The sequence below is a fragment of the Symphalangus syndactylus genome, chromosome 23, assembly GCF_028878055.3.
Source record: "Symphalangus syndactylus isolate Jambi chromosome 23, NHGRI_mSymSyn1-v2.1_pri, whole genome shotgun sequence".
Lineage (NCBI taxonomy): Eukaryota > Metazoa > Chordata > Mammalia > Primates > Hylobatidae > Symphalangus > Symphalangus syndactylus.
In genome coordinates, this window is record NC_072445.2 from 42,327,447 (window position 1) to 42,396,310 (window position 68,864).

Genomic DNA, 68,864 nt, shown 5'->3' on the forward strand with positions numbered 1-68,864 from the left:
TGTTGGTTTAAAGTCTGTTTTATCAGAGACTAGGATTGCAACACCTGCTTTTTTTTGCTTTACATTTGCTTGGTAGATCTTCCTCCATCCCTTTATTTTGAGCCATGTGCGTCTCTGCATGTGAGATGGGTCTCCTGAATACAGCATACTTGATGGGTCTTGACTCTATCCAATTTGCCAGTCTGTGTCTTTTAATTGGGGCATTTAGCCCATTTACATTTAAGGTTAACATTGTTATGTGTGAATTTGACCCTGTCATGATGTTAGCTGGTTATTTTGCCCATTAGTTGATGCAGTTTCTTCCTAGCATCGATGGTCTTTACAATTTGGCATGTTTTTGCAGTGGCTCGTACCAGTTGTTCCTTTCCATGTTTAGTGTTTCCTTCAGGAGCTCTTGTAAGGCAGGCCTGGTGGTGACAAAATCTCTCAGCATTTGCTTGCTGTAAAGGATTTTATTTCTCCTTCACTTATGAAGCCTAGTTTGGCTGAATATGAAATTCTAGGTTGAAAATTCTTTTCTTTAAGAATGTTGAATATTGGCCCCCACTCTCTTCTGGTTTGTAGAGTTTCTGCCGAGAGATCAGCCATTAGTCTGATGGGTTTCCCTTTGTGGGTCACGGGACCTTTGTCTCTGGCTGCCCTTAATATTTTTTCCTTCATTTCAACCTTGGTGAATCTGACAATTATGTGTCTTGGGATTGTTCTTCTCGAGGAGTATCTTTGTGGTGTTCTCTGTATTTCCTGAATTTGAATGTTTGCCTGCCTTACTAGGTTGGGGAAGTTCTCCTGGATAATATCCTGAAGAGTGTTTTCCAACTTGGTTCCATTCTCTCCGTCAGTGTCAGGTACACCAATCAGACGTAGATTTGGTCTTTTCACATAGTCCCATATTTGTTGGAGGCTTTGTTTGTTTCTTTTTACCCTTTTTTCTTTTATTTATTTATTTTTTGAGACGGAGTCTTGCTGTGTCACCCAGGCTGGAGTGCGATCTTGGCTCACTGCAAACTCCGCCTCCCAGGTTCATGCCATTCTCCTGCCTCGGCCTCCCGAGTAGCTGGGACTACAGGCGCCCGCCACCATGCCCAGCTAATGTTTTGTATTTTTAGTAGAGACGGGGTTTCACTGTGCTAGCCAGGATGGTCTCGATCTCCTGACCTCGTGATCCCCCCACCTTGGCCTCCCAAAGTGCTGGATAATTACAGGTGTGAGCCACCATGCCTGGCCTATTTTTACCCTTTTTTCTCTAAATTCTCTTCTCGCTTCATTTCATTAATTTGATCTTCAATCACTGATACCCTTTCTTCCACTTCACTGAATCGGCTACTGAAGCTTGTACATGCATCACTTAGTTCTTGTGCCATGGTTTTCAGCTCCATCGGGTCCTTTGAGGTCTTCTCCACACTGTTTATTCTAGTTAGCCATTTGTCTAATCTTTTTTCAAGGTTTTTAGCTTCCTTATGATGGGTTCAAACAGCCTCCTTTAGCTTGGAGAAGGTTGCTATTACTGACCTTCTGAAGCCTACTTCTATCAATTCGTCAAAGTCATTCTCTGTCCAGCTTTTTTCTGTTGCTGAGGAGCTGCAATCCTTTGGAGGATAAGAGGCGCTCTGGTTTTTAGAATTTTCAGCTTTTCTGCTCTAGTTTCTCTCCATCTTTGTGGTTTTATCTACCTTTGGTCTTTGATGATGGTGACCTACAGATGGTGTTTTAGTGTGGATGTCCTTTTTGTTGATGTTGATGCTATTCCTTTCTGTTTGTTAGTTTTCCTTCTAGTAGCCAGGTCCCTCAGCTGCAGGTCTGTTGGAGTTTGCTAGAGGTCCACTCCAGACCCTGTTGGCCTGAGTATCACCAGCGGAGGCTGCAGAACAGCAGATATTGCAGAACAGCAAATATTGCTGCCTGATCCTTCCTCTGGAAGCTTTGTCTCAGAGGGGCACATGGCTGTATGAGATGTCAGTCAGCCCCTACTGGGAGGTGTCTCCCAGTTAGGCTACACAGGGCTCAGGGACCCACTTGAGGAGGCAGCCTGTCTGTTCTCAGAGCTCAAACTCCATGTTGGGAGAACCACTGCTCTCTTCAGAGCTGTCAGACAGGGACGTTTAAGTCTGCAGAAGTTTCTGCTGCCTTTTGTTCAGCTATGCCCTGCCCCCAGAGGTGGAGTCTACAAAGGCAGGCAGGCCTCCTTGAGCTGTGGTGGGCTCCACCCAGTATGAGCTTCCCGGCCACTTTGTTTACCTACTCAAGCCTCAGCAATCGTGGACCCCCTCCCCCAGCCAGGCTGCCACCATGCTGTTTGATATCAGACTGCTGCACTAGCAGTGAGCAAGGCTCCGTGGGCATAGGACCCTCTGAGCCAGGCTCGTGGTATAATCTCCTGGTGTGCCATTTGCTAAGACCGTTGGAAAAGTGCAGTATTAGGGCAGGAGTGTCCCGATTTTCCAGGTACAGTCTTTCACGGCTTTCCTTGGCTAGGAAAGGGAAATCCCCTGACCCTTGCATTTCCCAGGTGAGGCGATGCCCCACCCTGCTTCAGCTCACCCTCCATGGGCTGTACCCACTGTCCAACCAGTCCCAGTGAGATGAACCAGTTACCCCAGTTGGAAATGCAGAAATCACCCATCTTCTGTGGCGATCATGCTGGGAACTGCAGACCAGAGCTGTTCCTATTCGGCCATCTTGTTTTCACTCTATTTTATTCTCTTCTAACAGGGAATTTCTTTTTTTTTTTTTTTTTTTTTTTTTTTTGAGATGGAGTCTCACTCTGTTCCCCAGGCTGGAGTGCAGTGGCACAATCTCAGCTCACTGCAACCTCCGACTCCCGGGTTCAAGTGATTCTTCTGCCTCAGCTTCCCCAGTAGTTGGGACTACAGGTGGGTGCCACCACGCCCAGCTAATTTTTGTATTTCTAGTAGAGATGGGGTTTCACCATGTTGGCCAGGCTGGTCTCAAACTCCTGACCTCATGATCCACATACCTCGGTCTCCAAAAGTGCTGGGATTACAGGTGTGAGCCACCATGCCCCACAGTAATGTTTCCATTTCAGCTCTGATTTTAGTAACTTGAACCATCTCTCCCTTATCTTGGTCAATCTAGTTTAGGGCTGCCAATTTTGTTTACCTTTTTAAGAAATAAATAGTTTATTTTATTTATTTATTGTTTTTCTATTTCATTAGTTTCCACTCTAATCTTTTTTTTTTTTTTTTGAGACGGAGTCTTGCTCTGTCACCCAGGCTGGAGTGCAGTGGCGCAATCTCAGCTCACTGCAAGCTCCGCCTCCTGGGTTCACGCCATTCTCCTGCCTCAGCCTCTCTGAGTAGCTGGGACTACAGGCACCCGCCACCACGCCCGGCTAATTTTTTTGTATTTTTAGTAGAGACGGGGTTTCACCGTGGTCTCGATCTCCTGACCTCGTGATCCACCCGCCTCAGCCTCCCAAAGTGCTGGGATTACAGGTGTGAGCCACCGCGCCCGGCTCCACTCTAATCTTTATTTCTTTCCTTCCTCTTGCTTTAGCTTTAATTTGCTCATCTTTTTCCAGTGTCTTACAATGTAAGGGCTATTGATTTGAGATCTTTTGTCTTTCCTAACTTAAACATTTCCAGCTATAAATTTACTTCTTAGCACTGTTTTAGCTGTACCCAGTACATTTTGATATGTTGTGCTGTTGTGCACTCTTTTTTTTTTTTTTGAGACCTAGTCTCACTTTGTCACCCAGGCTGGAGTGCAGTGGCACATTCTCAGCTCACTGCAACCTCACCTTCCCAGGTTCAAACGATTCTCATGTCTCAGCCTCCCCAGTAGCTGGGATTACAGACATGTGCCACCACACCCAGCTAATTTTTTATATTTTCTTGTACAGACAGGGTTTTGCTATGTTGGCTAGGCTGGTCTCCAACTCCTGGCCTCAAGTGATCCGCCTGCCTTGGCCTCCCAAACTGCTAGGATTACAGGTGTGAGCCACCACGCCTGACTGAACTCATTTTTATTTATCTGAATGTATTTAAATTGTTTTAAATCAAAGTAAAACACATAACATTAATTTATCATCTTAACCATTTTTAAGTGTACAGTCTAGTAGTATTAAGTATATTCACATTGTTATGCAACAGATCTCTGGAACACTTTCATCTTTCAACACTGAAACTCTATGCCCAACGAACACTAATTCTCCTCTCCCTTCCAGCCAGTCCTTGGCAACCACCTTTCTACCTTCTGTTTCTATAATTGTGTCTACTTTAGATACTTCATATTAGTGGAATCATACAGTGTCTGTTCTTTTGTGACTGGCTTACTTCACTTACCATAATGTCCTCAAGATTTATCTATTATTGTAGTATTTCCTCCTTTTTTAAGGCTACATAATATTCCATTGTATGTATATACCACATTTTGTATATCCATTCATCTGTCAATTGACATTTGTTTTGCTTTTACCTCTTGGCTAGTGTGAATAGTGCTACAGATATCTCTTTAGGATCCCACTTTGAATGCTTTTGAATTCTTTTGAAACCCCCCCAGAAGTAGGATTGCTGGATTATATGGGAATCGTAATTTTAATTTTATGAAGAAACCCTGTGTTGGGAAAACTCTCACCAACCATTTTCCTCTAGTCTCACACCACAATAATCATCAACATAGAAGACTACTGTGGCCAAATGTGTGAAGGTTTTTCCCCCACACATCAAGCAGCAGACACCAGCTAGGTGTCCTCCAATTCAGTTCTGACACTGTCTACCTGAAGGTAATGTCAGTTCCTGCAGGTTGGGGGCTCAGTCCCCAAGACTTCCCCCTATAGCCTCAGATACCAGTTGCAAGTCTGGGTCTCTGGGACTTCCTGACTGACTGGTTTCAAGTTGGGGTTCCTACAACCTCCTTTTTGGGTTAAGTTAATTTGCTGGAGTGGCTCACAGAACTCAGGGAAACATTTACATTTACCAGTTTATTATAAAGGACATTATAAAGGACAGATGAATAGACTGGTAGGGCAAGGTATGGTGGAAGGGGTATGGAGTTTCCATGCCCTCCCTGGGCATGCCACCCTCCAGCAACCTCCATGGGTTCAGCTATCTGGAGGCCTTCGAACCCAGTCTTCTTGGGTTTTTATGGAAGCATTCCTTCCTCGAAGGTATGAGGCTGGACCCTCCCAGGGGAGGGTCTTAAGACCCATAATGAAAAAGATGGGGTAATATTAGAGTTCTGCCTTGGGGCGTGAAAGGAAGTCAGGAGGCAGATTCTGCTCCTTGAGGCCTGCCCCTGAGGCCTAACACACACAACATTATAACAAAAGACTGTAACAAGGGAGATGGAAGTTATGAACCAGTAACTGTGGATGAAAACCTATAACCTGTATATATGCATGTATATATGCGTATATAGGCCATGAACTCTACACTGTTTTTCATAATGGCTGCACCATTTTACATCCCCGCCAACAGTGCACACATTTCCAATTTCTGCATATCCTCTCCAGCACTTGTTATTTTTATATTCTTTTCATAGGGCCATCCTAACAGATGTGAGATTGCATTTCATTATGATTTTGATTTGTATTTCTCTAATGATTAGTAATGTTGAGCATTTTTTCATATGCTTATTGGCTATTTGTATATCTTATTTCAAGAAATGTTTATTAAAGTCTGTTGCCCATTTTAAAATCAGGTTATTTGTTTTTTGTTGTTGTTGAGTTGTAGAAGTTCTTTATATACGCTGGATATTAACCTTTTATCAGTTGCAAACATTTTCCTCCTGTTCTATAGGTTGTGTTTTCACTTTTTTGACTGTTTCCTTTGATGTGTGTAAGTTTTTAAGTTTGGTGTAGTCCCATTTGTCTATTTTTGCTTTTGTTGTCTGTGTTCTTGGTGGCCTCTCCAAGAAATCACTGTCAAATCCAATGTCCTGAAGCTTTTCTTCCATGTTTTCTTCGAGGAGTTGTATAGTTTTTGGTCTTATGTTTAGGTCTTTAACCCATTTTGAATTAATTTTTTGTATATGTATAAAGATAAGGTCCAATTCATTCTTTTGCATGTAGATATCCACTTTTTCCAATACTGTTTATTGAAGGATCTGTTCTTTCTCCATTGTGTAGTCTTGGCATCATTGTCAAAATTATTCTTCCATATATGCAAGTATTTTTTTCTGGGCTCTCTGTTCCATAAGTCTATATACCTGTTTTTATGTCAGTAATACAACCATCTTTTTTTTTTTCTGAGACGGAGTCTTGCTCTGTCACCCAGGCTGGAGTGCAGTGGCGTGATCTTGGCTCACTGCAACCTCTGCCTGCCATGTTCAAGCAATTCTCCTGCCTCAGCCTCCCAAGTAGCTGGGACTACAGGCGCATGCTGCCATGCCCGACTAATCTTTTGTATTTTTAGTAGAGACAGGGTTTTACTATGCTGGCCAGGCTGGCCTAGAACTTCTGACCTCGTGATCCACCCGCCTTGGCCTCCCAAAGTGCTGATATTACAGGCATGAGCCACCGAGCCTGGCCCCTACAACCATCTTAATTAACATTGCTTTGTAGTATGGTTCAAAATCAGGAAGAATGAGTTCTACAACTTTGTTCTTCTTTTTCAAGATTGTTTTGGCTATTCGGGTTCCCTGGAGATTCCATATGAGTCTTAGGATGGTTTTTTCCTATTTTTTCCTATTTCTGCAAAACATGCCATTGAGTTTTTGATAAGAAATCCATTGAATCTGTAGATCACATTGGATAATATGTACGTATTCACAGTATTAAAGTCTTCCACTCCAGAAGCACAGGATGCCTTTCCATTTATTTGTATCTTCCCTCATTTCTTTTAGCAATGTTTTGTAGTTTTTCCTGTACAAGTCTTTGACCTCCTTGGTTCAGTTTATGCCTAAATATTTTATTCTTTTTGGTGCTATAGTAAATGGGATTGTTTTCTTAATTTTCTTTTCAGGTTGGTCATTGTAGTTTGTAGAAATGCAACTGATTTTTGTGTGTTCATTTTATACCCTGCTACTTTTCTAAAGTTGTTTATTAGTTGTAACAGTTTTTTTTTGTGTGTGGGAAGGTCTTCAGGGTTTCCACATATAAGATCATGTCATCTGTAAACGGATAATTTTAGTTTTCTTTTCCAATTTGGATGACTTTTGTTTCTTTTTTTCCTTCTTTTCTTCCTTCTCTTTTGTTTCAAGAAGGGATCTGGCTCTGTCACCCATGCTGGAGTGCAATAGTGTGATCTCGGCTCACTGCAACCTCTGCCTCCCGGGTTCAAGTGAACCTGCTTCAGCCTCCGAAGTAACTGGGATTACAGGTGCGTGCCATCATGCCCGGCTAGTTTTTGTAGTTTTTTATGGTGATGGGGTTTCACCATGTTGCCTAGGCTGGTCTTGAACACCTAGGCTCAAGCAATGCACCCTCTCGGCCCCCCAAAGTGCTGGAATTACAGGCGGTAGCCACCGCACTGGGGCTCTTTTTCTTGTCTAATTGCTCTAAGTAGGACTTCTGGTGCTATGTTGAACAGTAGTGGTGAGAGTAAGCATCCTTGCCTTGTTCTAGATCTTAGAGGAAAAGCTTAAGGCCACTGAATATATTACCTGTGGGCTTTTCATGTATGGCTTTTATTAAGTTGAGGTAGTTTCATTCTATTCCTAGTTTGCTGAGTGCTTTTTTCATAAAAGTGTGTTGAATTTTGTTGAATCTTTTCTCTATGTCAATTGAGATGATCATGTGATTATTGTCCTTCATTTTATTAACAGGGAATATTGTATAACCCTGGATATTTCAGTCCCAAGAGTGCTAACACTCTGATATTACTCTTCGTGGTGATGCAGTTTTGGGTATGCCCCCCAGTCACCCTGGGATGACAGTGGTGCTGGCAATGTTCTTTTTCACCCTTTTTCTGACCACACCTTATTGCTGACCAGTTGTTGTATTGTTTTCAATAATGCCCTGAGGTATAAATTCCTCTATGAACAAATCCAATCAAAATATAGCTCCTTAAATGGAATAGTTTCTGATGTAAGTATTTGATATTTGTCCTGACCCCAGAAGGGTTCCTCCTAACTGTCTTATTTCCTGATTCTCTGCTGCATAATAGCCAGAATACAGTTTAAGATCTATCTTTCTTAGATTCACAAATTTCCCCCCAATTACGTTTCATCAAAATCCCCACCATTCTTGAGAATGCCCTTAGCTTTCAACTTCTCTATTCTGTTACAAATTAAATCAGTTATTTTGGGAAAGGATTGGAAGCTATCTACTTTTTGGTTCACTTACTTTTTTTTTTTTTTTTTTTTTTTTGAGATGGAATCTTGCTCTGTCACCCAGGCTGGGGTGTAGTGGCGCAATCTCAGCTCACTGCAAACTCCACCTCCTGGGTTCAAGCGATTCTCCTGCCTCAGCCTTCACAGTAGCTGGGATTAGAGGCGCACACCAGCATGCCCAGCTTTTTTTTTTTTTTTTGTATTTTTAGTAGAGATGGGTTTTCACCATGTTGGCCAGGCTGGTCTCAAACTCCTGATCTCAGGTGATCCGCCCCCCTTGGCCTCCCAAAGTGCTGGGATTACAGGGATGAGCCATCGTGCCTGGCTTACTCACCTGTTTCTATAGGAAAAATTTCTGAGCTACGACTCTGGAGCTAGAGGTGGGAACAATTGCATGTTTCTCTTTGTGGAAGAAATGTTCTAGATGCTGAACACTCAGTGGATGGAGTGCAGTAGTCTGAAATCCTCTTGGCTTGTATTTCTTGTTTTGAAGCCACTGCCTCACATACTGCAGTAAGAGCTATTAGCACCTCAGTATTCTCTGTGTGCCATGCTCAAGATAGAGTATTAACTATGTAGGGATGGAGGAAAAGCTTCTTCTCTGCCCACTGAAATTTGCTGAAAATGAAGTGACAAAGGCAGATTAATAAAAGAAAAAGACACACAACATTTATTTAACATACATAAGCATGGGGTAATTGTAGGAGAGTGATTACCCAGTGTCCCAGTGAAGTTCAGATGCATATATGCCCTTCTTCATAGGGGAAAGGGAGATTGAAGCTGATCATTTCGTATTCCTTTTTACAGTGACATTATATTGATGTGCCATAGTTTTCTCAAATTGACGCTTTTGTCAGACTTTTGAATTGTTTCCTTCTTTTTTTTTTGAGATGGAGTCTCGCTCTGTCTCCCAAGCTAGAGTGCAGAGGAGTGATCTTGGCTCACTGCAACCTCCAGCTCCCAGGTTCAAGCGATTCTCCTGCTTCAGCCTCCCAAATAGCCACCAGGTCCGGCTAATTTTTTCTATTTTTAGTAGAGACGGGGTTTCATCGTGTTAGCCAGGATGGTCTCAATCTCCTGACCTCATGATCCACCCGCCTCGGCCTCCCAAAGTGCTGGGATTACAGGCGTGAGAACCATTTTTATTTTGATAGTATATATTAGGGAAAGCTTTGCAGAAGTGGAATTTGTGGGTTAAAGGGTAAATAATTATACCTTTTTTCTAGATACTGCAAATTTTCTGCCCTTGGAATTATACCATTTTCCATTCCCACCAGTACTCTATGAAAAGACTAATTTCTCGGCAACCTTGACAACAAAGTATGCTATCCAATCTAATTTAGTATGTATTTCATTTATTACGAGTAAAGTCAGGGTATTTGGGGTATCCATCGCTTTGAGTATTTATCATTTCTTTGTGTTGGTTCAGGTTCTGTCTTCTAGCTACTTTGAAATATAGAGTACATTGTTGCTAACTATAGTCACCCTACTCTACTATCAACATTAGAGGCTGGCTGTGGTGGCTAGGCACCTCTAATCCCAGCTACTCCGGAGGCTGAGGCAGGAGAATCACTTGAACCTGGGAGGCAGAGGTTGCAGTGAGCTGGGATGGTACCACTGCACTCCAGCCTGGGCAAGAGAGTCAGACTCCAACTCAAAAAAAAAAGAACCTATACCTTGTATCTAATTGTATGTTTGTACCCATTGACCAACCTCTCTTTGTACACAGCTCCAATGCACACACCCTTCCCTGACCCTGGTATCTATGATTCTACTCTCTACCTCCATGAGATCAACTTTTTAAACTCCCACATATGACTGAAAAGATGCGAAAATTGTCTTTCTGTTTCTCGCTTACTTTATTTAACATAATGACTTCCAGTGCCAATTACAATGGATTATATTAATATCTTTACTAATAATGAGTGATCTTTACATTCCTGGAATAAACCCCACTTGGACATCCTGTATTATTGTTTTAAATGTGCTATTGGATTCTGTTTGCTATTAATTTTATTTAAGATTTAGGCATTACATTTCGTATATTTCATATATGAAATTGACCTGTAGTTTTCATTTTTAGTGTAAACTGAAATGTTTGTGATTGATGTTATACTAACTTTATAAAATGCTAGTTTCTATGCTTTGAATAATTTAAATAGCATCATGATTTTTTGATATTTGACAGTTTGGTAGAATTTCTTTATGAAAGTATTTGAGCTTGGTGCCCTTTTTATTGAGTATGCCTGTTAAACTATTTTTCTTAACTGGTCTCTTTAGACTTTCTGTCTCTACAAGGGTTAGTTTGAGTATGCTACATTTATCTACAAAATCCACTAAGTTTGCCAGTTATTTGCTAGTTGTGTTATGTTATCTCTGATGATTTCAAAAAAGGTCTTCTGTGTTGATGATTATTTCCTCCAGTTCTAATTTTGTGTATTTGCACTTATTTTCTCTTTGTTGGCTAGAGGTTTGTCTATTTTGCTGACTTTCAAATATCCAGCTTTTTTGTATCTTTATTAGTTCTACTTTGTTTCTAACTCATTCTCTGAATTTGTCCCTATAACCCTTCCTTCCTCATTCTTTTGGCTTATTTTGTTGTTCATTTAGTAGCATCTTGAGCTGTGTTTGATTGGTTTGTTATTTTTTGTTGTTATCGATGTATGTGAGGAAATAAATTTCCTTCTGATAAATTCTTTAGCTCTATCTCACAGATTATATGTCACATTTGCACTTTTGTCCTTTTCAAGAAATCATGTAATTAAAATTTGTATTTCCTTCTTGACTCGAGTTGTATTATAGCATGCTTTAAAATTTTCCGGTGGAAGTGACTTTTATTTTTTATTTTATCAATTCCTAGTTTTATTGCATGATGGTCAGAGAATGATATTTGTGTTATTTCTATACTTTGGAACTTACTGAAGTTTTCTTCTGTGGTCCGTTTTCATGAATGTTTCACAGGTACTACAAAAGAAAGTGGTGCGGAGAGAGAGGTATACCGGACCCAAACTCTCACCACACTCTTCCCCGTTCCTTGATTATTTCCGGTAGTGCTCCTGAATCCACATTTTTTATGGAAAAAACCCACTTTATTCTTCTTGTATGCGACTCTCTGCAAACTTTTTTTTAAAAATAAAGTATTCAAGTATGATTGACGTCTCTTTAATCTCAGATGGGCTGATAATACGATTGGATAATTCTATTATTCACCACATCCCCTTATCTTGTCTTTCTGCCCATTTAAGCTACTCTCCCAGTGTTAGCTGAGACCCTCTGGGTTCCTTGGGCTGGGAGGCAGAGGCCCAGAGCTCAGAGGATGAGGTTGGTGAGCCAGACCCGGCGCACGGAGGGCTTGATGAATCGCTCATGCGCGTGTTGATTGTATACCGCCCTCGTATCTTTTTCTGCCGAATCGGGACCGGACCGGGAGCGGATTCTGCCCGAGAGGGGGCGCAATTTGGCGCGTGCTCCTCTTGCTCGCTCCCCAGTCCGCGCCTCGCTGGGCTCAGCACCCCGGCCGCCGGCGCGACGGAGGCTCGGGTCCAAAGCAGTGGCTGCACCGACACTAACCGGTCTGCGTTTGTCTACCTGTCTTCCCTCGCCACCTGCATCTAATATGGTCTCTAAACGCCTCGCTTGGTACTTTGTGGCTTTCTGGCAGCCCTTTAAAGCAGCGGAGAAAGAAAGGAGAGAGTCAAGACACGGGAGAAAATGTTTCATTCCTGGTTCTTCTAGTGGTTCCCGGAAAGTGACTCCGGACTGACGAGGAGAAAAATCCCAGGGCCATCAATAGAGGCCTTCTGTGTAGAATGCGGTTTGCTCAGCTGTCAGCAAAGAGGGACCCAAAACCTTGGCATGTTACAACTAACTGTTCTGAAACCTAGCAAAATGGTCAGGTTCTGTCTTGAATATACTCTCGAGAGAACAGTTTAAGTAAGGGGGTGTAGCTCAGTGGTAGAGCGCGTGCTTAGCATGCACGAGGCCCCGGGTTCAATCCCCGGCACCTCCATTTCCTTTGTTTGTTTTTTTTTCCCATTGCCTTATTTTCCTTGCTTAAACAGAAAGTAACCCTATTTCACAACGGTTTTGCCATTAATATTAGTGCTGTTCCATCTCTACTCCTCAGCCTTGACACGACTCAGGGGGGCTGCCTAAGCAAAAGGTGGAAAAGATGGAGCTGGAAGACAAAGACGGCTCCGGATTCCAAAACTTAAATGGCGTCGCCAAATTGATGAGCTCAATAACCTTTGGAGTATTATTATTTAAAAAGTAGGAAATAAAAGATAAATGTAGAAATATTTAATAAAAGAAAAACGTAAGCTCTCAATTTCCTTTATTATTATTATTATTTTTTGAGATGGAGTCTCGCTCTGTCGCCCCACTGGGCGACACGATCTTGACTCACTGCAAGCTCCACCTCCCGGGTTTACGCCATTCTTCTGGACTACAGGCACCCGCCACCACGCCCGGCTAATTTTTTGTATTTTTTAGTAGAGACGGGGTTTCACCGTGTTAGCCAGGATGGTCGCGATCTCCTGACCTCGTGATCCGCCCGCCTCGGCCTCCCAAAGTGCTGGGATTACAGGCGTGAGCCACCGCGCCTGGCCGATTTCCTTTATTTCTTTTCTGGTCCTTGTTTAGCCATGATCCATTGCAGGCTGAGCCCTGAGAAACACAGAGCCTTCCAAACTGGGAAATTGAGAAAGTTATTTTCATCAATGAATGTAGAGGCGTCACACTTCCGCCGAAATAGCTCCATTGGGAAGCATGCTCTGCTGAAGATCTCAAACTTCACGGATTGATTTCCAGTTTTGTTCTGTCTTCACTCTTGCCGGATAATTTGACTTCCCTTAGATGACGTTACAGAAGTAATTTTACCTAAGACAGGTGCGCCCTCTATCGTAAGGATATTTTTCAGACTCTTGATCAACACAAGAGTTGGTGGTACCGGAGAGCTTGTTAAGAAGAGCGAAATCTCAGCTTCACCTCAGATGTACTGAACCGGAAGCAGCAGTTTAACAGGAACCACAAGAGATTCTTTAGCAACATTTAAGAAGCATTATGACGTGCTTTGACGTGGAGTAAAGGTGTATAGTATAAATACACGGCTGTGTTTTTTTCCCCCAATTTTATATTCTAATATAGAAAACATAATTGCAAAAAATATATATTTCTATTGCTGAATCATTTTTGTGTTCTAATCGTTGACTCTGTTCCTTCCCTCTCTGGTAATATTGTATTTATTAATATTTTTTGAATCACTATTCATGATTGAATATGATGTGAAGTTTTCATTTTCTTTTTTTTTTTTTTTGAGACGGAGTCTCACTCTGTCGTCCAAGTTGGAGTGCAGTGGCGCAATCTCGGATCACTGCAAGCCCGCGTCCCGGGTTCATGCCATTCTCCTGCCTCAGCCTGAGGCGTAGCTGGGACTACAGGAGCCCGCCACCACCCCCGGCTAATTTTTTGTATTTTTTTTTAAGTAGAGACGGGGTTTCACCGTGTTAGCCAGGATGGTCTCGATCTCCTGACCTCGTGATGCGCCCGCCTCGGCCTCCCAGAGTGTTGGGATTACAGGCGTGAGCCACCGCGCCGGGCCAAAACAGCCTAGATAATTTTCCTCACATCTTCCCAGCACTTTCACGCTCACACACACACACACACACACACACCAGAGCTTGTAGAGTTTTGTGGGTGACACTTAAATACCCAATTTCAGTGAAACCTGCCATTATGTTTCCTCTTACCTATTCCACTATCCCTATGAGCCAACAGAGAGAAATTCTGCCAAACCATAAGGTGTTCCCAACTTTGAAAGGGGCTCAGTGATATACTTACCAATATAGGTAAAGTCATAAACACGGAGGATGAGAATGAAGATGAATGAGAAAAGATAACACCTACTGGGAAACTAGCCAGGAAATGAGACTTTCTGGGTCTTTTGTGAAAGTTTCAAGGCCGGCCGGGCGCGGTGGCTCACGCTTGTAATCCCAGCACTTTGGGAGGCCGAGGCGGGTGGATCACGAGGTCAGGAGACCGAGACCACGGTGAAACCCCGTCTCTACTAAAAAATACAAAAAATTAGCCGGGCGTGATGGCGGGCGCCTGTAGTCCCAGCTACTCGGAGAGGCTGAGGCAGGAGAATGGCGTGAACCCGGGTGGCCGAGCTTGCAGTGAGCCGAGATTGCGCCACTGCACTCCAGCCCGGGCGACAGAGCGAGACTCTGTCTCAAAAAACAAACAAACAAACAAACAAAAAAAGACAGTTTCAAGGCCATGGTGATAACCAGTGTGAATTCCAGGGTTGAAAATAATCTAGGAAGAATTTCATTTTTTCACTTTGCACAACTATCAGTAAATAAGTTCCTGATCTCATATCTCAAAGGACACTTTGAGTTCTCATTGTACTCACACTCTATTGGCGCCTTCTACTCACTCCCACCTCCACGTATTCAGATCAGAACACTGGGCTGAGTTCACTGTGTTTCATCAATGGGCAGGATCCTACGGAAGAATATGGTAAGTTCAACACGTTCCCAAACAAACTCACCTCCTCCTCCTAATATCTTGTCCATTCCTTCAAAGAACAATAAGCCTCTCTATTCTGCTTTTTTTCCTCCTGTTTGTTGAGGCTCTCTTTTATGGATTCCCCACTTTCTGGCTTGCTGTATAAATCCAGTAAGTCTTCGAATCCTGTGTCTAGCTACCTATGAACGTGCCTTCAAAATTTCAAAGTTTTTCTCCATCCTTGAATCTGCTATTTATTTCATGTCTTGAACATTATTCTGGACTACTCCATGAACCTCCTCAGTTGCCTTCATGCTGTAATACAATCAAGAACCCCTTGGAAATGATAACAAGTTGCATGTGGATTTTATTCTCACCTGGGGTTTTCTAATCAAAGTTTTGCTCTTACCATTCCTGTGGAGCAAACAGCAATAGCAGAAGTGTTTTATTCAGGAAAAAGCTGGTCAGTTTTCTAATGCAAGTTTCCAGTATTCTGTGTTCCATTTCAAGCTTTATTTGCCAAAATTTTAATATCCCCCACAGCTGGGGGTCTTCTAACTTAAAATGGTCACAAATCCTGCTTCTACACCCAACATTTAGTGCTAAAACAATGAACATAGGAATGGAGACCACAGAATATAATGAGATATTCCTTTATTTTACATTTTATTTAATTTTTTACATCTTTAGATTAGAGAAATACCTTTTTAGTGTTTTTTGGTTTTTGTTTTTTGTTTTTTGAGACAGAGTCTCACTCTGTCCCCCAGGCTGGAGTGCAGTGGCGCCATCTCCGCTCACTGCAGCCTCCACCTGCCAGGTTCAAGAGATTCTCCTGCCTCAACCTCTGAGCAGCTAGGATTACAGGCACGTGCCATCATGCCCGGCTAATTTATGTATTTTTAGTAGAGACAGGGTTTCACCATGTTGACTCGGGTGGCATCGAACTTCTGACCTTAAATGATCTGCCAGCCTCCACCTTCCAAACTGCTGCGATTACAAGCATGAGCTACTGTGCCCGGCCACCTTTTTAATTTTTAAATTATTTTTTATTTCCATATTTTTATTGCTTTCATATACTGCAATAGTAGTTGGAGGACGACACAAATACCTCTTGAGGAGATGTTCAGTGATAGAACGTGTGCCTTACATATAGGAGGCCTCAAGTTCAGCTCCTGAGCACCTCCAACGGTCAGTTTCCAAGTTCTTAATACCACTCCTCAGTACAAAGCACACTCAGGTGTCTTACTCTCTTTCTGTTGCCTGTCACATAAGAAGTAAACACGTGACCCAAGACGTTAATTTCTGATTTTTTTTTGTTTGTTTGTCAGAGACGGGGTCTCACTCAGTCACCCAGGCTGGAGTGCAGTGGCGCGATCTGCTCACTGCAAGCTCCTCCTCCTGGGTTCACGCCATTCTCCTGCCTCAGCCTCCTGAGTAGCTGGGACTACAGGCGCCCGCCACTACGCCCGGCTAATTTTTTTTTTTTTTTTTTTTTTTGGTATTTTTAGTAGAGACGGGGTTTCACCGTGTTAGCCTGGATGGTCTCGATCTCCTGACCTCGTGATCCGCCTGCCTCCGCATCCCAAAGTGCTGGGATTACAGGCCTGAGCCACTGTGACCGGCCTCTTTTTTTTTTAAGATTTTTTTTTAAATTATTATACTTTAAGTTCTAGGGTACATGTGCACAACATGCAGGTTTGTTACATATGTATACATGTGCCATGTTGGTGTGCTGCACCCATTAACTCCTCATTTACATTAGGTATTTCCCCTAATGCTATCCCTCCCCTATACCCCCCACCCCGCGACAGGCCCCGGTGTGTGATGTTCCCCACCCTGTGTCCAAGTGTTCTCATTGTTCAATTCCCACCTATGAGTGAGAACATGTAGTGTTTGGTTTTCTGTCCTTGCGATAGTTTGTTCAGAATGATGGTTTCCAGCTTCATCCATGTCCCTACAAAGGACATGAACTCATCCTCTTTTACAGCTGCATAGTATCCCATGGTGTATATGTGCCACGTTTTCTTAATTCAGTCTATCATTGATGGACATTTGGGTTGGTTCCAAGTCTTTGCTATTGTGAATAGTGCCACAATAAACATATGTGTGCATGTGTCTTTATAGCAGCATGATTTATAATCCTTTGGGTATATACCCAGTAATGGGATGGCTGGGTCAAATGGTATTTCTAGTTCTAGATCCTTGAGGAATCGCCACACCGACTTCCACAATGGTTGAGCTAGTTTACAGTCCCACCAGCAGTGTAAAAGTGTTCCTATTTCTCCACATCCTCTCCAGCACCTGTTGTTTCCTGACTTTTTAATGATCGCCATTCTAACTGGTGTGAAATGGTATCTCATTGAGGTTTTGATTTGCCTTTCTCCGATGGCCAGTGATGATGAGCATTTTTTCATGTGTCTGTTGGCTGCATAAATGTCTTCTTTTGAGAAGTGTTTGTTCATATCCTTCTCCCACTTTTTGATGGGGTTGTTTGATTTTTTCTTGTAAATTTATTTAAGTTCTTTGTAGATTCTAGATATTAGCCCTTTGTCAGATGGGTAGATCGCAAAAATTTCCTCCCATTCTGTAGGTTGCCTGTTCACTCTGATGGTGGTTTCTTTTGCTGTGCAGAAGCTCTTTAGTTTAATTAGATCCCATTTGTCTGTTTTGGCTTTTGTTGCCATTGCTTTTGGTGTTTTAGTCATGAAGTCCTTGCCCATGCCTATGTCCTGAATGGTATTGCCTAGGTTTTCTTCTAGGGTTTTCACTGTTTTAGGCCTAAAATTGAAGTCTTTAATCCATCTTGAATTAATTTCTGTGTGAGGTGTAAGGAAGGGATCCAGTTTCAGCTTTCCACATATGGCTAGCCAGTTTTCCCAGCACCATTTATTAAATAGGGAATCCTTTCCCCATTTCTTGTTTTTGTCAGGTTTGTCAAAGATCAAATGGTTGTAGATGTGTGGTATTATTTCTGAGGGCTGTATTGTGTTCCATTGGTCTATATCTCTGTTTTGGTACCAGTACCATGCTGTTTTGGTTACTGTAGCCTTGTAGTATAGTTTGAAGTCATGTAGCATGATGCCTCCAGCTTTGTTCTTTTGGCTTAGGATTGTCTTGGCAATGCAGGTTCTTTTTTGTTCCATATGAACTTTAAAGTAGTTTTCTCCAATTCTGTGAAGAAAGTCATTGGTAGCTTGATGGGGATGGCATTGAGTCTATAAATTACCTTGGGCAGTATGGCCATTTTCACGATATTGATTCTTCCTATCCATGAGCATGGAATGTTCTTCCATTTGTTTGTGTCCTCTTTTATTTTGTTGAGCAATGGTTTGTAGTTCTCCTTGAAGAGGTCCTTCACATCCGTTGTAAGCTGGATTCCTAGGTATTTGATTCTCTTCGTAGCAGTTGTGAATGGGAGTTCACTCATGATTTGGCTCTCTATCTGTTATTGGTGTATAAGAATGCTTGTGATTTTTGCACATTGATTTTTGTATCCTGAGACTTTGCTGAAGTTGCTTATCAGCTTAAGGAGATTTTGGACTGAGACGATGGGGTTTTCTAAATATACAATCATGTCATCTGCAAACAGGGACAATTTGACTTCCTCTTTTCCTAACTGAATACCCTTTATTTCTTTCTCGTGCCTGATTGCCCTGGCCGGAACTTCCAACACTATGTTGAATAGGAGTGGTGAGAGAGGGCACCCCTGTCTTGTGCCAGTTTTCAAAGGGAATGCTTCCAGTTTTTGCCCATTCAATATGATATTGGCTGTGGGTTTGTCATAAATAGCTCTTATTATTTTGAGATACATCCCATCAATACCTAGTTTATTGAGAGTTTTTAGCATGAAGGGCTGTTGAATTTTGCCAAGATGCTAATTTCAATGTTACATTATTTAGACTTCATTAGCCTCAAAACCATTCAAGGCAGTTGGCAGAGTAGAATAAGCTTGTCGTTGATTAGTTTCCTATGGCTGCTGTAAAAAATTATCTCAAATTAGGTGGCTTATAACAACAGAAATTTATTCTTTCACACTTCTGGAGGCCAAAAGTCTGATATGAGTGCAGTAATGTGCTACATGTTGACATTTTAGTAAACCACAGACCACATATCCTACCGTGGTCTTATAAGATTATAAAGGAGTTGGCTAGGCACAGTGGCTCACGCCTGTAATCCCAACACTTTGGGAGGCTAAGGCGGGCAGATCACCTGAGGTTGAGGGTTTGAGACCAGCCTGACCAACATGGTGAAACCCCCATCTCTGCTAAAAATACAAAATTAGTCGTGCATGGTGGCACACACCTGTAATCTCAGCTACTTGGGAGGCCGAGGCAGGAGAATCGCTTGAACCCGGGAGGCAGAGTTTGCAGTGAGCCGAGATCCTACCATCACACTCCAGCCTGGGCAACAAGAGCAAAATTCTGTCTCAAAACAAAACAAAACAAACCACCTGCTAAATTCTAATATAAATTGGGGAATTTGTATCTTTTTCTCAGCCTAGCAACATTTAAAATGGAATGAGAACCATTTGAGAAACACATACTGTCTGAATCTTGACATTATTTCAGAACACCATCTTGCCTCTTCCTCACCTCAACAACCAAACAATCAGCAACAGTGGAATATATATGTGTGTGTGTGTATGTGCGTGTGTATGTGTGTGTGTATATATACGTATATATACATATGACAAAAATTATTTCTCTAAACTATTTGATAATGATTTTCAGACATTATATCTTTTTATTCCTAAATACTTCAATGTGTATTTCTTAAGAACAAGGTCAATTTCTTACCAGAGCACAATTATCAAATTTAGTGAACTTAACATTGATAAAACAGTATTATCTAATATACCGTCTATAAAAATTTTAATTGTGTCAATAAAATCTTTTATAGAAATGTCTCTCCCAAACTAGGTGCCATTTCAGAATCACATATGAATCTAGTTGTCTTGATGTTTCAGTCTCCTTCACTTTAGAACAGATTCTTAATCTTCTTGTCTTTCATGAATATGTTTTTGAAGAGCATATGCCAGTGGTTTTGTGGAATGTTTCTTAATTTGTGTAGTCATGATTACATTCAGGTTATGGAAATGTCACAGAAATCATGTTACCCTCTATCACACCAAGAGGCATGTGATGTCAGTTTTTCTCACTATTTTTTATTTTTATTTTATTATTATTATTATTTTTGAGACGGAATTTTGCTCTTCTTGCCCAGGCTAGCGTGCAATGGTGCGATCTCGGCTCACCATGATTTTGTATTTTTAGTAGAGACGGGGTTTCTCCATGTTGGTCAGGCTGGTCTCGAACTCCCAACCTCAGGTGATTCCCCCTGCCTCGGCCTCCCAAAGTGCTGGAATTACAGGCGTGAGCCACCATGCCCGGCCCAAATGAGGATTTTCTAATTTTATCCTTACTTCCACATTCATCACTTGGCATACAAGTGTAAGGAAAATCTTCCCATCTTCCATATTTATTTGTTTAAGTTCTCAAGATTGATAATCACTTACTGTCATCATTAATGCTCAAAATGTGTCAGATTTGGCCATTGAGATCCCTTTCAAGCTGGCTTCTGTGTCCTTTTAAATCATACCCATCAATTCGGAGCACCTACATTCTGGCACAGCAAGATATCTTAGGTTCATCTTGTAGTTTCCCTGGCACAGTCCTGGAGTCAATGTAGTTGACACCAGTAGCTACTTTCTATTAGTATTGCTGGTTCCTTTTAGTAGGGAATGGTATTTGAAAATCAATATATAGAATTATCTTTGCTCATTGCATCTGAGGTATCATTTCTTCTAGGCCCAGTTAGCAGAGAGATCTGTGGAGAAATTTTACAATTAAGTGTATAATTTCATACTGATGCCTCTAATTCCCATCATCACCCATAGGACTATTCTTTACCTTCCTCTTTTCCCACAGTGAGAGCCTGGTTCCAGCAACATACAGGCTCACACATGTTCATTTTCCCAATCCTAAAATTCACACAAAATATCAGAATTGCTATTGCCTTAGCATTACAGAAAATATTCCTGATACATAGAGTTTAATATATGCTTGCTGTTCTTTTTCTTTTTACAATGAGAACAATGTGTAAACCATTTTCTTAGGTCAATTCTTTCCTGAATTTTCAATGTGGTTATGTTATACTTTTGAAATGCTCTATTTGGAAATAGATTTGCTGATCCCAAATCAGGAACAGTGCTTTTCTTTTTACTCTTAAGGTACCTTTACATGGTATAACCGTGCCTAAGAGAGGGGGCACTTATAAACAGTGGAATTGGATACACATGGTAATTGTCTTTATGACATAGAGCACATACTCAGATAATGGTGGTCACCAGTTTTCCAAATACACAGGAGGTATGAGGGGATATAACTCAGTGGTAGAGCATGTACTTATCATGCACGAGGCCTTGGGCTGATTCCTCAGTACCTCCAGAGGTCCATTTTCTACCCGGTGGCACTGTAAGAAGAGCTCCATGGCCTTCCCCCCCAGCTGTCCAAAATGTCCTGCCTTATCAAGATATTTGGGTTGATCTCTACATCTCTCTCTCATACAGAGAGGTAATTCGTGTTCATTCACTTAAGGTTATTTGCTGCTTTCGATTATCCACCTATTCTTTCTAAGCAGTCCCAGCAGTCACTAAGATGAATCACGCACTATGGAAGCAAGTACTATTCCTGGCCATCCAGCCTATTTCTAGTTGTAAATGAAATAATCAGAAACCATAGAACCATGTGGCCCAAGTCCTTTTGTGTGTGTGGTGTTTGTTTGTTTTTCTGAGACAGAGTTTCGTTCTTGTTGCCCAGGCTGGAGTGCAATAGCACAATCTTGGCTCACCACAACCTCTGCCTCCTGGATTCAAGTGATTCTCCTGCCTCAGCCTCCCGAGTAGCTGGGATTACAAGCATGCACCACCATGCTCAGCTAATTTTGTATTTTTAGTAGAGATGGGGGTTTCTCCCTGTTGGTCAGGCTAGTCTTGAACTCCCGACCTCAGGTGATCTGCCCACCTCAGCCTCCCAAAGTGCTGTGATTACAGGCGTGTGCTACCACGCCTGACCTTGTGTTTCTTCTTCTCACCCAGGTTGCAGAAGCCCTACAAGCTTTCACTAAAAGATTTCACTGCCAGTAGCTGAGGACCTGATGTGCTGGTGGTCACTTTTTCCATTAGAAACCCACAAACTCTAAAACTTAATGTAAACTATTTAACTACAAGCATACAATAAATGGCAAACATAATGACAAATGAGAAAAAGATCACAGTCACTTCAGCTGACATTTGGTAGGGGGAACATCTCTAGGTCCTCTAAGGAAGTTTCCGCCCTGAGATGCAAGCACTCTGAACTCCAGGGACCAAGATCAGTATAGGGTAAAGCTCATTTCTTTGTTTTCCATAAATAAAAATAATAAATGAACTTTTATTCTCCCAATCCCAAGGGATCCTTTTCTACATGATGTACTTATTCTCCAGGAATAACCTCTTTCTAAGCTACTGAACAACCCACACCTCCAGATTAGAGCTCTTTGCACAGTTTCTGATGCTGGTATCACAGGGCTAAGCAGAATCCACGCGGGGATACTCTGCAAGCATCTCAATACTATCTCGTTAAAAGGAATTCTCCTTCTATTTTCAGCTCTATTTCATTTAAACAAAAGATAAAAAATTAAGTTACTAAACACCCAGAATGCAGAAAAGCGACCTCTCTCTGCATCTGCAGAAGCCAAGCGAGCGAGTGGGGCTTCCGTATGCGTCGTTTCTTTTACTTACTTTCTAAACACTGTAACGGTCCACCACCTATCAGGTGGTCACAAGCCATCGCTAAAGTCAATTTTGAGGTCAACCCACTCGACTTGTGAGGGATTCACCTGTATTACCTCTGCACCTATGATAGGACTAAGAAGACGGTGGCTGCACATGTAGTTAACACCGATTGTACCGCGACTTCGCCTTTCCGCAGCCGCTGTGCCAATCTGCAGAGCCCTTTTGAGCCAAGAGCTGGACGTGAGGAGTAAAGAAGCTCATTGCAAACACCAGGAGGAGTTTCTTCAGGGTGAAGTTGACTTTCAATCGGCTTCATTCTAAAGGAAATATGTGGAGCAAACAAACGGGAACTTTCTTTCTCATCTTTTGCATTTCAAGCACAGCCTAATAAAATTAGACGTTTCCACTGTCGTGCTCAGTCTCGAAGCTGTCGACAGATTCCGCTTCTAACTCAACACAGGCACCCAGGAAATCCCTTCAGCTGCCTCAGAAGCTACATTATCATTGGTTCCCAAACCCGCAAACAAAATAGCAACATCACGTGCTCCCCCCAAAGAGCCCAGCGTATCTATCGAGCGACGGAAAGAGCGGCGAGGAGCTCTCGAAGCCGTGGCAGTCTGAACGAACCGAACCAGGTCTCCTTCCTCGTCGAGCCTACCTCCCTAGGGACAAAAAGAAACCTCTCTTCCCTCATATCCAGACGAAGCGACGGAGAGATGCGTGCTTAGACTCACTCTACCATCCCGTCCATCCAAGTCCTAATAATCTTGAGGATGCTTTTCCTTGCCCTCTACCCCTCTCCCTTTTTGTGTTTCTCCACTTCACCGCACCGCGCCTCTTCCCTCTCTCTGCCAGCTGGCGCTCGGCTCCTCTCCACCTTCCCTCCCGTTTACTTCTGAATGAACTTTTCACAATAGTGCAGTGCACTCCTAGAACCATTTACACACATTTTAAGCACTGTGCTGAGATTTACATGTAGCCACTGTTTTAATTTCCACATCACTTTCCTTTTTTTTTTTTCCCCCTTCTCTGTATGCTCAACTTCAAACGTTTTCTGCAACATAGGCTGAGGCTGAGCCCATATGGGGAGAGACGTCAGAAGGCGGGGATAAACCTAGAGGAATGTTGTTTCCTGTCTGGGGAGGCTTGGGCCTTACAAGAGGTAGAGAAAAAAAAGCCTGTAAGATAATCTAAATTTTTTTGAGGAAATTATTCAAAAAATATTCTAATTGACCCTTCCAACAAATTTTGGCTAAAAACAGAAAGCCTGGACTCTCTCGGAATAGGAGACCGAGTTTCAAAACTGTCCAGACATAGGGACGGTTTTATTAAAATTCAATTTGCAAGTCGTTGTTGGCTGTAGCTATTTCCTCATTCCAGAGAGGATTGTTTCTGAAATTCGGTAAACTCTGAAATTGTTTCTAAGTTATTTAACGAGAGGAGTCCAATGTTTTCACACTTTTGAAGTGATATAAGAATTTCTAGGCTGAGGTGAGAGAACTGATTGAGCTGGGAGGCGAAAGTTGCAACGAGAGGAGATTGCCACTGCACTCCAACCTGGCAGAGTGGGACCCTGTCTCTCTCTCTCTCTCGCTGGAATCTTCTCTCTCTCTCTCTCTCTCTATATATATATATGTGTGTGTGTGTGTGTGTGTGTGTGTGTATTTTATATTATACACATTTATGTCACCATAATATATTTGTATTTTTAATTTATATATTTTATATTTCATATTTATATGTGTATATATATATATTGCGTGGTCACACTAAAATAAACATATGCTTGCCATTTCCACCCCTGGGTCTCTATACCACCTAAGGTGGATGTGTTAGCTAGACTGGTAGAAGGAAGGAAACAGAGAAAAAGAATTGGCTCGCTCAGGATTTCTTCAGTCGGAAGCTATAAACCTACTACCAGGTTAACGTGTTCAATAATCTTCTGCTCCTTTTTGCTGTGTCATTGAAGAGCAAGACAGAAAACAAAACAAAAAAGAGCCAAAAGAAGAGAAAAGGTGAAGTCTAGATAATTTCATTTTAGTTTTAGATAATTTCCTTTAGTTTTCCGAGTGGTGTTTCCATGGTGACCAAGCATGGGAGCATCTTCCTGATTTGACCTATTCCTCGCCTTGTCTTTTTTTCTTTTTTCTTTTTTTAGAGACAGAGTCTCGCTGTTGCCCAGGCTGGAGTGCAGTTGCGCGATCTCGGCTCACTGCAGCTTCGAACTCCCTGGTTCAAGCGATTTTCCTGCCTCAGCCTCTGAAGTAGCTGGGACTACAGGCGTGCGCCACCACTCCTGGCTAATTTTTATATTTCTTGTAGAGAAGGGGTTTCACCATGTTGGCCAGGCTGATCTTGAACTCCTGACCTCAAGTGATCCACCCTCTACGGCCTCGCAAAATGCTGAGATTACAGGCGTGAGCCACCGTGCCCGGCCGTCTCGCCTTTTCTTTCCCGTCTTTTGCTGGGGAAAATTGGATCCTATTTTCACACATAAATGGCAGCAGAACTTATATTTTTGGATTAGGGGGGAGGTGAGTGAATGACGGGTGATATTGAAGACAACAGAATTAGGCATTGGAAGGTACACTGACCTTACAAATGGCAGTTTTTATATTTTGAAGAAATGACTAACAATACATCTAGAGCAGCTGAAACAGCTCAGTTGGGAGAGCGTTAGACTGAAATTTTAAAAGTCCCTGGTTCAATCCCGGGTTTCAGCAGTTGCCTTTTGGTTGTTGCATAATTGTCTTTCCTTTATACAACACTTGCACACCAACCCCAGAGGTCTATATATAACTCCAATTTTTTTGGCTTTTTAAAAATTCCATAAAGGTAATGTATATATATATGTATGTATATTTGTATCACTCTCTCCACTGAAGTCTTCCATGAAGTGTTAACTGACGGTACGTAAATTATTTAAAATCTTAAATCTAGAAAGTTACTAATTTTAAAACCTAAGAAATTCCAATACGCTATAGACTGTGTCAATTACAATTCATTTCTGATTTGATGTTATTTATGTGTGTTGGGCAGGGGTGTTTTAAATCACAAGAAATATGAAGAAACCTGTAGAAGAAGAACTATTATATTGTATGAGTGTATATATGTGGTGGTGGTATATTCAAGAAACATTTTGCAATTAGAAAAACCTCGGTTTGGCCGGGCGCGGTGGCTCACGCCTGTAATCCCCGCATTTTGGGAGGCCGAGGCAGGCGGATCACGAGGTCAAGAGATCGAGACCACGGTGAAACCCCCGTCTCTACTAAAAATACAAAAAAATTAGCCGGGCGTGGTGGCGAGCACCTGTAGTCTCAGCTACTCAGGAGGCTGAGGCAGGAGAATGGCGTGAACCCAGGAGGCAGAGCTTGCAGTGAGCTGAGATCGCGCCACTGCAATCCAGCCTGGGTGGCAGAGGGAGACTCTGTCTCAAAAAAAAAAAAAAGAAAAGAAACACCTCGGTTTGTATCTTGAGTCAACTCCATAGCTCTGCAGTTAAACTGCTGGAAAAATAACTTTTTTTTTTTTTTTTGAGATGGAGTCTTGCTCTGTCGCCCAGGCTGGAGTGCAGTGGCACGATCTTGGCTCACTGCAAGCTCTGCCTCCCAGGTCCACGCCATTCTTCTGCTTCAGCCTCCCGAGTAGCTGGGACTACAGGCGCCCGCCACCACGCCTGGCTAATTTTTTGTATTTTTAGTAGAGACGGGGTTTCACCATGTTAACCAGGATGGTCTCGATCTCCTGACCTCGTGATCCACCCACCTCGGCCTCCCAAAGTGCTGGGATTACAGCGTGAACCACCGCACCCGGCCCTGTTTTGTTTTTTTGAGGCTGGGTCTCACTCTGTCACCCATGCTGGAGTGCAATGGTATGATCACAGCTCACTGCAGCCTCAGCCTCCCTGGACTCAAGCGATCCTCCCATGTCAGCCTCCTGAGTAGCTGAGACTACAGAAATGCAACAACAAGCCTGGCTTTCTCTTTCTCTCTCTCTCTTTTGTACTTTTTTTTGTAGAAACTGGGTTTCACCATGTTCCCCCAGCTGTTCTTGAAATCCTAGGCTCAAGCAACCTGCCCGCTTCTGCCTCCCAAAGTGCTGGGATTACAGGTGGGAACTACGGCACCAGGCCTAATTACAGGAATATTTTAAGTTTCTTACTGACAGGACATTTCTTTAGCCTGGAACCCTTGTCTAGAATTTCCAAATCTTAAGTTATTTCTTTACTGGTATCCAGGAAAGAACAAACAAAAGTATTTCTTTCTTTTTTTTTTCTTTTTTCTTTTTTTTGAGATGGAGTCTTGCTATGTTAGCCAGGCTAGAGTGCAGTGGAACGATCTCAGCTCACCGCAACGTCCGCCTCCCTGGCACAAGCAACTCTCCTGCCTCAGCCTCCCAAGCAGCTGGGATTACAGGCGTCCACCACCATGCCCGACTAATTTTTGTATTTTTAGTAGGGACGAGATTTCACCATTTTGGCCAGGCTGGTCTCCAACTCCTGACCTCGTGTTTCGCCTACCTCGGCCTCCCAAAGTGCTGGGATTATAGGTGTGAGCCACTGCGTCCGGTCAAAAATAAGGATTTCTAAGTTAATTATTCTGTCAAGACTCAGGTGTATGTGCTCCATTTTCCTTTTTTCACTTCAACTCCTCTCTTGAAATTCTGTGTTGGGATAATGAGCATTTTTTATCCTGTTTTTTTTTTTTTTTGTCATTTTGAATATATTTTCTTCTTTCAAATTGGTGTTTCATTTTCTGTATTATTTTCCCCTAACTCCTGCATACTGTGTGAGGAGACAATAATCTACAGTACTTCAACATCAGAACTGCATCCAATTGTGAAAGGAAAATTGGTACCAAATGAGAAGAAACCTCAGGGTGGGGACATTGACTGTACAGGAACTAGGAATCAGATACTTTATCCTTTAAGTCACTGAGGCTTTCTCAACTCAGAAGCTTGTGTTTTATTTCATTAAGAAATATTTGATAGGCTGTGCATGGTGGCTCACGCCTGTAATCTCAGCACTTTGGGAGGCTGAGGCGGGTAGATCACCTGAGATCAGAAGTTTAAGACCAGCCTGGCCAACATGGTGATACCCTGTCACTACTAAAAATACAAAATAATAATAATAATAATAAATTAGCCGGGAGTGGTGGTGGATGCCTGTAATCCCAGCTACTAGGGAGGCTGAGGCAGGAAAATCCCTTGAACCCGGGAAGTGGAGGTTGCAGTGAGCCGAGATCACACCATTGCACTCCACCCTAGGCAACAAGAGCAAGACTCTGTCTAAAAAAAAAAAAAAACGGCAGCATTGAATGTTTTCTTGCCTAGCACAGTAATGCTAGCACAGTAATGATTTCTTTACATTTTGCTGAAATGAAAGGCCTAGGGGTAATTCTAAGCATGATTTGTCTCTTATTCAAAACCTTAAAAATGAGGCTAATAATGATTATGTAAACTGGGATGTTGTAAAGGTCTAAGGAGATCATGCATAGAAATGCATTTAGTCAAGTCCACTCGTGTCATGAAACCTAATTACTAGCAGACCATGCTCCATGTCCTTTGGCTCTGGGATTCTCCCAGAACAGCATCTAAATAGATAACATCGTCTCTAGACAATGCTGTCCAATCAAAAGATAACACAAGTCTTCTACTTTACCTTCTGGGATAAAAAGAATTTTTTAAAAAGATAATACAAATCTTAAACAAGAGCCACTTCCGTAGTTTTAAATTTTCTAGTAGTCACATTTAAAAAATAAACAGACGATGTTTATTTTATATCATTTTTTGATAATTTCCACTTTTAGCCAGGCACCGTGGGTCATGCCTGTAATCCCGGTGCTTTGGGAAGCCGAGGTGGGTGAATCACCTGAGGTCAGGGGTTCGAGACCAGCCTGAACAACATGGTGAAACCTTATCTCTACTAAAAATACAAAAATTAGCTGGGTGTGGTGGTGCCCGCCTGTAATTTCAGCTACTTGGGAGTCTGAGATAGGAGAATCACTTGAAACCTGGAGGAGGAGTTTGTAGTGAGCCCAGACAGCACCACTGCACTCTAGCCTGAGAGACAAAGTCTCTGTCTCAAAATAATAATACTACTACTAATAATAATTTGAACTTTTATTTTAGATTCAGGGGTACATGTCCAGGCTTGTTACATGAGTATATTGCATGATGCTGGGGTTGGGGTGGGATTAATCCCATCACCCGGGTAGTGAGCGTAGTATCCAACAGCTAGCTTTTCAAGCCTTTCCCCTTCTCGCCTCCCCCTCTAGTAGTGCCCAGTGTCTATTGTTTCCATCTTTTATGTCCAGTTTTACTAATATATGTAAATCACCTTGCATGTCCAAAATACTGTTTTAACAAGTAATCAATCTTAAAATTATCAGTGAGATATTTTATGTTTAAAAAATGATATTACATCTGGCCAGGTGTGGCGGCTCATGCCTGTAATCCCAGCACTTTGGGAGGCTGAGAAGGGCAGATGACAAGGTCAGGAGTTTGAGACCAGCCTGGCCAGCATGGTGAAACCTCATCTCTACTAAAAATGCAAAAAAAAAAAAAAAAAAATTTGCCGGGCATGGTGGCACGTGCCTGTAGTCCCAGCTACTCTGGAGGCTGAGGCAGGAAAATGGCTTGAACCCAGCAGTCAGAGGTTGCAGTGAGCCAAGATTGCACCACTGCACTCCAGCCTAGGTGACAGAGCGAGACTCCATGAAAAAAAAATTATGTCTTTGAAATCTGGTACATATTTCGCACTTTCAACACATCTGAACTTAGACTAAGCAGTTTGCACTACTCAATACCCAATGTGGCTAATGGTAACCATGTTGGACAGTGCAGATTTAAAGATATACTTTACATATTTTTAGGTTTTTGAAATTGAGTGTGTATGACAGGGTGTTCTGTCTTCAAAATTAAATGTTTAATTTCTCAGAAGAATGCTGTGTTAAATGAGCTCATCCTACAGATTTCACACAAAAAACATGTTTCAATCTTGTTGTTGGTAGATAGTCTGAAGATAGCTACAGATATTTAATTATTTAAAATTCTCCCATTTTTATGAGGCAACCTTCTTATTATGAATTCCCAAGAATCCAATAGACAGCCAAGTTTCTCCGAGTGTAACACAACATAAAGATGAAGGAGAGTTTCTGCAAACCGTCCTAATATAGCTTTTACAGCATCAAAGATCCTAGATAATCCTTCCCATCATTTACATGCACACACACAGACACATTCAGGCAGGCAAACACACATGAATACACATCAATTTTGTGTATAACAATTCTCTAGTTTCTCCTTCAGTGAAATCTATCACTCAGTGTTTCCTATTTTTATTCTAGAAATCCCATCAGCCAACTGAAAAGCCAAGTCTGCCATACAACTTGCAATCTGCCAATTTTGAAAGGCATCAATGTTATTTTATTAACATTGGCGAAGTCTCTCATATGGGCAAACCAGAATGAGAAAGAGTTAGTAGTCACCAGAAATTTGGTGCTGAGAAATGGGTTTTCTTCTCATCTTCTTATATAGTTCAAAGGACACATGATAAGTACCAAGATTCAAGACCTTTTAGGAACAAACTTGTTTGTTGACTACAAATATCACGAATAGGTTTGTAATTTCCATATCTCAAAGTACACTTTTTTTTTTTTTTTTTTTTTTTTTTTGAGACGGAGTCTCGCTCTTTCACCCAGGCTGGAGTGCAGTGGCGCGATCTCGGCTCACTGCAGGCTCCGCCCCCCGGGGTTCACGCCATTCTCCTGCCTCAGCCTCCCTTGTAGCTGGGACTACAGGCGCCTGCCACCTCGCCCGGCTAATTTTTTGTATTTTTAGTAGAGACGGGGTTTCACCGTGTTAGCCAGGATGGTCTCGATCTCCTGACCTTGTGATCCGCCCGCCTCGGCCTCCCAAAGTGCTGGGATTACAGGCGTGAGCCACTGCGCCCGGCCCAAAGTACACTTTTTAGTCTTTATCCATCCTCCATGTAATGTGTCTACTACTACTAATGCTTACAAATCCCAGGCTGGAGATGGAGTTAATTGCCTGAGTTCTCTGTGTAACATCCTCACAAGCGTGCCCCACAGATACTTTAAATTTAGTGTGAGCCAAACTAACTCGTCTTCTCCATCTTCCAATCTATCTCTCATTCCTAAAAGAGCTGTTAAAACCTCTCCCCTTTTCTGCACCTGCTTGTGTTTGTTTTTCTAAACCATTCTTCAACCCTGTTTGTATTTATTTTCGGTCTTATTCTCATAATTAAACCCTTCTCTCCATCCCCATAGCTGTTTTTCATTCACGCCTTATGAATCCCTTCCCATCCCCTCTTCTCTTCTCTTCTCTTCTCTTCTCTTCTCTTCTCTTCTCTTCTCTTCTTTCTTTTCTCTCTCTGTTTTCCAGGCTGGAGGGCAGTGGCGCAATCATAGCTCCCTACAACCACCAACTCCCGAGCTCAAGCGATCCTCCCGCCTCAGCCTCTGGAGTAGCTGTGAGTACAGGCGTAAGACACCACGCCAGCTAGGGACCCTTAGGAAAAAATGCTAAGTGCATCACTGACCGGTTGTGGCTTTCCTCCATCAAATCTTACCTTTAATATTCCGATTGGGCAAACAACAATTATGAAGCGTTTTAGGCAGGAAAAGGCTGAATTTCAATGGCTTTGTGTCGTATCTGGAAGAAATCAAAAGAAACGAAAACCAGAACTTGATTCTTGCCAAGCATAACAGAAGGAGACCCTAAGAAATCATTGAAGCCACAATGGAAACTTCTTGTGGTTATTATCTGACACTTTTCTAATCTTTTGTTTTTCGTTTCAAGTCCTACACAGTATTCTAAAGAATCTGTATCCCCCATTAGTACCAAGTATCTCCTGCTCAGAACAGCTCTCCACACTCCATAATACTGACCACTACTGCCAGCATGCTCAGGGAGAGTCTCAGGAAATGAAGGTTACCTCCTGAAAATTATTACAAAGAGACCTTTTAGTAAGGGGGTGTAGCTCAGTGGTAGAGCGCATGCTTTGCATGTATGAGGCCTCGGGTTCGATCCCCGACACCTCCAAGTGATGGTTTTGCTCTGGCAGTTCTCAAGCAACAGACTTCTGCCTCCTCACATTTTTCTATCCTATTTCTGCACATATAGACAGTAAAAATGTAGCCCAATGCGCAGCCTTGAACTATCTCCACTGGCTATGCTGTGAGCCTCGACATCACCTAAGGCGATTGCGACAGCAGAAGGAAGACAAACAAGAAATGCCGGGGGGCGGGGAGGGGGGAAGAAGAACGGGATGGCAACAGGGTCTCTTGAACCCAAACAAAAGCGTGCACTTTCACAGGCGGCTCGCGTTCGCTCCCATTTTGTACTATGATTAAAGAGACGCGAAGACAAAGGAGAAGAAGGGAGAAAAGCGCCCTGAAGTCATCTATTTTTTTTTAAGTTATTTTTGTTTTCTGGGCCAAAGAACAGAGCGAAAACCTCTGTCCACTGATTTTTCCAGCAGTCTCTCCCTGTCTACCTGCGCAGACAGCACAGCCACCAGTGTGATCCAGTACTGAGATAAGGACTGCTGTGGCTCTCCAGTCGCTTGAGATGGGAGTGGCAGGACGCTGGACAACCGAACGAAGACTATTGGGGAATTAGAGGCCTTCAACGTTCGAGAAGCAGAAACCAATACGAATCAATATTCCCTACTGATATTCCATAAGACTGATTTCTATTCCTGTATTTCCTCAGTCACTCCATTTTCCTCTTTACAATAAAATATTGCCTGGGAACTTCTGGTAACAGCAAACGGAGGCCCCATATGAAAAACTAGGAAAAGGTTTTCTGTCATAGTGGAAAATACATGCAGACTAAAAGGTGTGTTGGGCACTTCCTGCCTTGGGAAAAACCAAACAAACGTTTCATGTTCTTTCTCGATCCATCTAATTATATCTGCTTTTTTTGGAGAGGGAACTCCCAAGAAATCCTATGCACTCTTGATACCTTTTAGGGTTTCCAGTGGTGTATGGTTTCAAAACTGCTGTTCTCTCTGTACATATATCCTGTTGAATTAAAGTGTCTTTGAGAGGCAAGAGATTATGTTGTTTGTTCCTAGTCCACCAGCCTATCAGGCTGGCATGATAGATACACTCTATGAGGCTGACATGACCTTACTTGATTCTTTTGTCCAGTGAAAATATCTATAACCAGCATCCAGGAGGGATACTGTCTGGTGAAACCTGCTTAGCTGAGGACTGGCTGTGTGTGTGCCTCCAGACCAATCATGTTTGTTTTGAGATACATTTTTTGGAGGAATACACACATGCCATGTATTTTCTTTTTGTTTCATACTTTTTCTTCTTCAATTTACTGGTATCCATTGGTTCTCTCCAGGCAAACGGTGGGCATGTTAACCACTGCGGACACTGCACAGGAGAGCAAGGGGTGGGGGATTAGGGTGCTGCAATCAGAATAATAAATTTCAGGCCCAACCTTAGGTCTATTGAATCAGAACTGCTGGGTATGGATGGGGCTCAGCCTCCTGTGTTTGAATAAGCCCTCAAGTGACTCTGATGCTAAAGTCTGCGAAGCACTGCTCTAGAAGTTTCAGGAGGTCCCAGGGTCAGGCACCTGCTGAGGAGGAAGAGTTGGTCCTGGGGTTCCCTGCCTATTCTCAATCAAAAACTCAAACCTAGGAAAGCCAGTGAGGTTTGTATTCATCTTATGTCAGGGGTGGGGTTGGACTTACCATTTCTTTGACCCTTTGAATATTTTAGGTAACTTTTCAGGTCACACACAACAGACTGATTTTTCTGTGAAAGAACTCACAGGAATTCTCTTGAACCAGGAGACTCTTTTGAGCTGAAATACCTGGAGCTCTCTCAAGCTATTTGGGCCTTTCAATTTGAAACCCAGGCTTGGATTATTCTAAGCCCTATGACAGAGAGTAATCATTCTCTCTCCACCCACAGGGTGGGGACTCACCCTCAGGGTTGGGAGTGACTGCTGTTTCTCCAGCCCCCACCAACTCTACCAATGTTCTGGTTGTTAAAATCCAGTGTATGCATGAAATGTAATAAAAGTCTCTTCACAGCAGTAAGTAGAGAGTTCCTTGTTGTGAGCAGACCGTTCCTCTTCCTCCTTGGAAAAAATTCTCTATCCACTTTCTGCATATTCATGTTTGTCTCTTTCTCTACACACACCTCAGCTGCTGCTTTATTTCCACTTGTCTCATGTAAGGATCTTTTATGTGGTAACCTTGGCTTTTCCCACTGTTCATGCTTCCACGAGTTGGATGTAGCCAATATAGGAGCCCACTGCAAGAGTGTAGGTGATATTGTCCAGAAAGAAACCCGAATTTCAGAGGCTTGCTAATGTGGAAGAAAGCCAAGATATTAGACTCATAGAGCTTCCCTCTGCTAGGTAGGTTGAAATCTGGACACCCTGAATTCCATAAAAACAAGGTAGTACTCCTTTTGAAAACCCTCTTAGGTTTAAAATATACTGGGACTGCCTTACCTTTCTTGTTTTTCATGACTTGTATTCCAAGCTTGACAAGCTAAAACAAAAACAAAAGCAAAGAACACTCTTCCTATCTATAACAAAGGTGCTTAAGCAGGAGGGTCTCTCTTCCCGGTTCAGCACTCTCCCCCTCGCGAACAGCAGGGAGTGGAAATAGGCGGCTTCTCTGTCGTTTCCTTAGAAGCCACCAATACCACCGGCCTGTACCAAAACTCAAGGGTACCCGTGCTCCCCAGTGCCCCAGCCAGTAGAGGAGCTGCGAGGCGTTCTCAACGCCGCGACTGCCTTGAGCAAAACGAGGGCGATCTTGCGGGGAAAGCGTTTTCAGCTCACTTCTACAGGGAATGAGCCCCCTCGCTTATCGCGGACACCGAGGAAACGCAGCGGAGATGGGCTTCCGGGCTGCACTCCGCCTCCCGGCCCACCCAGATCCTCTGGCAGCCTCGGGCGCTCGCCCACTTCGCTTCTCCTCCGCCTTTGCCGCCGCCGCCGCTGCAGGTGCGCACCCCACCGCAGCCCTGCTTCCCTCTCGAACTCTTTTCGCAGGTGGTCCTCGTTCTCCTCTCCATCCGTCGTTTCTTGAGTTTCAGAACTGGAGCCATAGCGTCCCCAAGACGAAATCCACGCTGGGTTTCGCGACCATGGTGCTGGCCCAGGCGCTGGCGAGGGTAAGGACGGGCAGCGACCCACGCTCCTGGGTCTTCATTTCTAAGAGCTGGGAATTCCACTTTCTCACCTCCTCACCTGCACCTAAATCCCCCGAGGCGGTACTGACCCTTCTGTTTTAGTATCCATCTACGTTACTCTTGATAGAAGAGTACAGCCCTTGAAGGAAGAGGAAAAAGAAATTTGAGAAGGGAGAATTTAAAAAAAAAAACTTTTTAGTTTGAAATTATTTCAAACCTACAGAAAAGTTGCAAAAATAATACAAAGAACTACCATACACACGTTACTCAGATTTAGCAATTCCCGATATTTTGCCACAATGATTCTCCTCTCTCTTTACGCCTAAACACACACACACACACTCTATTGTTTTTCTCATGGACTTTATTATTTATTTATTTGTTTGTTTGTTTGTTTGTTTATTTATTGAGACAGGTCTTGCCCTGTCGTCCAGGCTGGAGTGCAGTGGTGCGATCTCGGCTCACTGCAACCTCCGCCTCCTGGGTTCAAGCGATTCTCCTACCTCTGCTTCCCAAGTAGCTGGGATTAGAGATATGCACCACCACGCCATGTCAGTTTTTGTATTTTTAGTAGAGACGGGGCTTCACCATGTTGGCCAGGCGGGTCTGGAATTCCTAACCTCTGGTGATCCGCCCGCCTGGGTCTCCCAAAGTGCTGGGATTACAGGCGTGAGCTACCCCGGCGCTTCTGTGTTCTTTTAAATCATCCCCATCATTCTGGCACAGCAAGATACCTTAGGCTCATCTTGTAGTTTCCCTGGTACAGTCATGGAGTCAGCGAAGTTGACACTAGTAGCTACTTTCTGTTAGTATCTCTGGTTCCTTTTAGTAGAGAATGGTATTTGAAAATCAAAATATAGAGTTATCTTGCTCATTGTTTCTAAGGTACTTCTTCCAGGCCCAGTTAGCAGACAGATCTGTAGGGAAAATGTACCTTTTTTTTTTTTTTGAGACAGAGTCTCACTCAGTCGCCCAGGCTGGAGTGCGGTGGCGCGATCTTGGCTCGCTGCAACGTCCGCCTCCCGAATTCAAGCGATTATTCTGCCCCAGCCTCTCGAATAGCTGGGACTACAGGCGCGGCCACCACACCCGGCAAATTTTTGTATTTTTAGTAGAGACAGGGTTTTGCCATGTTGGCCAGGCTGTTCTCGATTTCTGACCTGAAGTGCTCCACACGTCTCAGCCTCTCAAAGTGCTGAGATTACAAGCGTGAGCCACCGCGTCCGGCCTATACAATTACATATGTATAATTTCGTACTGTTGCCTCCATTCCCATCAACACCAGCAGGACTATTCTTTACCTTCTTTCTCTTACAGTGACAGCCTGGTTCCAACAACACACCCGCTCACACACACTCATTTTCCCAATCCTAAAATTCACACAAAATCTCAGAATTCCTACAGCCTTAGCTCTACAAAAAATAACCCTCATACATAGCGTTTAAGATTTGTTTCCTCTTCTTTCTGTACTTACAATTAGAACAACGAACTGTGTAAAGCATTTTCTTAAATCAGTTATTTCTTTTTTTTTTTTTTTTTTTTTTGAGACGGAGTCTCGCTCTTTCACCCAGGCTGGAGTGCAGTGGCGCGATCTCGGCTCACTGCAGGCTCCGCCCCCCCGGGGTTCACGCCATTCTCCTGCCTCAGCCTCCCTTGTAGCTGGGACTACAGGCGCCTGCCACCACGCCTGGCTAATTTTTTGTATTTTTAGTAGAGACGGGGTTTCACCGTGTTAGCCAGGATGGTCTCGATCTCCTGACCTTGTGATCCGCCCGCCTCGGCCTCCCAAAGTGCTGGGATTACAGGCGTGAGCCACTGCGCCCGGCTAAATCAGTTATTTCAATGGGATTATGTTATTCTTTCACAATGCAGTTTTAAGTTGCCTCTATTTGTACTGATTTTTAGGATATTTTCACACACACTTGAGTCAGTTTTATTTTTTGACTATGTGAGACTAACATGCTTCCAAGAGTCAAAAGAATACAGAACATTATAATCAGAAAATTTGCAAGAGAATGTTGTATGCCAGGACACACTCAAATGATTGAATAGAAGTATGCTCCAGGAAATCTAACGCGATGGAGAGCCCACCTTGGGGTGAGTTGATCTTGGACTGACCACAAATCAGGAACAGTGCCTTTATTTGTACTGTTAAGCTACCTTTCTTTTGGTGTAGAGGGGCCTAAGAGAAGAAACGCTTCCTGTAGGAAATTAAGAGTGGGGATGAAAACATGAAGATTGTCATGACACAGAGCCCAGACTCAGATAATAATAGTCATCAAAGTATTCTCTGAAAGCAGAGCTTTCCAGAGGGGGTATAGCTCAGTGGTAGAGCGCGTGCTTAGCATGCACGAGGTCCTGGGTTCGATCCCCAGTACCTCCAGATTTTGTTTTCTTCCCCGGGACACCAGTAAGAAGCAGTCCATGATATTCCCCAACTTTAAATTTTTTCTGTCTGTCAAGGTGAATTGTGTTGGCCTCTGCATTTCTCTCTCATACAGAGGGTGATTCGTTTTCATTCACTTGAGGTTATTTGCTGCCTGGGATTATCTGCCTATTCTTTCTAAGCAGTCCCATCAATCATTAACATGGACCACGCACGGGGGAAGCAAGTAGTATTCCTGGCCATCCAGCCGATTTCTAGCTGTAAAAGAAATCATCAGAAACCATAGGACTGTGTGGCCCAAGTCTGATTTCAGATTGGAAGCTAAAAGGCTCAAGTCCTTTTCTGTTTCTTTTTCTAACTCCCCCTAACCAGGTTGCAGAAGCCCTACAAGCTTTCACTAAAAGATTACACTGCCAGGGGTTGATGATTTGATGTGTGGTGGTCACTTTTTCCATTGGAGACCCACAAACTCTGAAACTTAAACTACTTAACTACAAACACACAACAAATGACTAAAAGACAGCATTCACCTCAGCTGAAATTTGATGGAAGTAAAAAGCACTTCTCTGGGTCCTCTGAGGAAGCTTCTGGTCCGAGATGCAAACACTCTGAACTCCAGGGATCAAGATCAGTATAGGAGAAAGCTCATTTTGTTGTTTTACATAAATAGAAGTAATGAACGTTTATTCTTCCAATCCCAAAGGATCCTTTTGTACCTCACAGTACTTACTCTCCAGGATTGACCTCCTTCTAAGCTAGGGAACAACCCATACCTCCAGATTAGAGCTCTTTGTGGTATCACCGTGCTAAGCAGAAATCCACAGGGAAATAACTCTGCAAGCATGTTAATACTAACTTGTTAAAAGAAAATCTGCTTTTATTTTCAGCTTTATTTCATGCCAACAACGGAAAAAAAATAAGTTACTAAACACCACGAAGGCAGAAAAGCGGCCTCTCTCCATCTGCAGAAGCCAAGCAAACTTGTGGGCTTCCGTATGCATCCTTTCTTCTATTCACTTTCTAAACGCTGTAACGTCCACCATCTATCAGGTGGTCACAAGCCATTGCTAAAGTCAATCTGAGGTCAACCCACTCGACTTGTGAGGGATTCAGCTATACTGCCTCTGTACCTGTAATAGGACTAAGGAGGCGGTGGCTGCACATGTAGTTAACACCGATTGTACCGTGACTCCGCCTTTCCGCAGACGCTTTCCAGCTCTTTAGAGTCCTTTTGAGTCAAGCTGGACGTGAGACATAAAGGAGATCGTTGCAAACGCCAGGAGGAGTTTCTTCAGGGTGAAATTAACTTTCAATCGGCTTCATTTTTTTTTTTTTTTTTTTTTTTTGAGACGGAGTCTCGCTCTTCACCCAGGCTGGAGTGCAGTGGCACGATCTCGGCTCACCGCAAGCTCCGCCTCCTGGGTTCACGCCATTCTCCTGCCTCAGCCTCTCCGAGCAGCTGGGACTACAGGCGCCCGCCACCACGCCTGGCTAAATTTTTTTGGCTAAATTTTTTTGTATTTTTAGTAGAGACGGGGTTTCACCGTGGTCTCCATCTCCTGACCTCGTGATCCGCCCGCCTCGGCCTCCCAAAGTGCTGGGATTACAAGCGTGAGCCACCGCGCCCGGCCCAATCGGCTTCATTCTAAGAGAAATATGTGGAGCAAACAAACGGAAACTTTCTTTCTCATCTTTTGCATTTCAAGCAAAAACTAATAAAATTAGATGTTTCCACCGTCATGCTCAGTTTCGAAGCTGCCAGCAGATCCCGGTTCTAACTTTTAACACAGGCACGCAGGAAATCGGGAAATCCCTGCAGCTCCCTCAGAAGCTACAGTATCAACGGTTCCTGAAGCGCAAACCAAAATCCAACATCACGCGCTCCTCCAAAGAGCTCAGCCCGTCTGTTGAGCGACGGAAATAGCGGAGAGGCGCTCTTGAAGCCGAAACGAACCAGGTCCCCTTCCTGGTCGAGTCTCCCTCCCTAGGGACAAAAAAAGTACCTCTCTTCCCTCATATCCAGAGGAAGCGAAGGAGGGATGTGGCTCTTAGACTCACTCTACCATCCCGTCCATCCAAGTCCTAATAATCTTGAGGATGCGACAGAGCGAGACTCCGTCTCAACAGAACAAAACAAAACAACCCCAAGGAAGAGACAGAATGTACTGGAGGATAGGAAGTATCTAGGAAAAGCTTTTTTTTCTTGTATTTAAATTTAAGCCTTCATTTATATAAAATAAAACGCATAAAACCTATTCAGCTTACGGCTTATTACATATATAACCAAAATTCAGGCCAAGTACTGAATTTTTCAGCAACCAACAGCTGCCTTTTGCCTCATTTCAATTATCCTAACTCTCTGACCTCCACCTCCATAGATTATTTTTCTTATATTTTAAATAATATAAATGGGATTATATAATATCATCATAGTCTATTTTGGGCTGCTACAAAATCACTCAAGACTGGTAATTCGTAACGAACAGAACCCTTCCCTTCCCTTCCCTTCCCTTCCCTTCCCTTCCCTTCCCTTCCCTTCCCTTCCTTTCCCTTCCCTTCCCTTCTCTTCCCTTCCCTTCACTTCCTGACAGAGTTTCACTCTTGTTGCCCAGGCTGGAGTGCAGTGGCACAGTCTTGGCTCACTGCAACCTCTGCCTCCCAGATTCAAGCAATTCTCCTGTCTCAGCTTCCTGGGTAGCTGGGATTACAGGCGAATGCCACCATGCCCAGCTAATTTTTCTGTATTTTTAGTAGAGATGGGGTTTCACCATGTTTGCTAGGCTAGTCTTGAACTCCTGACCTCAGGGGATCCATCCACCTTGGCCTCCCAAAACGCTGGGATTACAGGAAACAGCCACCGTGCCAGGCCCAGAAACTTATTTTCTCACAGTTCTGGAGGCTGGGAAGTCCAAGATCAAGGCACTGGCTCTCATGTCTGGTAATGGCCTTTTTGTGGTGTCCTCACATGGCAGAAAACTGAGGGCAATAGAGAGATGAACTTCCTTTATCAAGTCTTATTATAAGGGTACCTAATATTATTCATGAGGAAGGAACCCTCATGGCTTAATCTTCTTAACGGCCCTATCTCTTGATAATTATCACATGGCGACACCTAAGCTTTGGAGGGGACACTTTCAAACCATAGCAAATCTGTACTCATTTGAGTATGGATTCCTTCACTCAATTTTTGTTAAAAAAAAAAGCTAGATTCATTTTCTTTTCTTTTTTCGAGGTGGAGACTTGCTCTGTCACTGAGGCTGGAGCGCAGTGGCGCCATCTCGGCTCACTGCAAGCTCCACCTCCCGGGTTCACACCATTCTCCTGCCTCAGCCTCCCGAGTAGCTGGGACTACAGGTGCTGTCCACCACGCCCAGCTAATTTTTTGTATTTTTAGTACAGACAGGGTCTCACTGTTTTAGCCAGGATGGTCTCGATCTCCTGACCTTGTGATCTGCCCACCTCGGCTTCCCAAAGTGCTGGGATTACAGGCTTGAGCCTCTGTGCCCAGCCTTCATTTTCTATATATTGTTGCTAGTAACAGTAGTTATTTTCTATTGCTCTGGAGTATTCTATTGTCTGAATACCGTACATCATTATTTATTAATTCATTTTACTGTCCAAGTACATTTGCAACACCCCTCATTTTTGGTTGAAATGTCTAACGCTGCTGCAAACGTTCTGATACATGTCCTTCAAGGGAAATGCTCATGCACTTCTCTTGGGTATAATGTAACCGTCTAGTTTTGGGGTCATAGGTTATATATATATATTTAGTTTTAGTTGATATTTTCAGATAGTTTCCCAGTGTAGATAATAGCAGTTTACAGTCTCATCAGCCATGTATGCACATTCCAATTGCTTCACATACTCAGCAACACTTGATATTATCCACTTTTTAGGTTAAATGATTCTGATGAAGAGCAATATTATTTTGAGCTTTTTTTTTTGACAGTGTCTTGCTGTGCTGCCCAGGCTGGAGTGCAGCGGCACAATCTTGGCTCACTGTAGCCTTTGCCTCCCAGGATCAAGAGATTCTCATGCCTCAGCCTCCTGAGTAGCTGGGACTACAGGGGCATGTGGCCGTCTAAATTTTTATATTTGTAGTAGAGACCGGGTTTTGCCATGTTGGCCAGGCTGGTCTTGAACTCCTAACCTCAGGTGATCCACCTGCCTCGACCTCCCAAAGTGCTGGGAGTATAGGCGTGAGCCACTGTGCCCAGCCTTGTTATGTTTTTAATTTGCATTTCCTTTATAGCAAAAGATGTCGAGCATATTTTATTTTACTCAATAGCGATTTTTTGTGAAGTGCATATTAATTTGCTCTTTCTTATTGAAGTTTTAGTCTTTTTCTTAGTGCTTTGTAGAAGTTCTTAACATATTCCAGGTAAAGATCCTTAGTAAAATATAAGTATTGAAATATCTTCTCCTAGACTGTGGCTCATCATCTTTTCTTAAGGAGGATGGGGCTTGAAAAACTTTGTAAGCAGATGAAAGAGAAGAAACGGAGACAGACAGGTTGAAGACCCCAGAGTAAGTTCCATCTGGACATCTTACCTATTGACTGTGGGAGAAAATGCCCCCAGGCAGTTTGCTGGAGAGGAAACCTCAGAATAAACTGATGGGGTGAAATGTTCCAGAAGCAGAAACAGTGTGATTTGGTCTGTGATTCTCTTACATTTCTCCTAGCAGCTTCAGGGGATATAGTTTAGACGTAAGAAATAGTGAGATATGAGACAGTGGATTTTCTATCCAGCCAACTTATCATATTTTTGAAGACCTCTCAGAAATACGACTAATGCGTCAAAAAAGATCTTCACGATGTTTCTGTAATGAGAGAGGTGTGGCTCAGTGGTAGTGTGTCCTTGCCTTGCACAGGGTTCAAAAGCATACACGTTCATCTGTTTTTCACAATTCTCGCCACTCTGTACTTTTCTCCTTTTAAAAACATGTCTTGGGTGGTCACACTAAAATAAACATATTATACTTTCCATTTCCACTCCCTGGGTCTCTGTACCACCCAAGGTGGATGTGTCAGCACGAGACCAGTGAAAGGAAGGGAATAGCGAAAATGAATTGTCTCGCTCAGGATTTTTTTAGTCAGAAGCTATAAACCCGCCACCACATTAACTTGCCCAATAATCCTCTGTTCCTTTTTGCCATATCGTTGAAGAGCAAGACAGAAAAACAAGAGCCCAGAGAAAAGGAAAAGCCTAGAAAATTTTCTTTTGAATTCCCTTGATACTCTGAGCAGTGACCATGTAGGGGAGCATGTTCTTGCTTTGCTCTATTCTTCACCTTTGCCTTTTCTTTCCCTGGCTTTTGCTAACCCATTCATTGTCCTTAAAATTGGGTCCTATTTTCAGACATAAATTGGAGAAGAATCTGTATTTTGGGGGTGAAGGGGTGAGTGAATGACAGGTGATATTGAAGACAACAGAATTGGAAGATATACTGACCCTACAAATGACAGTTTTTATATTTTGAAGAAATAGCTAAAAGAACAAACTCAGGGGAGCCGAAATAGCTCAGTTGGGAGAGCGTTAGACTGAAGATCTAAAGGTCCCTGGTTCAATCCCGGGTTTCGGCAGGGCTTTTTTTTTTTTCAGTTTTGCCTAATAGAACCCTTATTTATTTTTTTAATTTATTTTTTTGACGGAGTTTCACTCTTGTTGCCCAGGCTGGAGTGCAATGGAGCGAACTCGGCTCACCGCAACCTCCGCCTCCTGAGTTCAAGCGATTCTCCTGCCTCAGCCTCCCGAGTAGCTGGGATTATAGGCATGCGCCACCACGCCTGGCTAATTTTGTATCTTTAGTAGAGACGGAGTTTCTCCATGTTGGTCAGGCTGGTCTCGAACTCCCGACCTCAGGTGATCGGCCCGATTCGGCCTCCCAAACTGCTGGGATTACAGGCGTAAGCCACAGCGCCTGGCTAATATAACGCCTATACAACACTTGTATGCCAATCCCAGAAGGGTGTATAGAACTCCAATTTTTTGCTGTTGAAAATCCGATAAAGATAATACACACACACACACACACACATACACGCATATATATATATATATATATATATATATATATATATATATATGCATCACTCTCTCCTTTGGTTACATATTCCACTGAAGTCTTCCATGAGGCGCTGACATTAAATAAATTATTTAAAGTCTTAAACCTAGGAAGTAATTTTTGTTTGTTTGTTTGTTTGTTTTTTTTTGAGATTGAGTTTCACTCCGATGCCCAGGCTGGAGTGCAGTGGCGCGATCTCGGCTCAGTGCAATCTCTGCCTCCCGGGTTCAAGGATTCTCCTGGCTCAGCCTCCCCAGTAGCTGGGATTACAGGCGCCTTCCATTTCAAGTCGTATACAGTATTCTAAATAATTTGTATACCCCATTAGTACCTAGTATCTTCTACTCACAGCAGCTGCAGACACTCCATAATACTCAGAAAAAGAAAGTTACCTCCTGGAAATTATTACAAAAAGGTTTTTCAGGAGGGGGGTGTAGCTCAGTGGTAGAGCGCATGCTTTGCATGTATGAGGGCCCGGGTTCGATCCCCGGCACCTCCAAACGGTGGTTTTTGCTCTGGTAGTGCTCAAACCTAATTCTCAAGCAACATAGATTTACTTCTGCCTCTGCACCTTTTTCTATCCTATTTCTGCACATATAGAGAGTAAAGACGTAACCCAATGGGTTGCCTCCATTTATAACCCATCTCTATGCTGTGAGCTTCTACATCACCGAAGGAGATTGCGACGGCAGAAGGAAGGTGAAAAAGAAACGAGGAAGAAAGAAGAATGGGATCCCAACAGGTTCTCTTGAACCCAAACAAAAGTGTGCACACCCACCGGCGGTTCACATTCGCTCTCATTTTGTACTATGATTAAAGAGAAGGAAAGACAAAGAAGAAGGGAGAAGGGAGAAAAGCGCCCCGCGGCCATTCTTTTTTTTTTTTTTTTTGGAGACAGAGTCTCGCTCTGTAGCCCAGGCTGGAGTGCAGTGGCGCGATCTCGGCTCACTGCAACCTCTGCCTCCCGGGTTCAAGCGATTCTCCTGCCTCGGCAGCTGGGTTTACAGGTGCGTGCCATCACGCCCAGGTAATTTTTGTATTTTCAGTACAGACGGGGTTTCACCATGTTGGCCACTCTGGTCTCGAACTCCAGACCTCAGGTGATCCACCCGCCACGTTTCCCAAAGTGCTGGGATTACAGGCGTGAGCCACCGCTCCCAGCATCATCTTTTATTATTATTATTATTATTATTATTTTTTACATTAGTTTTGTTTTCTGGGCCAAAGAACAGAGCGAAAGCATCTGTCTACTGATTTCTCCTCCAGTCTCTCCCTGTCAACCTACGCAGAAAGCACAGCCACAAGTGTGATCCAATACTGAGAGAAGGACTGCTGTGGCTCTCCAGCCGCTTGAGATGGGAGTGGAAGGACGCTGGAAGACAGAACAAAGACTGTCAGGGAATTAGAGGCCTTCAACATGCGAGGAGCAGAAACCGATACGGATCAACATCCCTACTGATACAATTGATTCATTTTCCTGTATTTCCTCAGCCATTCCATTTTCCTCGTTAAAATAAAACATTGCCTGGAAACCTCTGTTAACAGCCAACGGAGGACTCATATGAAAAAGTAGGAAAAGTTTTTCTGTCACAATGGAAAATAGACGCAAAGTAAAAGGTGAGTGGATCGCAGGTGTGTTGAGCACGTCCTCAGGTAAAAACAAAAGAAAACAAACTTTTTTTTGTTCTTTCTCTGTCAGTCCTATCACATCTGCATTGCATGACCAGGGAACTCCCAGGAAATCCTATCCACTGATGATATCTTTTAGGGGTTTCCAATGCTGTATGTTTCAAAATTGCTGTCCTCTGTACATGTTTGCTGTTGAATCAAAGCATCTTTGAGAGGCAACAGAGTATGATGTTTGTCACCATCCACATGTCTAACACTCTATCAGGCTAGGATGTCCTTACTTCTTGATTCTTTTATACGGTGAAAATATCCATAATCAGTATCCAGGAGGGATACTGTCTGGTGAAACCTGCTTAGCTGAGGATTAGCTGTGTGCCCCCAGGCCAATCATAAGTTTGTTTAAAGATGCATTTTTTGGAGACAGGTAATGAAGACATGCCATATATTTTCTTTTCATTTCTTATTTTTTCCCCCCTGCTACCTACTGGTTCTCTCCAGGCACTTTACGGAAACAGTGTCATGTTTGCCACAAAGGATGCTGCACAGGAGAGCAAGGGGCGAGGGATTAGGGTGCTACCAGCGGAATGCCAAATTCCAGGCCCAACCTCAGATCTACAGAATCAGAAATGATGAGAGCGGGGCCCAGCCGCCTGGGTTGAATAAGCCCTCAAGTGACTCTGATGCTAAAGTTTGAGAAGCACTGCCCTAGAAGTTTCAGAAGGAGGTCCCAGGGCCAGATGCTTGCTAAGGAGAAAGAGTTGCTCCCGGGATTCCCTACCTATTTTCAATAAAAAACTCAAACCACGTAGGAAAGCCAGTAAGGTTTATATTTGCCTTACATCAGGGGTGAGAATGGATTTATTACCTCTTTGAGATCTTCAATATTTTAGGTGACTAGAGATCACACACAAGAGCCTTTGATTTTCCTGTAGAAGAACTCATAGGAGTTCTTTAGAGCCAGGAAACTCTTTCCAGCCAAAACACCTGGAGCCATCTCAAGCTATTTTGGCCTTTCAATTTGAAACCCAGGCTTGGAAGTTTCTAAGCTCTAAGGAAGACACTGTAATCATTCTTTCTCCACCCTCAGGGTTGGAATTCACCCTGCTGTCTCTCTAGCCCCCACCAATTCTGCCAATGTTCTGGTCTAAGATCAAGTTGTTAAAACCCAGTCTATGTGGCTGGGAGCGGTGGCTCATGCTTGTAATCCCAGCACTTTGGGAGGCCAAGTCGGGTGAATCACGAGGTCAAGAGAGTGAGACCATCCTGGCCAACATGGTGAAACCCGTCTCTACCAAAAATACAAAAATTAGCTGGGCATGGTGGCCGGGGAGGCTGAGGCAGGAGAATAAAAAATTAGATGGGCATGGTGGCCACGCCTGTAGTCCCAGCTACAGGGAGGCTGAGGCAGGAGAATCCCTTGAACCCGGGAAGCGGAGATTGCAGTGAGCCAAGATGGCGCCACTGCACTCAAGCCTGGTGACACAGCGAGATTCCATCAAAAACAAAAAACAAAAACAAACAAAAAACGCAATCTAATGCATAAAATGTAATTAAAATATCTTCGCAGCATTAAGTAGAGAGTTCCTTGTTGTTGGGAGACTGTTCCTCTTCCTCCTTGGAAGATGTTCTCTGTCTGTCTACCTTCTGCGTTTTCACATTTGTCTCTTCCTCTCCACACCTAAGCCAGTGCTTTATTTCCACTTATCTCGTGTAGGGATATACTTTTGTGTGGTGACCTTGGTTTTCCCCACTCTTCTTGCTTCCAAGAGTTGGATGTAGGCAATGTAGGAGCCCACTGCCAAAGTATGGGTGATATTCTCCAGAAAGAAACCTAAATTTCAGAGGCTTGCTGATGTGGAAGAAAGCGAGGATATTCGACTCAGAGCTTCGTACTGCTAGGCAGGTGGAAATCTGGACACCCTGAATTCCTTAGGAACAAGGTATAAGTACTTCTGAAAACCAATTTAAGTTTAAAAAATACTGAGACTCCCTTATCTTTCTTGTTTTTCATGACATATTCCAAGCTCAAGAAGCTAAACACACACACACACACACACACACACACTCAAATACCAAAACAGAACACACTCTTCTACCTGTAACAAAGGGGCTTAAGCAGGAGGGTCTCTCTTCCTGGTTCAACACTCTCCCCTTCACGAACAGTAGGGATTGGAAATAGGCGGCTTCTCTGTCCTTTCCTCGGAAGCCACCAATATCACCGGCCTGTACCAAAACGCAAGAGTGCCCCTGCTCCCCAGTGCCCCAGCCAGTAAAGGAGCTGCGAGGCGTTCTCAACGCCGCGACTACCTTGAGCAAAAAGAGCGAGATCTTGAGGGGAAAGTGTTTTCAGCTCACTTCTCCTACAGGGAATGAGCCCTCTCGTTCTTACCGCGGACACCGAGGAAACGCAGCAGAGATGGGCACCCGGGCTGCCCAGATCCTCTGGCAGCCTCGGGCGCTCGCCCACTTCGCTCCTCCTCCGCCTTTGCTGCTGCCGCCACAGGTGCGCACCCCACCGCGTCCCTGCTTCCCTCCTCGAGCTCTTTTCGCAGGTGGTCCTCGTTCTCCTCTCCATCAACCGTTTCTTGAGTCTCAAAACTGGAGCCACAACGTCCCCAAGATGAAATCCATGCTGGGTTTCAGCCATGGAGCCGAGCCGGCCCAGGGGCTGGCGAGGGTAAGGACGGGCAGCGACCCACGCTCCTGGGTCTTCATTTCTAAGAGCTGAGAATTCCACTTTCTCAACTCCTCACCTGGACCTAAATCCCCCCAGGCGGTACCGACCATTCTGTTTTTGTATCCACCTACGTTACTCTTCGTGTGATAGCCCATGAAGGCAGAAGGAAAAGAAGTGTAAGAAGGGAGAATTAAAAAAACACTTTTTAGTTTGAAAGTATTTCAAGCCTACAGAAAAGTTGCAAAAATGATACAAAGAACTACCATACACTCGTTACACAGATTTAGCAATTTCAAATATTTTACCACATTGATTCTTCTTTCTTTATCTGTCTCTACAAATATAAACACACACACATTATTTTTCCTGATCGGTTTTTTATAGCTTGCACACATCACGTACGTTTTTATCTCTAGTAATTCAATGTGTACTTCCTACTAGAAAGAACATTCTCTTGTAAAGCATAATTTTCAAACTCAGAAAATTAAACATTAATACGATACTATTATTTAATATACAGTCTATATCTAAATTTCACCATTAATTCAAACATATCCTTTCTTGTTTCTTTAGTTTCCTTTGATCTGAAGTGGTTTCCCAACCTTTCTTTTGTATTTTATGACATTAATTTTGAAGAATTCAAGCCGGTTGTCTGTAGAATGTCCTTCAGTTTGAGTTTTCTGATGTTTCCTCATGATTAGATTCAGGTTATGCACATTTGGCAAGAATATAACCTAAAAGATGTTGTGTTTTTAGTACATCACATAAGGATTTTTTTCCCCATTTTTGGTGATGTTAACTGAATCTAAAGTCGTAATTTCCTCCCCATGTAACTAGTATGCAATCCGTAAGGAAATATTTGAGGACATGCAAATATTCCATTCTTCATCAAACTTTTACTCATAGTTTTATGGGTTGATTGATGAATTTTGCCTTAATCAATCATTACTGTGTTGGTATCACGATATTTTAAATATATCATTTCTTCCACATTTATTAGTTGGTACACCATGGCGCAGTAACATGTCCCCCCTTTCCTCTTCAGTAATTTATTTACTAATAGTAATGACTCAATCTTTTTTATTCAATGGATTAAAATCTTCTTCTTCTTATTATTATTTTATTTTATTTTTGAAACAAAGTTTCACTCTGTCACCCAGGGTGGAGTGCAGTGGCAGGATCTGAGCTCATTGCAGCCTCTGCCTCCCATGTTCGAGGGACTCACACTTTAGCCTCCCCAGTAGCTGGGACTAGAGGCCATGCCAACACACCCAGCTAATTTTTGTATTTTTGTATGGACTGGGTTTTGCCATATTGCCCAGACTGGTCTCAAACTCCTGGGCTCAAGCTATCAGCCTGCCTGAGCCTCCCACAGTGTTGGGATTACAGGCCTGAGCCACCATGCCTGGCTGTTCTTTAAAAATTAATTAATCTCAATAATCAAAGTATCCTCAGGTCATGTATCTTTTTAAGATATGCCTACATTGGCATAGGCGGTGGCTCATGTCTGCAATCCCAGCACTTTGAAAGGCCGAGGCGGGCAGATCACCTGAGGCCAGGAGTTGGAAACCAGCCTGGCCAACATGGTGAAACCCCGTCTTTACTAAAAATACACACATTAGCTGGGCGTGGTGGCACGTGCCTGTAATCCTAGCTACTTGGGAGGCTGAGGCAGGAGAATCGCTTGAACCTGGGAGGTGGAGGTTGCAGTGAGCTGAGATTGCACCACTGCACTCCAGCCTGGGCGACAGAGCAAGACTGCTTCTGGGGCGGGGGGAGGGTGGGGGCGAGGAATTATACAGTGAAACTTTCTTGAACCTGAAGAGTCTGTTTTTTTTTTTAAGTTTATATCACAAATTTAATTTCCTTAGTAGTTACAAGGTTATAGAAAAATATATTTCATATTGAGTGAGTTGTGGTAGTTTGTGATTTTCAAGGAATTAGTCCATCTCATCTAAGTTTTCAAATTTGTGTGTAAGGTGTTATTCATAGTATTCATTTACCCTTTTGATGTCAGCAGAGTCTATAGTGATATACTTTTCTTTTTATTCTTCATATTGGTAATTTGTGTCATCTCTCTTCTTAAAAAATTCTCAGTCCTCCTAGAGATCTTCTTTTATTGATCTTTTAAAGGAACTAGCTTTTTGTTTGTTTTTCTATTTTGTGTGTGTGTGTTCAGTTCCATTTATTTCTGCTCATTTCCTTTTTTCTATTTGCTTTGGGTTGTTTTGCCCTTTTCCCCACCTGAGTTCTTCAAGTAAGTGCTTAGAGGACTGACTTGGGACTTTTTTCTTTTCTTTCCCTTTTTTTTTTTTTGGCCAGGCTGGTCTCCAACTCCTGACCTCGTAATCCACCTGCCTTGGCCTCCCAAAGTGCTGGGATTACAGGCGTGAGCCACCGCGCCTGGCCGACTTTTTTCTTTTCTAATGTATGCACTTAGTGCTGTAAATTTCTCTGTCAGAGATTCTTTGTCTTGGAAATTTTGATACATTGTGTTTTCATTTTTATTCAGGTTAATTTATTTTTTTTATCTCTACTAAGGCTTTCTCTTTGTCCTATGGAATATTTAGTAGTGTGTTGTTCATTTTCCAAGTGTTTGGATATTTTTGTTGTCTTTCTGTGACTGATTTTTAGTTTGATTTCATTGTGGTTAGGGATCATACCGTGTCAGTCAATTCTTTTAAATGTGTTGAGGCCCAAGCTATGAGGTATGTTCTATCTTGATCTATGTTATGTATGAATTTGAAATGAATGTGTGTTCTGCTTTTCTTGTGTGGACTGTTCTATACATGGTGACTGAATTTTGTTGGCTAAAGATGATTTGGGGTTCTTCAATATCCTTGCAGATTTTCTGTGTAGTTGTTCTGTTATTATGAGAGAAATGGGGCTGGCGTGGTGGCTCACACCTTTAATCCCAGCACTTTGGGAGGCTGAGGCGGGCAGATCACGAGGTCAGGAGATCGACATCATCCTGCCTAACACGGTGAAACCCCGTCTCCACTAAAAATACAAAAAATTAGCCGGGGGTGGCGGCGGGCGCCTGTAGTCCCAGCTACGCAGAGGCTAAGGCAGGAGAATGGCGTGAACCCGGGAGGCGGAGCTTGCAGTGAGCCAAGATTGCGCTACTGCACTCCAGCCTGGGCGACAGAGCGAGACTTTGTCTCAAAAAAAAAAAAAGAGAGAGAGAGAGAAGTGAAGTCTCCAATGTAACTGCATTTGTCAATTTTTTTAATTCTATCGTTTTTGTTTTTTAGAATATTTATTTATGTATTACATTTATGTATTTATTTATGAGTCAGAGTCTCGCTGTGTCACCCAGGCTGGAGTGTAGTGGCACCATCTCGGCTCACTGCAATCTCCACCCCCCGGGTTCAAGCAATTCTCGAGCCTCAGCCTCCCTAGTGGCTGGGACTGCTGGTGCACGCCACTGCACCACCATGCCCGGCTAATGTTTGCATTTTTAGTAGAGACGGGGTTTCACCATGTTGGCCAGGCTGGTTTCCTACTCCTGGCCTCAGGTGATCCGCCTACCTTGGCCTCCCAAAGTGCTGGGATTACAGGCGTGAGCCACTGCGCCCTGCTTGTTTTTTTTTTTTTTGTTTTTTTTGTTTTTTTTTTTTTTTTAAACAGAGTCTCACTTTGTCGCCCAGGCTGGAGTGCAGTGGCACGATCTTGGCTCACTGCAACCTGCGCCTCCCAGGTTCAAGCAATTCTCCTGCCTCAGCCTCCCGAGTAGCTGGGATTACAGGGCGCACTACCACACCCAGCTTTTTTTTTTTTTTTTTTTTGTATTTTTAGTACAGACGGGGTTTCACCATGTTGGTCAGGATGGTCTCAATCTCCTGACCTTATGATCCGCCCGCCTCGGCCTCCCAAAGTGCTGGAATTACAGGCGTGAGCCACTGCGCTCGGTCCCTTTTTTTTTTTTCTTTACATGTTGCAGCTCTGCTGTTTGGTGTATACATATTTAGGATTGTTATGCCTTCTTGGTGGATTTTCTTTGTTCTTAAGTTTATATTAATATAGTCACTTTTGCTTTCTTTTGATTAACATTTGCGTGTAATATATTTTTATCCCCTTAATTTCAGCCTGCTTATATAATTATATTTGAAATGAGTTCCTTTTAGACAGTGTATAGTTGGATTATGTTTTCTAATCTGTTTTGTCAATCTCTCCCTCCCTCCATTCCTTTCTTCCTTTTGCCCTCTCTCTTTCCTTCCTTTCTTTCTCTCTCGATCCTTCCTTCTTTCTTCCTTCCTTTCTTTTCTTTCTTCCTTTATTTTCTTTCTATTTTTAATAGACGGGATCTTGTTTTGTTGACCAGATTGGAGTGCAGTGGCTATTCACCAGGGCAATCGTAGAGCACTGGGGCTTCCAGCTCCTGACCTCAAGCTGTTTTCCTGCCTCCTCTTCAGCCTCCTGAGTAGGTGTAGCTGGGACTATAGATGCAGGCCACCACGCCTGGCTCATGGTTTTTTTTTTTTTCCTCATCCTTCTTTTAAAGTCGCTAAATAAAAATCATACCTGGATGTCTGGAAATGTCAGTTAACATTTGCCATGAAGTGCCAAACAATTCTTTTTTAGTACCTAAAAAAGTGTCCCTCCTCTGAGAAGAGGACAAATACTTCACAAATGTCTAAGACATTTTAACTGTAGTGAAACAGCAGCCATTTCCTCTGCTGTTTCCTGTCCGTCTAATCACATCTGCTTTTATTTTCTTTCTTTCTTTTTTCTTTTTTTTTTTTTTTTAAGATGGAGTCTCGCTCTGTCTCCCAGGCTGGAGTGCAGTGGCGTGATCTCGGCTCACTGCAAGCTCCGCCTCCTGGGTTCACGCCATTCTCCTGCCTCAGCCTCCCCGAGCAGCTGGGACCACAGGCGCCCGCCACCACGCCCGGCTAATTTTTTGCATTTCTAGCAGAGATGGGGTTTCACTTTGTTAGCCAGGATGGTCTCGATCTCCTGACCTCGTGATCCGCCCGCCTCGGCCTCCCAAAGTGCTGGGACTACAGGCGTGAGCCACCGCGCCCGGCTATGCTTTTATTTTCAAGGCACTAATCAAAATTTCTGGCCTACTGACGGCCCTATTTAAAGGGTTTCCAGGGCTGTGATAGTTTCAAACCCTGTATTTCCTGAAGACTAATAAAGAGGGAAGGAGTTCTGTTTGTCAACGTTACTGTTTCTTTTCCTCCTTCCCTTCCTTTCATTCTTTCTTTCTTTTTCTCCTCTCTGTCACTCTCTTTTTTTTGCTGGTTTTCTCCAAAAAAGAACAACTTCACTATTTCTTTCCCTACCAGAAGAGCCCCTCATTACTTCCTGACTCTGAGAAAGAAATTCTGTCTCTTTCAGATGTCCTTAGTTGATTGACTCACAAGCAAGGAGTGTGACAAGGAAAACAGAATAAAACACCTTCTAAATTCTAATACAAATTGAGAAATTTGTATCTTTTTCTCTGCCTAGCAACATTTAAAATGAAATGGGACCATCTGAGAAGCATATATTGTTCAAATCTTGGGATAATTTCAAAACATCTTTTCCTCAATGACCAATCAACAACACTGGAATACATATCATATGTATGTATTATGTATTTTATATATATATATATCAGACAAAGATTATTTCTCTAAACTATTTGATAATGATTTTCAGACATTATATCTTTTTATTCTTAAATACTTCAATGTGTATTTCTTAAGAACAAGGTCAATTCCTTAATACAGCACAATTATCAAGTTCAGTAAATTTAACCTTGATAAATGTGAATATAGTCTAACATAAAGTCTATTAAAAATTGTCTATTTGTACCAATAAAAACTTTTATAGAAATTTCTCTCCCAAGCTAGGATCCATTTCAGAATCACATATGAATCTAGTTGTCTTGAGTCTTTAGTGCCCTTTAATTTGGAACAGTTTCTTAATCTTCTTGTCTTTCACAACACCGACATGTTTTTGAAGAGTTTTTCCAGTGGTTTTGTGCAACGTTTCTTAATCTGTATTAGCCATGATAAGATTACATCGGGTTCTGGAAATTGGGAGAAATGTCACAGAAATCACGTTGTTACCCTCTCTCACACCAAGAGTCATGAGCTGACTGAAGTTAGCTTGATCACTTGATTTTAAGTTTGTAATTACTGCTTCTTCCCTGAAAAAATATCATTTTCCTCATTGTAATTAATAAGTAATCTACAGGGAAATACTCTGAGACTACGCAAATATCCTGATCCTCATCAAAATTTTACCTATACTTTAACATTGACTTACAAATTTTGCCTGCATCTATCATCATTCTGATGGTGTTGTTTAAATGGGGATTTTTAAATTTTATCCTCACGTTGTTTGTTTGTTTGTTTGAGACGGAGTTTCGCTCTGTTACCCAGGCTGGGTGCAGTGGTGCAATCTCGGCTCACTGCAAGCTCCACCTCTCGGGTTCGCCATTCTCCTGCCTCAGCCTCCCGAGTAGCTGGGACTACAGGCACCCGCTACCATGCCTGGCTAATTTTTTGTATTTTTAGTGGAGACGGGGTTTCACCGTGTTAGGCAGGATGATGTCGATCTCCTGACCTCGTGATCTGCCCGCCTCGGCCTCCCAAAGTGCTGGGATTAAAGGTGTGAGCTACCGCGCCCGGCCCTCACTTTCACATTTATCATTTGGCAAACCACTGTAAGGAAAATCGTCCCGTCTTCCATATTTATTTGTTTAAGTTCCCAAGATTGATAATCAGTTATTGTCATCATTGATGCTCAAAGTGTGTCAGATTTGGCCAGTGAGATTCCCTTCAAGCTGGCTTCTGTGTCCTTTTAAATCACCCCCGTCATTTCTGAGCACTTACATTCTGGCACGGCAAGATATCTTAGGTTCATCTTGTAGTTTCCCTGGCACAGTCCTATTAGTTGACACTAATAGCTACTTTCTATTAGTATCTCTGGTTCCTTTAAGTAGAGAATCGTACTTGAATATCAAGATAGAGTTATCTTTGCTCATTGCTTCTGAGGTATCATTTCTTCTAGGCCCAGTTAGCAGATAGATCTGTGGGGAAATTTTACAATTTCATATGTACAATTTCATACTGATGCCTCTAGTTCCCATCAGTATCAACAGGACTATTCTTTACCTTCCTTCTTCTCCCACAGTGAGAGTCCGGTTCCAACAACAGACACTCGATTTCCCAATCCTAAAATTCACACAAAATATCAGAATTGCTACAGCCCTCACTCTACAAAAAATAATCCTGATACATAGAGTTTAAGATTTGTTCGATGTTCTTTTTGATCTTACAATTAGAACAACAATCTGTGTAAACCGTTTTCTTAGATCAGTTCTTTCCTCTTCAATGTGTTTACGTTATTCTTTTGAAATGCAGTTAATATGTGGAGCAAACAAACGAGAACTTTCTTTCTCATCTTTTGCATTTCAGACAAAATCTAATAAAATTAGATGTTTCCTCCATCATGCTTAGTCTCAAAGCCGCCAGTAGATTCCACTTCTAACTTTCCACAGTGGCATGCAGGAAATCGGGAAATCCCTGCAGCTCCCTCAGAAGCTCCAGTATCAGCATTTCCTGAACTGCAAATAAAAATGCGACCTTACGTGCATACCCAAAGAGCTCAACTGGTCTGTCCAGCAACGTAAAGAGCGGTGAGGCGCTCTTGAAGCCGTGACAGCCTGGGCGAAACGAACCAGGTCCCCTTCCTGGTCGAGCCTATCCCCCTAGGGACAAAAAGGAACCTCTCTTCTCTCATATCCAGAGGAAGCGACGGAGAGATGTGGCGATTAGACTCACTCTACTATCCAGTCCATCCAAGTACTAATAATCTTGAGGATGCTTTTCCTTGCCCTCTACCCCTCTCCCTTTTGTCCTTTTCTTCCTCCACTTCACGGCACCCCGCCTCTTCCCTCTCCCCGCAAGCTGACGCTCGGCTCCTCCCGTTTACTTTTTGCTTGTTTGTTTTTGTTTTTGTTTTTTGTTTGCTTGTTTGTTTTTGTTGTTTGAGACGGAGTCTCGCTCTGTCGCCCAGGCTGCAGTGCAGTGGCGCGATCTCGGTTCACTGCAACCTCCACCTCTTGGGATCAAGCGATTCTCCTACCTCAGTCTCCCAATTAGCTGAGATTGCAGGAGCCCCGCACCACACCCGGCTAATTTTTGTATTTTTAGTAGGGACGGGGTTTCACCATTTTCACCAGGATAGTCTCCAACTTCTGATCTCAAGTGATCCGTCCGCCTCGGCCTCCCAAAGTGCTGGGATTATAGGCGTGAGCCACTGCGCCCAGCTTTCAGAACGAACTTTTCACAATAGTGCAGCGCACTCCTAGACTCGTTTACGCACATTTTAAACACTGTGTTGTGATTCAGATGTAGATCTTTCCACATCACTTTCTCTTTTTTTTTCTTTTTTTCCTTCTGTATATGCTCAGCTTTAAATATTTTTGCCGCATAGGCTGAGGCTGCGCCCAGCTGGGGAGAGACGCGTGGCGGGGATAAACCTAGAGTAGAGAAATGTTTCCTGTCTGAGAAGGCTCAGACCTTACAAGGGGAGAAAAAAGTCTGTAAGAGAATCTAAAACTTTTTTTGAGGAAATAATCGAAAAATATATCCTAATTGACCCTCCCACCAAATTTTGGCTAAAAATAGAAAGCCTCGACTCTCAGAATAGGAGATTGAGTTTGAAAACTGTTAAGACATAGAAAAGGTTTTATTAAAATTCAGTTTGCAAGTCATCGTTGGCCTCAGCAATTTTCTCATTCCAGAGAGGGTTGTTTCTGAAATTCTGTAAACCTCTGAATTTGTTTCTACGTCTAAGCAAAGAAGTCCAATGTTTTTACACTTTTGACTTAACGTAAGAATTTCTTATATTGAGATATATACACTTCTGGGGTTGGCGTGCAAGTGTTGTATAAGGGCGTGATAATTAGGCAGAACTAAAAAAAAAGAAAAAAAAAACCTGCCGAAACCCGGGATCGAACCAGGGACCTTTAGATCTTCAGTCTAACGCTCTCCCAACTGAGCTATTTCGGCTACTGTAAGCACCTACTGCTAGCAATTTCTTCAAAATATAAAAATCTTCATTTGTAAAGTGAGTGTATTTCCTAATGCCTAATTCTTTTTTGTTCAATATCAATACAAAAATTAGCCAGGGGTGGTGGCGCGCGCCTGTAATCCCAGCTACTCCGCGCCGCTGTACTCCAGCCTGGACGACAGAGCGAGACTCCGTCTCCCTCAGTTGAAGTCGGAGGATCCATTGAGCCGGGGAGGCAGAGGTTGCCGCGAGCCGAGATTGCACCACTGCACTCCAGCCTAGGCAACAGAGCGGGACCCTGTCTCGAAAACAACAACAAAAAAGAGTTGTTATGCACCAATGTGCAGACCACAATTTTAAAAACTCTAAGGAAGAGATAGAATGTACTGGAGGACGTAAGAGATCCTTCTTTTCTTTCTTTTCTTGTCATTTATTTTATTTTATTTTATTTTAGACAATCCCTCTATCGCCCAGGCTGGAGTGCAGTGGCGTGATCTCGGCTTACTGCAACCGCCACCTCCCGGGTTCAAGCAATTCTCCTGCCTCAGCCTCCCTAGTAGCTGGGATTACAGGCGTGCGCCACCATCCGTGGCCAATTTTTGTATTGATATTGAACAAAACAGAATTAGGAATTAGAAAATGCACTCACTCTACAAATGACGGTTTTCATATTTTAAAGAAATAACTAAAGGTGTGCTCAGAGTAGCTGAAATAGCTCAATTGGGAGAGCGTTAGACTGAAGATCTTAAAGTTCCCTGGTTCAACCCCGGGTTTCAGCCAGCATCTTTTGAGTTCTGCCTAGTTATCACTCCCTTATACAGCACTTGTACGCCAATCCCAGAAGCATACATATTTCCAATTTTAGGGAGTTTTTGAAAGTCTGATAAAGGTAATGTACATGTTTGTATCACTCTCTCCTTTGTATATTCCACTGAAGTCTTCCGTGAAGTGCTGTCATTACATAAATTATTTAAAGTTTTTGGACGGAGTCTCACTCTGTCGCCCAGGCTGGAGTGCAACGGCGCGATCTCGGCTCATTGTAAACTCCGCCTCCTGAGTTCAAGCTATTCTCATGTCTCAGCCTCCCTAGTAAGCTGAGATTACAGGACCCCGCAGCCATGCCCGGCTAATTTTTGTATTTTTAGTAGAGACAGGGTTTCTCCATGTTGGTCAGGTTGGTCTCGACTTCCTGACCTCAGGTGATCCACCCGCCTCGGCCTCTCAAAGTGCTCGGATTTCAGGCGTGAGCCACTGGGCCCGTCCTTATTTATAGTCTTAAACTTAGGAAGTTATTAGTTTTAAAACCTAAGAAATTCCAACGTGCTATACGCTGTAGCATTTACAAATAATTTTTGATTTGATATTATTTATATGTATTGGGCGAGGGATATTTTTAAATCACAAGAAATATGAAAAAAAGAAACATACAGTGAAGTAACTATTATACTGTATAAGCATATATATGGGGGTGTGGTGTATGCAAGAAACATTTTGAAATTAGAAAAACCCGGGTTTGTATCTTGAGTCAGCTCCATCATTAAACTGCTGTAAGAAGAACTTTTCTCTTTCTTTCTTTCTTTCTTTCTTTCTTTCTTTCTTTCTTTCTTTCTTTCAAGCAGGGTCTCACCCTGTCATCCAGGCTGGAGTGCAGTTATACAATCAGAACTCACTACAGCCTCAACCTCCCTGGGCTGAAGTAACTCCACATGTCAGCGCCCTGAGTAGATGGGACTACAGGCGAGCACCACCATGCCTGGCTAAATTTTTTTTTTTTTTTTTTGGTATTTTTTTTTTTGCAGACAGTGGGTTTCACCATGTTGCCCAGGCTGGTCTTGAAATCCTAGGTTTAAGCAATCCACCTGCCTAGGTAGGCCTCCCAAAGTGCTTGAATTACAGGCGGGAGCCATTGCACCAGGCCCAATTACAAGAACATTCTACATTTTCTTGCTGAGAAGACATTTCTTTAGCCTGGCAACCTTGTCTAGAATTTCCAAATCTTAAGCTGTTTCCATGTTTGTATCCAGGAAAAAAGAAATACATGTATTTCTATATGAATTATTCTATCAAACATTCATGAGGGGTTCTAGAATACTGAAAATGAAAGCAAATGGGCAGCAAAGTCAAGACTCAGGTGCATGTGCCCCATTTTCCCTTTTTCACTTCAACTCCCCTCTTGAAATTCTGTGTTGGGATAATAGGTCTTTTTTGGTCACTTTGATTTTTTTTCTTTCAAATTACTGCTTCAGTTTCAGTGTTGTTTTTCTCTAACTTCTGCATACCCTGTGAGGAGACAATAATCTACAGTACTCCAGCATCAAAACTGCAGCAAGTTGCAAAAGGAAAATTAGTACCAAATGAGAAGTAACGTCAGGGTAGGGACATTGACTGTACAGAAACTGGGAATCAGATACTTTATCCTTTCACTGAGGCTTTCTCAACTCAGAAGCTTGTGTTTTATTCCATTAAGAAACATTTGACTAGACAAACAGTAACATTGAATGTTTTTGTGCCTACCACAGTAAAGATTCCTTTACATTCTGTTGAAATGGAAGGCCTAGGGCAATTCCAAGCATGATTTGTCTGCCATTCAATGGCTTAAAAATGATGTTAATAATGATTTTGTAAAATGGGATGTTGTAAAGATCAAAGGACATCATGCATAGAAATGCATTCTGTCAAGTCCACTCACGACATGAAACTTAATTCCTGGCAGATCATGCTCCATGTTCTCTGCCTCTGGGATTCTCCCAGAACAGCACCTAAATAGATAACATTGTCTCTAGACAATTCTGTCCAATCAAGAGATAATACAAGTCATAAATGACAGCCATTTTGTAGTGTTACCTTTTGCAGTAGTTGCATTAAAAAAATAAACTGTCAATGTTTATATTTTTATGTAATTTCAACTTTTATTTTAGATTGGGGGTACACGTGAAGGTTTGTTACATGGGTATACTACATGATACTGGGTAAATTGCATGAGGTTTTGAGTGCAATTGATCCCATCACCCAGGTAGTAGGCATAGTACCCAAGAGGTAGCTTTTCAAACCTTTCTGCCCTCTCTCCCACCCCTCCCCATAGTCCCCAGTGTTTGTCGTTGCTATCTTTTATGTCCAGTTTCAATAATATATTTAAATCACTTTGTATATCCAAAAACTTATTTTAAGAAGCTATCAATTATAAAATTATTAGTGAGATATTTTATATTTAAAAACTAGTATTGCACATCTTTGAAATCTGGTGTATATATACATATATATATATATATATATTTTTTTTTTTTTTTTTTTTTGAGAAGGAGTCTCGCTCTGTCACCCAGGCTGGAGTGCAGTGGTGCAATCTCGGTTCACTGCAACATCCACCTCCGAGGTTCAAGCAGTTCTCCTGCCTCAGCCTCCTGAGTAGCTGGGATTTCAGGTGTGTGTCACCAAGCCAGGCCAATTTTTGTATTTTTAGCAGAGACGGGGTTTCACCATGTTGGTCAGATTGGTATCGAACTCCTGACCTTGTGATCCACTCACCTCGGCCTCCCAAAGTACTGGGATTACAGATGTAAGCCACTGTGCCTGGCGAAATCTGATATATATTTTACACTTACAACACTCTTAACTTGGACTGGGAAATTTCAAGCATTCAATAGCCAATGTGGCTAATGGTAACCTTATTGGACAGTGCAGGTTTAAACAGATACTTTATATATTTTTAGGTTTTCTGAATTGAGTATGTATCACATGAGGGTGTTCTGTCTTCAGAATTAAATGTTTAATTCCTCAGAGGAATTCTGTGTTAAATAAGCTCATCCTACAGTTTTTACAAAAAAAATGTGTTTCAATTGTGTTGTTGGTAGATAGTCAGAAGAGAGCTACAGTTATTTGATTATTTAAAATTCTCTCCTTTTCAAGAGGCAAACAAAAAGGCAGACCTTCATATTATGATGAATTCCCAAGAATCCAGTAGACATCCAGGTTTCTCTGGGTGCAACATGACATAATGATGAAGAAGTGTTTCTGCAAACTGTCCTAATATTACTTCTACAGCATCGAAGAGCCAAAATAATATCCCTAGCATTTACATGTGCACACAGTCAGACAAACACACACACGCACACACCAATTTTGTGTGTAACACTTCTCTTGTCTCTTATTCGGTGAAACCTAGCATTCGGTGCTTCCTATTTTTATTCTAGAAATTCCATCAGCCAACCGAAAACACAAGTCTGCCATATAACCTGTTATTTTCTGCCAGTTCTACAAGGGATCAATGTTATTTTATGAATGTTGGCAAAGGCTCACATATGGGTAAATCAGAATGAGAAAGAGTTAACAGCCACTAGAAATTTAGTGTCAGGAAATGGATTTTCTTCTCATCTTCTTATGTAGTTTGAAGAACACAGTCCTAATCATGATAAATAACGATAAATACCAGGGTTCAAGAATTTAGAGGAGCAAACTTTTTAAAAATTTTTTTTACTTTATTTTATTTTATTTTATTTTATTTTATTTGAGAGAGTTTCACTCTTGTTGCCCAGGCTGGAGTGCAATGGCATCATCTTGCTCACTGCAACCTCTGCCTCCCAGCTTCAAGCGATTCTCCTGCCTCAGCCTCCCGAGTAGCTGGGATTACAGGTGTGCGCCACCACGCCCAGCTAATTTTTGTATTTTTAGTAGAGACAGGGTTTCACCATGCTGGGCAGCCTGGTCTCGAACTCTCGACCTCAGGTGATCTGCCCGCCTTGGCCTCCCAAATTACTGGGATTACAGGCGTGAGCCACCATACTCGGCTTATTATTATTATTATTTTTTAACAAATATCATGAATAGGTTTGTAATTCCCAAATCTAAAAGGACCGTTTTTAGTCTTTATCCACCCTCCATGCAATCAATATGTCTACTACTATTAATGCTCACAAATCCCAGGCCGGAGACAGTCAATTGCCTGAGTTCTCCGTGTAACATCCTCACAGTGTGCCCCACAGATGTACTGAATTTAGCATGAGCCAAGCTAACTTATCTTCTCCATCTTCCAATCTTTCTCTCATTCCTTAAAGAGTTGTTAAAAACTCCCCTTTTCTGCACCTCCTTCTGTTTGGCAATAGCCTGTTTGTTTTTCTAAACTACTTTCCCCTGTACCTCTTAAATCCTGTTTCAACTTATTTTTTATCTCACCCTCATAATTCAACTCTTCTCGTCATTCCCAGAGGTGTTGTTTCACTCACACCTTATAAATTTTTCTTTTCTTCTCTTTTTGTTTTTGATACAGGGTCTCACTCCATCACCCAGGCTGGAGCGCAGTGGCATGATCATAGCTCCCTGAGCCTCCAGCTCCCAAGGTCAAGTGATTCTCCTGCCTCAGCCTCTGGAATAGCTATGAGTACAGGTGCAGGACAACACGCCAGCTAAAGACCCTTAAGATGAAATGCTGAGTGCATTGCTCTCAGGTTTTCTTCTGACTGTGACTTTCCTCAATCAAATCTAACCTTTAATATTCCGGCTGAGTAAACAACAAATATGAAGCATTTTAGGTAAGAAAAAGCTGAATTTCAATAGCTTTGTGTCATCTCTGAAAGAAATCGAAAGAATGAAAAACCACAATTTGATTCCTTGCCAAGCATAACAGAAGAAGGAGATCCTAACAACTCAACGTTTTAAAGCCACAGTGGAAACTTCTTGTGGCGGTTATCTGACACTTTTCTAATACTTCGCTTTCCATTTCAAGTCTTGTACAGTATACTAAAGAATCTGTATCCCCTCATTAGTACCGAGTATCTTCTACTCAGAGCAGCTGCAGACGCTCCATAATACTAACCACTACTACCAGCATGCTCACGGAGCCAGTCTCAGGAAATGAAAGTTACCTCCTGAAAATTATTATAAAACGGTCTTTCAGGAGGGGGGTGTAGCTCAGTGGTAGAGCACATGCTTTGCATGTATGAGGCCCCGGGTTCGATCCCCGGCACCTCCAAGTGGTGGTTTTGCTCTGGCAGTGCTCAAACGTAATTATCAAGCAACATAGCCTTCTGCCTCCTCACCTTTTTCTATCCTATTTCTGCACGTATAGAGAGTAAAAACGTAACCCAATGGATGGCCTTCACTTATCTCCCATCTCTATACTGTAAGCCTCGACATCACCTAAGGCGATTGCGACGGCAGAAGGAAGAGGAGAAAGATGAGGTCCCATCAGTGTCTCTTGAAAGCAAACAAAAGCGTGCATATCAACAGGCGGCTCACTTTGGCTTCGGTTTTGTACTATGATTAAAGAGAAGGAAAAACTGAGAAGAAGGGCAGAAAAGCGCCCCCGGGCATTTCGTTTTGGTCGTTGTTTTTGTTTTCTGAGCCAAATCCAGAGTCAAAGCATCTGTCCACTGATTTCTCTCCCTGTCGACCCGCCCAGAGGGCACAGCCACAAGTGCGATCCAAAGCTGAGAAAATGTGGCTCTCCCGCCGCTTGAGATGAGAATGGCAGGACGCTGGACAACCGAACGAAGACTGTTGGGGAATTAGAGGTCTTCAACACGGAAGGAGCGAAATCAATACGGATCAACACATTCCCTACTGATATTCCATACGATTGATTCATTTTCCTGTATTTCCTCAGTCACTCCATTTTCCTCGTTAAAATAAAACATTGGGGTCCGGGCGCGGTGGCTCACCCCTGTAATCCCAGCACTTTGGAAGGCCGAGGTGGGGCGATCACCTGAGGTCGGGAGTTCGAGACCAGCCTGACTAATATGGAGAAACTCCCTCTCTACTAAAAATACAAAATTAGCCAGGCGTGGTGACGCCCGCCTGTAATCCCAGCTACTCAAGAGGCTGAGTCAAGAGAATCGTTTGAATCCGAGAGGCGGAGGTTGCAGTGAGCCGAGATCTCGTCATTGCACTCCAACCTGGGCAGCAAGAGAGAACCTCCATCTCAAAATAAAATAAAATACAATCAAACAAAACAGAACATTGCCTGGAAACCTCTGTTAACAGCAAACAGAGGTCTCATATGAAAAAGTGAGAAAGCTTTTCTGCCACAATGGAAAATACATGCAAAGTAAAGGTGAGTAAATTACAGGTGTGTTGGCACTTCTTCTGATTTAAAAAAAAAAAAATCTTTTTTCTTTCTCTGTCAATCCTATCACTTCTGCTTTGTATGACGAGGGAACTCCAGGAAATCCTATCTACCAATGACACCTTTTAGGGGTTTCCAATGCTGCATGTTTCAAAACTGCTCTCCTCTGTGTATATGTTTGCTGTTGAATCAAAAGTGGTTGAGAGGCAACAGAGTACGATGTTTGTCATCAGTCCACCAGTCTAACACTCTATCAGCCTAGGCTGTCCTTACTTCTTGATTCTTTTGTTCAGTGAAAATATCCATAACCAGCATACAGGAGGGATATTGTCTAGTGAAACCTGCTTAGCTGAAGACTGGCTCTGTGCCCCAGTGGCCAATCACATGTTTGTTATAAGATACATTTTTTTTTATTATTGTACTTTAAGTTTTAAGGTACATGTGCACAACGTGCAGGTTTGTTACATATGTATCCATGTGCCATGTTGGTGTGCTGCACCCGTTAACTCGTCATTTAGCATTAGGTGTATCTCCTAATGCTATCCCTCCCCCCTCCCCCCACCCCATAACAGTCCCCGGAGTGTGATGTTCCCCTTCCTGTGTCCATGTGTTCTCATTGTTCAATTCCCACCTATGAGTGAGAACATGCGGTATTTGGTTTTTTGTCCTTGCGATAGTTTACTGAGAATGATGATTTCCAGTTTCATCCATGTCCCTACAAAGGACGTGAACTCATCATTTTTTATGGCTGCATAGTATTCCATGGTGTATTTTTGAAGGAAGGTAATGCAGACATTTTCTTTTTGTTTCATACTTTTTTTCCCTTCTATCCACTGGTTCTCTCCAGGCACTTTAAGCAAATAGTGGCATGTTAGTCACAGTAGACACTGCACAGGAGAGTAAAGGGTGAGGGATCAGGGTGCTACAAGTGGAATGCCAAATTCCAGGCCCAACCTCAGATCTATTGAATCAGAATTGCTGAGGGAGGGGCCCAGCCGCCTGTGTTTGAGTAAGCCCTCAAGTGACTCTGATGCTAAAGTTTTTTTTTTTTTTTTTTTTTGAGATGGAGTCTCGCCCTGTCACCCAGGCTGGAATGCAGTGGTGCAATCTCAGCTCACTGCAATCTCCGCCTCCCGGGTTCAAGCGATTCTCCTGCGCCAGCCTCCCAAGTAGCTGGGATTACAGGCGCGCGCCACTATGCCCAGCTAATTTTTGTATTTTTAGTAGAGATGGGGTTTCACTATGTTGGTCAGGCTTGTCTCGAACTCTTGACCTCGTGATCCGCCCGCCTCAGCCTCCCAAAGTGCTGGGATTACAGGCATGAGCCACCGTGCCCAGCCGCTGATGCTAAAGTTTGAGAAGCTCTGTTCCAGAGGTTTAAGAAGGGGGTCCAGGGCCAGGCGCCTGCTGAGGAGAAAGAGTTGTTCCCGGGGTTCCCTGCCTATTCTCAATAAAAAAAACTCAAACCACCTAGGAAAGCCAGTGAAGTTTGTATTTGCCTTACATCGGGGGTGGGGGTGGATTTATTATCTCTCTGACATTGTCAATATTTTAGATGATTTTGGTGGTCACACACAAGAGACTCTGATTTTCCTGTAGAAGAACTCACCCGAGTTCTTGTCAGCCAGGAGACTCTTTTGAGCCAATTTTCTTTATTTCTTTCCTTTCTTATCATTCTACCCTCCCTTCTCTTTCTCTCTTTTTCCTTTCTTTCTTTTCTTTTTCTTTCTTTTTTCTTTCTATCTTTCTCCTTTTCTTTCCTTTTCTCTCATTTCTTTTTTTGCTTTTCTTTTCTTTTCTTTTCTTTTTTTTGAGACAGGATCTCACTCTATCGCCCAGGCTGGAGTGCAGTGGCATGATCTTGGCTCACTGCAATCTCTGCCTCCTGGGTTCAAGTGGTTCTCCTGACTCAGGCTCCTGAGTAGCTGGGATTTCAGGTGTGCATCACCATGCCCAGCTAATTTTAAGTAGAGGTGGGGTTTCACCATGTTGACCAGGCTAGTCTTGAATTCCTGACCTCAGGTGATCTGCCCTCCTCGGCCTTCCAAAGTGCTGGGAATACAGGTATGAGCCACTGCACCTGGCCACCAATTCTGTCATTTCTTTGTCACATAAAAAGTAAAAACATGATCTAATTCATTGCCTTTAGTGCTCTCTTATTTCTATTTCTATTTGGTCAGCCTCTGTACCAGCCAAAGCAACTGACACAGTAGGAGAGGAAAGGAGGAAAAAAGAACCAACTTTACAAGATCTCTGGATCATGTTTCACTGTCAACTGTAAAATTATTTGTCTAGCCCTAGATTGGAAATATTATCTTCCATATTTTTTCCTCAAAGTTTTATAGTTTTGCATTTTATATTCATATCTGCGATCCATTTTAAGTTCACTTTCATGAAGGCATGAGACTTATTTTTCTTTCATGGAATTACTACTTAGGTAACTTTGTCAAAAACCAGTTGAGAATATTTGTGTGGGTTTATTTTTCGATTCTCTATTAACCATGTGCCTATCTCCTTGCCAATACTATACAGTCTTAATTACTGTAGTAATAATACAATAGTACAAGAATACAACAATGTAATGAAATAGTCTTGAAATCAGGTAGACTATTTGTTCCTCCTAGATTTTAAATAATTATTCTATTTCCTTTGACTTTGTGGGAGAAACCTGGTGGCAGGCAGTTGGATCATGGGGGTGGCTTCCCCCATGCTGTTCTGGTGATAGTGAGTGAGTTCTCATGAGATCTGATGGTTTCATAAGTGTTTGGCAAGTTCCTCTTTTGCTCATACTTCTTTCTTCTGCTGTCATGGAAAGAAGGTCCTTGCTTCCCATTTCCCTTCTGCCATGATTGTAAGTTTCCTGAAGCCTCCTCAGCTATGTAACTCAATTAAACCTATTTCCTTTATCAATTACCCAGACACAGTGGCTCACGCCGGTAATCCCAGCACTTTGGGAGGCTGAGGCGGGCAGATCATAAGTTCAGGAGTTCCAGACCAGCCTGACCAATACGGTGAAACCCCATCTCTACTAAAAACACAAAAATTAGCCGGGCGTGGTGGCCTGCGCCTGTAGTCCCAGCCACTCGGGAGACTGGGGCAGAAGAATTGCTTGAACCCAGGAGGCGGAGGTTGAAATGAGCTGAGAGGACTCTACTGCACTCCAGCCTGGGCGACAGAGCAAGACTCCATCTTAAAAAAAAAAAAAAATTACCCAGTCACAGGTAGCGTCTTCATAGCAGTGTGAAAACAGACTAATACACATTCTGTCTTTTACCATGATGTACAGTGTTAGCTGTTCTCTATTCCTATTTTTCTGAGACTTTTTGTCATGAGTAGCTATTGAAGTTTGACAAATACTTTTTCTACTGTGATATGATCATGTGATTTTAATTTTTAGCCTGTTAACATGGTGGATTGCAGTGATTGTTTCTAAATGTACCTAGTCTTACGTCTCTGGAATAAACCCCACTTGGTCATGGTGTATAATGCTTCTTCTATATTGCTGAATTCTATTTGATAATATTTTGGTAAGTATTTATGCACCAATACTCATTGTTTTGTACTGTATTTACCTGGTTTTGGCATCAGGTAAATAAATGGAAAGTTTTCTGTCCTCTTCTGTTTTTTAAGAATAGATTGTGTAGACCTTGTTTTAATTCTTTAAGCACTTTTTTTTTTTTTTTTTTTTTTTTTTTGAGATGGAGTCGCGCTCTGCCAGGCTGGAGTGTCACTGCAAGCTCCGCCTCCCGGGTTCACGCCATTCTCTTGCCTCAGCATCCCGAGTAGTTGGGACTACAGGCTTCCTGCCACCACGCCCGGCTAATTTTTTGGATTTTTAGTAGAGATGGGGTTTCACCGTGTTAGCCAGGATGGTCTCGATATTCTGACCTCATGATTCGTCCGCCTCGGCCTCCCAAAGTGCTGGGATTAGAGGCATGAGACACCGCGCCTGGCTTCCTTAAGCACTTCTTAGAATTCTTCAGTGAAATTTTCTTGGGTTCGAAGATTCCTGATTTTTTTTTTTTAAAACGAAGTCATGCTGTTGTCCTCCAGGCTGGAGTGCAATGGTGCGATCTCGGCTCACTGCAACCTCTGCCTCCCGGGTTCAAACGATTCTCCTGCCTCAGCCTCCCAAGCAGCTGGGATTACAGGCGCCTGCCACCACATCCGGCTAATTTTTGTATTTTTAGTAGAGACGGGGTTTCAGCATGTTAGCCAGGCTGGTCTCGAACTTCTGACCTCAGGTGATCCTCCCGCCTCGGCCTCCCAAAGTGCTGGGATTACAGCCGTGAGCCACCGCGCCCGGCCAGATTCCTGATTTTTTTTTTTTCTTTTTTTTGAGACGGAGTCTGGCTCTGTCACCCAGGCTGGAGTGCAGTGGTGCAATCTCGACTCACTGCAAGCTCCGCCTCCCGGGTTCACGCCATTCTCCTGCCTCAGCCTCTCCGAGTAGCTGGGACTACAGGCGCCCGCCACCACGCCCAGCTAATTTTTTTGTATTTTTAGTAGAGACGGGGTTTCACCGTGGTCTCGATCTCCTGACCTCGTGATCCGCCCGCCTCGGCCTCCCAAAGTCCTGGGATTACAAGCGTGAGCCACCGCTCCCGGCCTGATTTTTTTTTTTTAATTATGTTACAAATTTAATTCCCTTAATAGTTACAGGGTTATAAAAAATGTATTGCATATTGAGTTAGCTGTGTTAATTTGTGTTTTTCAAGGAACTAGTCTATCTCACCTAAATTGTCAAGTTTGTGTGTAAAGAGTTATTCATAGTGAGGCAGAAATTTAAAAATAAATATACATTCATTCACTCCAAGAAAAGTAACGGGAAAGGGTTAAAAAGAAAAGAAACAAGTTTTCCTCTGCCTAGCAGCTCACTTCAAGGACAGTTATAAGATAATACTTTCCGAAAAGCCAAGGCTAAAGGAATGGGTTCCAGACACACCCTTCCCCCACCCCACCCAAGAACAAGGTTGAAGGGAAAAAAAAGAAAGACAAATTCCTATACTGTTACTCCTTTCCCTGGCTTCTTAAGCATAACTGTTTTACAAATGTCTGTATTTAGCCAGTTCTTATTTTTCTTTTGATGCAGCTGCAAGGCCACAAGTTAAGCACTGTATGATTAACTGCCTTTGTTTTGCTTATAAAAACTCCTGCTCTGTGTGTTGTGAGCGTTGTCTGTGTTCAATGCTCAGCATTTTTTGTTTGTTTGTTTTGTTTTGAGACAGAGTCTCGCTCTGTCAGCCAGGCTGGAGTGCAGTGGCACGATCTTGGCTCACTGTCACCTCCGCCTCCTGGGCTCAAGCAATTCTGCCTCAGCCTCCCGAGTAGCT

The 68,864-nt window shown here is 42.8% G+C and overlaps 9 non-coding genes across 9 annotated transcripts; 8 read left to right on the plus strand and 1 right to left on the minus strand.

Moving 5' to 3' along the window:
* Positions 1-12,166: 12,166 nt before the first annotated feature.
* On the plus strand, positions 12,167-12,238 carry TRNAA-AGC (transfer RNA alanine (anticodon AGC)). Its single transcript has one exon. It is a non-coding gene; the product is annotated as a tRNA-Ala (tRNA).
* Positions 12,239-25,160: 12,922 nt separating this feature from the next.
* Positions 25,161-25,233, plus strand: TRNAF-GAA (transfer RNA phenylalanine (anticodon GAA)). Its single transcript has one exon. It is a non-coding gene; the product is annotated as a tRNA-Phe (tRNA).
* Positions 25,234-31,501: 6,268 nt separating this feature from the next.
* Positions 31,502-31,573, plus strand: TRNAA-UGC (transfer RNA alanine (anticodon UGC)). The gene has a single exon. It is a non-coding gene; the product is annotated as a tRNA-Ala (tRNA).
* Positions 31,574-37,012: 5,439 nt separating this feature from the next.
* Positions 37,013-37,084, plus strand: TRNAA-AGC (transfer RNA alanine (anticodon AGC)). The gene has a single exon. It is a non-coding gene; the product is annotated as a tRNA-Ala (tRNA).
* Positions 37,085-42,601: 5,517 nt separating this feature from the next.
* Positions 42,602-42,674, plus strand: TRNAF-GAA (transfer RNA phenylalanine (anticodon GAA)). Its single transcript has one exon. It is a non-coding gene; the product is annotated as a tRNA-Phe (tRNA).
* Positions 42,675-43,583: 909 nt separating this feature from the next.
* Positions 43,584-43,655, plus strand: TRNAA-UGC (transfer RNA alanine (anticodon UGC)). Its single transcript has one exon. It is a non-coding gene; the product is annotated as a tRNA-Ala (tRNA).
* A 12,748-nt stretch (positions 43,656-56,403) lies between these two features.
* On the minus strand, positions 56,404-56,476 carry TRNAF-GAA (transfer RNA phenylalanine (anticodon GAA)). Its single transcript has one exon. It is a non-coding gene; the product is annotated as a tRNA-Phe (tRNA).
* A 706-nt stretch (positions 56,477-57,182) lies between these two features.
* Positions 57,183-57,256, plus strand: TRNAF-GAA (transfer RNA phenylalanine (anticodon GAA)). Its single transcript has one exon. It is a non-coding gene; the product is annotated as a tRNA-Phe (tRNA).
* A 5,111-nt stretch (positions 57,257-62,367) lies between these two features.
* TRNAA-UGC (transfer RNA alanine (anticodon UGC)) lies at positions 62,368-62,439 on the plus strand. Its single transcript has one exon. It is a non-coding gene; the product is annotated as a tRNA-Ala (tRNA).
* Positions 62,440-68,864: the final 6,425 nt, after the last annotated feature.